The following is a 69,857-nucleotide window of genomic DNA, read 5'->3' on the forward strand; positions in this document are numbered from 1 at the left end:
CCTAACAGCCCAACCCCACCTTAGTTCAGTGTGACGGGTTTGGGAGGTGAGGATGTGACCATTCACTTCCCAGCGTCTGGCTGCCCCTGCTGCTTAGCCAAACGTCTTAGCTTACTGTCAAGGTTTTTTCCCCACTCTGAACTTTAGGGTACAGACGTGGGGGACCTGCATGGACCCTTCTAAGCTTAATTACTAGCTTAGATCTGGTAACACTGCCACCATCCAGAAGTTAGTGTCTGGATCACTTCCTGTCCCCCCAAAACATTCCCCTCCCTAGGCAGCCTTGAGAGGCTTCACCAATTCCCTGGTGAACACAGATCCAAACTCCTTGGAACTTAAAACAAGGAGAAATTAACTATCCCCACTTCTTTCCCCGCACCAATCCCTGGTGAGTCCAGACCCAATCCCCTTGGATCTTAAAATAAGGAAAAATCAATCAGGTTCTTAAAAGAAAAAACTTTTAATTAAAGAAAGAAAGATAAAAATCATCTCTGTAAAATCAGGATGGAAAATACTTTACAAGGTATTCAGATTTATATATCCCAGAGGAAACCCCTCTAGCCTTAGGTTCAAAGTTACAGCAAGCAGAGGTAAAATCCTCTCAGCAAACAAGGATCATTTACAAGTTGAGAAAACAAAAATAAGACTAACACTCCTTGCCTGGCTAATTATTTACAAGTTTGAAACATGAGAGACTGATTCAGAAAGATTTGGAGAGCCTGGCTGGACGTCTGGTCCCTCTTAGTTCCAAGAGCGAACAACCCCCAAAACAAAGAGCACAAACAAAGACTTCCCTCCAGCAAGATCTGAAAGCATCTTGTCCCCCTATTAGTCCTCTGGTCAGGTGTCAGCCAGCTTTATGGAGCTTCTTAACCCTTTACAGGTAAAAGAGACATTAACCCTTAACTATCTGTTTATGACATCTCCGAACAAGGGCTCAGACTTTACTAGGGAGATAAGGCCCTGACACAGGCAGACTGGGATTCTGGTTTTGTTTTATACCCCTGTCACTGGCTAAGTGATAAAAATACACCTAAGTTCTTAAAGTCTAGGCCTGTATAGGCAGCCTGAATATCTCTATTCTAACAGCCATCGGTCCCTGTGGAAAAATGATCTATTCAAGGTTGTCCCTAGACATTTTGGTGCCCTACACAGCACCCCGTCCCCCAGCCCGAGCTGGCAGAGCGGAGCAGGCTGGGGCCAGGTCACTCCACTTCCTGTCACTGGGTGTCACAGCTGCTTCATGGGAAACATGCTCTGTGCCTTACCCAGATTGGTGGGAAACACACACTGTGTATTACCGTGACTGGTCCGTGGGTGTCACTGCTCGTAGAAGGCAGACACACGCTGTGCATTACGCCACCTGACCAGTGGGTGTCACTGCTGTATCAAGGGAAACATTTTCTGTGCATTACTCTGACTGCCCACTGGGTGTCACTGCTGCGCTAAGGGAGACATAAAAACGGTCAGATTAGTTCAGACGCAAAGTCCATCTAGCCCAGTATCCTCCTGTCTTCTGACAGTGGCCAGTGCCAGGTGCCCCAGAGGGAATGAACAGAGCAGGGACTCATCAAGTGATCCATCCCCTGCCGCCCATTCCCATCTTCTGGCAAACAGAGGCTACAGGCACCATCCCTGCTCACCCAAATAGCCCTTGATGGATCTATCCACCATAAACTTATCTAGTTCTTTTTTGAACCCTGTTATAGTCTTGGCCTTCAATCATGCTCTTGCAAGGAGTTCCACAGGTTAACTATGCAACTGCCCTAAGTTTACACCCCCTCCCCTGGCCAGGTTGTATATGGAAAAGAGGATGAGGATGAGGAGAGCCATGATGTATCTGTCACTGGCTGGTGACTCACTTTCCTCTAGGCAGCAGTGCTGCAGGCTCCTTTGGTCTGTACCCATGCAACTGTGTCTGGGTAAGGGGGAGTAGAGGCTCATGCTTCCCAGCCCCACGCCCCACCCCCAGCAGCTGGGGAATCCAGGCCAAATTTAACCCTGCTAGCTGGGCCGGGATTTGCCTGGGCTGGGGGAGGAATTGGGAGGGAGACAGATGCACCTGCTGTGAGGGAAGATCCTCCCATTCCCTGCCAACCCCCTTCACTCCTTGCAGCATAGCACCCCCTAGCATTTCTTTCTCTGTCATGGGAGCTGTCTGCTGCCTGCTTCTCCCTTAGCATCATCTCTCTGCACCCTGGGGCACTGGCATTGCCCATCCTGTGCAAACAGGCAGGCCCCAGTGTGCCCCATGGCACTGCCCTGCAATTGTGGGGGCAGCTGTTGGATGGAGCCATATCGAAATATGGGGGTGGGCAAGGCTGGGGACCAGGACTCCTGGGTTCTCCCCTCAAATGTGGGAGGGGAGTAGTAGGTTAGGGGGTAGAGTGGGGGAGGGGCAGGGCTAGGATCCAGGGCTACTGCTTTTTCTGGTTTTCTCCACCTCCTGCAGCTGCCTTGGTCCTTTCAGTGCGTTTCTTGTTCGAAATTCATTTGCTGACTTGTGTAACTCACCCCAGAGGTGGCTGCATCTCAGTGTTGGGTGAGGCACCCTTGGCTGCATCACCTCCTAACCGCGTCTCTCTCTCCCTTCGGGTGACCCTGCAGCACTCGGCAAATATCCACAAGCTCATGGGGCACTTTGAGCACTGGGCAGGCAGGGGCCAGGTGCCCAGCCCTCCCTTCAGAGAATGGGACCGAGCACTCCCTACTTTTTACAGGGATTAAAAAGGGGCAAAGGAAGGCAAATCAGAGGAGGGGGTGGCCAGAGTCTGAGCAGGGGGTGGAAATTGACTGGTCGGGGGTTAAGCAGCTGGAGGCAGAATTAGGAGAGGGACTGAAGGGCAAAGTCGGGGAGGGGAGAAGGAGCTGGAGTTAAGCCCAGAGGGAGGCGCTGCCAGAGGGTTAAACCCCGGCACAGGCAGGGACAGAGGGGTAACAGTTATCCCGGTGGGCTGAGACTCCAGTGTTTGCAAACATGGGTGGGGGGAACAGAGGGCTTTTTTATTTCCCCTCTCACAGGCAGCACCTCTCAGCATGGGCTTCCCAGGGCTGGGCTCTTAAAGGCACAGGCATCCCACTGCCTAGACACTGCAGCTCCTCTCTGATGTAACCTACTGAGGTGCTGCAGTAGGAGACTCAATTCAGTGAAACTGGTCATTCCCTATATGCCCCCCATCCAGGGGGCTGTGCAGCCCCTTCCCCGAATTTCCCCAACACCCCCTCCCTCAGTGGTCAGGTAGTTACATGCAGCGCTGCCAATGTTGTCATTAGTTGCAAATTTGAATGGAAATGGAAACGTTAACACACACTTTAAAAGCAGATACAACGTATGAAAACTACTTGTACCTGAGAAAGTAAAATAGGTTTGGAAAGTCTGGACAAAGCCGGGTTTCCTCACACAGCTGTTGTGTTTGCTGACAATGTCGGTGCATTGGCTTCAGCAGTGTTGGCCAACCTTAGGATTTCAAATGATGATTTGTAAGCGAGGTGTGAATGAGCTCTCCCCTGGCAGCTACTGATGACTAGGGTTGGGAGGAGGCTTTGGAACCAGACTGTATTTACATGAACTCACCTACTCTGCCGAGGTATCCAGCGGACAGAGCTGGGCTGCCTCTGCTCTAGGTGCCCGGAGGAGGGAAAGTGTGCGGGGCTCCAGCCTGGGACTCTTCCTCCCTCCTGCCAAGCCCTGACTATTAATCCCAGTCCTGGCACTCCTTTCTTCAAGCGCCATGTGGACCAGAGGAAAAGTGTGGTAGGAAGCACAAGGGCCAAGCTTGTGAACATCAGGTGCAGCAGCAAGAATCCCAACTATCAGGGTAGCAAGTTCTAGAGCCCTAACCCATTGTGGCTATCCCAGCCAAAGACCTGGCTCTAGGAAGTGTGAGTCACCCAGCAGGAGGGGAAAGATTCACACTTACCCAGCTGGAGACAGGGAAGTTGAAGTTGAGCTCTGGGGCTTTACCACAAGCATGGGTGGCAAGTTTGTAGAAATTTTGGTGGTGCCCAGAACCCACCCCCCAACTCCATCCCCACCTGCCTAAGGCTCTGGGAGGAGGTTTGAGGGGGAGGTCTGGGGTGTAGATCCTGGTCTGGGGATTGGGGTGCAGGAGGGATGCAGGGTGGAGGTGCACCGTCTGGGAGGAAGTGCAGGGGTGAGGGCTGTGGGGTTGAAGATGGGGGGTTCATGATGTAGGGGGGCTCATGACTGGGAAAGAAGGATAAGGGATTTTAGGGCTGGGGGCGTTGGAGAGGCTCAGGACAGACTGTCTTTCCATTAGTGGAGAGCAGGTACTAGGACCCTGGGCCAGCAGTTCTGCCCAGAATCCCTCTACTCCAGCAGCAGGAGCAGGCAGGGGACAGGCGCATGCTGCTTTTTGTCAGGCACGGACACAGCTCAGCAGGAGGGGACATACAGGGGGAGGGGTGGCAGGCAGGGACCAGGGCCCAGAGAAGAGACCCAGCTCCAACTATTGCTGGAGCAGAGCCCCCAGCCCTGAACACTCCTGGAGCCTGAGCACCGCAAAAGTATATAACCTGCTGCGTATGACCACAAGCCGACACAAGGTCCCACTGAGATTTGAACTCAGATTACAGGATTCAGAGTCCTGAGTGCTGCCCATTACACCATGGGACCAGCTTGTGCTGCCTTCTCTGCACATTGGTGAACCTCATGGGGCTGGCTTGTGTAAGGGGGCTCTTGGCCCTATACTAAAACTTAGTGTGAGTGGGCGGGTGGGGGCGGGGTTGGTTGGCTAGTTCCCAGCACCAATAGAAGGGGGAAGGATCAATGGGAAATCAGGACCCTGAGACTGACAGTCCCCAGGGACAATGGGGAGAGGCCAAAGCTCCAAGTTAGCTGCACTGACAGGCCAGGCAGTGTAATGAGGGAGTCACCAGGCCAGGGGGTCCCATCCTCCATGTGAGCTGGAACTGCCTGGGTGAGAGTGGGGCAGAGCTAAGGAGAGAGCAGGAGCCCGAGAAGAGCGGGGAGCAGAGCTGTGCAGGTGTAGTGCCAGAAACTGCTACATGTAGGAATTTGCAACCTGTAGCAGTCACTGATACCTGAAGTTGTTCTTATTTGCTGACTTATCCTAACTGGCTAAAACTTGACAGTGGTTTCTCTAGCAAAGGCCAGTCCCTGGCCCCTTGGTCCAGACATCTTCCTTCATATCAGGCTAGGGTGACCAGATGTCAAAGATGAAATATCAGGACATGGGGGGCGGAGCAAAAAAAAAAACCAGTGGGCCGCCCCGCCGCCAAGCGGCAGTGGCACAGCCCCATCTCCAACCAACTCTCGGCTCCAACCTCCGCTACACCCCCAGCTCCCCCATCCCCTCGCTCCTGGGCCCAGCCTGGTCTCCGAGCTCTGCAGCCGAGCCATGATCCGGGCCCTTCCTGCAGCTCCCGGGCAAGGGGTGAAACAGGCAGCTCCCGGCAGGAGCGTGTCCACCCCATGTATGTCTCTGCCCCCAACCCACCTGGGCCCTGCCTGCTCCATGCTGCCCCCAGCCCCATTGCGCTGCCCCACAGGCTGCAGGGCTGAAGCAGCTTCCGCACTGCGCTCCCGGCCATGGGCATGGCCTGTGTGCAAACCTGGGAGGAAGGAAGAATGCTGTGTGCTTGGGGAAGAGGCAGAGCCAGGGCAAGGATTTGGGGAGGGATCCAATGGGGCAGTGAGGGGGTGGGGCTGGGGGCAGGGCCAGGGCCAGGATTTGGGGATGGATCCAATGGGGGAATGAGGGGGCGGAGTTGGGGGGGGGGGCAAGTATCCCTCCAGACTATGCCTGTGTGTCAGAGCACAGGACAAAGTTATTTGTTTGTCCAGGGTCCCGACCAAACATCGGTCGGGACGCGGGACAAACAAGCAAATATCAGGACAGTCCCGATAAAATCAGGACGTCTGGTCACCCTACATCAGGCTTCAAGTTGAGAATCATTTCCCATTCCCGCTCTGCAGGAGGGGAGACTTTTAAACGCGCTCTCTGTGTGACTGCACATGGCTAAGCAAAGAGAACAAACCCCAATCCCCCCCGTGCTTTGGGAGCCAGGTTTGCGATGGGAATTTTGTGGTTCAGATGACTTCACACCTGGGCATTGTGATTCTTTACCAGTTTCTCTGGCATTGGGGCATTTTTGTGCTCACAGCTGTGATGGCCGAGTGGTTAAGATGTGGGAGTTGAAATCCAATAGGGTTTCCCTGCGCAGGTTTGAATCCTGCTCCCAGTGAGGCCTGTGTTTTAGCCAGTCTCTAACCCCGGCAACACCTCTGTACAACCCCCTGGGACACTCTCAATTCTCTCCCCACCCCAAGTAAATCCTGTTCTGCTCCTTTCATAGAGATCCCTGGGGCACCACCTCACACTGTGACCCTGAGGGGTCAGGCAAACTCTCAGCACCTGAAGCCTCTGCCACTCACCTGGTGCCCCATAGATCAGCCATAGCCCTGGTTCTGCTCCTCTCTACAGAGTGCGAAAGGAGCCAAGTCAGCGACTCCATGGGAGCTATGGGGCTGCAGAACCAACAGAGAAAAAATAGGTGCTCAGCGCCCATTGACAGCCAGCTCCTCCTCCACACTACAGGCCTTGCTGACAAGCTCCTCCTCTTCCCTTTCAGTGCCTCTCACTTGCCAGTGATCAGCTGTTCAGTGGGGTGCAGGAGGCACTGGGTGGGGAGGGGAAGGATCAGGGACGGGAAGAGCTGGGGGTGGGAGAGGAATGGGTCAGCAAGGTGCAGGAACGGAAGAGATGGGACGGGATGGGGTGGGGACTTGGGGGAAGGGGTGGAGTGGGGGCAGGGCCTGAGGAGGAAAGGGGGGGATTTGTCCCAGACCCCTCTAGGGCCGGCCCTGAAGGGAAGCACTGACTATTACAGTGGTAATAAAACTGACCAGCATTGCGGGGGAGGCTGAGGGAGAGCCGCACTCATCAGGTCTCTTCTCTCCCCCACGGTGAGCCAGACACTGCTCTCTCCTGGCTCTCACTCTAGCAGATGGACGCCAAGGAACCATATCCCCACAGGAAGTTCATTGAGTGTCCCTGTGGTGCTGGGGGGGCTGGCGCTTCTGCTGGCTCTGGGGCTGGCAGGGGGGTTGATGTCTGCACACTCGCAGCTGCCAGGCCAGAGGGGGCACTTGGGACCTTACCAGACTGGCTCAGTGAAGACGGGGGGTTGACAGAGCAATACAGATGCTCTCCAGAGCACGGAGCCGCATCCGCCCATGCAGCCAGGCAATGAGCATTTCCCACACCCTGGAGCCGAGGGGGAGGCAGCAGCTGCTGTTCCAGCTCCTGAGGGACAGGCCCTGTCAGCCAACAGACACTTCTTACTCACCACAGCTAAAGGTGCCGGGTTCCTCCGGTGGGGGTGTGGAGCAGCCGTTTGTTTTCCTGTCCTTTTTGTGTGCAACTGCTGACAAAAACATCGCAGACAGAGAAGCAACAGGCCAAAATGTTTTCATGTAGGTGCCAAAGTAGCTCAGTTGGGAGAGTGTTAAACCAAAGCTCTAAAGGTCCCTGGTTCAATTCCAGGCTTTGGCAAGCCTCGTCATCCCTCTTTGTGCAGGGGTGGCTTGTTTTCTGGGAGCACAGCAGTGCCTGGACCCAAGATGAGTTCCTGAGCTTGAGGCTCTGCAGTAGGAAAGCATAAAACAAGCTTCTGCCCCTAGTTGGCCCACCTAACCTTTCATAATGAGAGCTGTCTTTCCCAACATGGTAGGAAGAAAGTGCGGCAGGGTAGCCCTCAGGAATGGTGCCAGAGGGCTGCTGGGCAGTGACAGGCAGGGATTGGGGATGGAAGCTCCTCTGTGCAGCTGAGCAATGGCAGTACCAGGGAAGGGGCATCTGTTAAACTGACCCAGCACACCTCTCCTCCTCTGGGCACCTAGAGCAGAAGCAGCTGGTGCTGATGGCTCCAAGGGGAGGCTTAAAAGCCACAGAGCAACTGAGGTCAGGGCTAGAGGAGGGCAGGACCATGCCTTTGTGTGGCCTTCAGACAGGCACAAAAACACCCAGCCAGGCTGCTCCCTGCCATGCCAAACACCCACTGAAGGTCACCAGCATGCGGGGCAGCTGCTGATGCTCTGTGGATAACATCATAAATTGGTAGGAAAGCAGGGCCAGCCCCCATGGTGAGGCCTCTGACTGGTCCCACTCAAGGTGCTCACTTTTGCAGTGGGGCAGGAGATTTTACCCCAAGAGGCTTTTCCCAAGCTGGCGAGAAGCAGAGAAACACCCAGGCTCCGAAGACGCTATATAGCAAGTACCCTCAAGCACAGGGTCAGGTGCACACGCCAGCCCGGGCAGTCACCCACTTTCTTTGACAAGTCAGGAAGGGCAAAGGCTAGACTGGATGCACTTGGGGCTCATGCCCCAGCCTTTGTGACACCCAACCCCCAGCTCCTTCCCGGGGCTCTAGCTGAAGCCAGAGTATTGGCCTGAGCAGCCAAGAAGAGATTCCAGGCCTGAAGGGAACAGGACTTTCAGCACAATGGTAAAACTGCAGAAACACAACCACCAAGGGACGCCAACCCTCAACCTTTTGATTCACACTCAGATACCTTATCCATTAGGCCACATGAGGGTCCCCTGGGACTTTTTTTGCCTCTCTTTTGCCTACCTGCTCGCTCTTGTGGTGAATGGTGAAGATGGTTTCAACAAGCCCAGGCAGCTCAGTTGGTAAAGAATCAGGCTCTTAATCTGAAGGTTCAAGCCCCTCTCTGGGTGCTCAGCTTTTAAGTGGCCTTGTGTGCCAGGAGCCAAATGATTCCTGGTGCTGTCCACCAGCCACATGCAGATTCCCAGAATCCATGGCCATTTCCTGTAAAGGTTCCTTTCCTCAGGAATCAGGAGAGAGGCCACATCCACAGGAGCAGGCCTAGAACAAGCAGTCTCTGGCTGGCAGGAAGTGCTGTGGGGCCAGGTGCTGAGAAAGCTCAGAGGGAGACCAGCAGAGATGAAGGGAAGAGAGACAAAGAAACAATGAGTACAGAGGGCAAGTGTATAGGGGGTTCAGGTCCGGCTATTGTGGGGAACTTCCCTGGTTTATACATGACCCTGGTGCAATTGGCCAAAGAAAGGATCTGAATCCCCACCCCCTTACCCAGAGGCCTGTCTAACCCCAAGGACGCTCTTTCTACTCTCATGTGTGGCAGAGTCCTCGTAACCCCAACAAGGCTGGGCCCAGGAATCCTGCTGAGAAACCAATACTAGTCTGGCTGGGGAATTTGGTTTGAATGTATTATTACTATTCTCTTCTGATTTCTGAATCAGTTCAGCTCAGTCTTTGTCCTCCAGGTGTGTTTCCAGCTGTTGAGTTATGGGGGAGAGAGGCCAAATCATGGTGTCTCTACCCTTCTTTCATATTTTCTTCCAGCTTGTTAGGAAGCTCCTTTGCTAGGATGTGAATCAAGCAGTGTCCATCCTCACAAGGCAGACTTGTACAAACCATATGATCATTATATGAGAGTGGTGAATATGGGGCTTCCAGGGTGCTGCTTTGAGCACAGCGTGCCACACCTGGGCTTCCATTGCAATGGAGATGTACCCTTAGAGTCCATCTCTCCTGGGATAAAGATGGCAGCAGGGCTGGCCTGGCTCATCTGACTTGGGCTCATGGACGTAAAGCTGAGGGGCTAAAAACTGTGGTGCAGATATTTGTGTTCACACTGAAGCCTGGGTTCAAAAACCCTCACCCCTCGTGGGGCCTCAGAGGTTGGGCTCAAGTCCATATGTCTGCACTGTAATTTTATAGAGGTTTGGAGGGAGTTTAGCAAGTGGAAATAGTAAAACTGCATTGAGGGGAGTGGACCACTGACCTATCAGCTCTTAACACCCAAACTTTTAGTAACTCTATTATCAGTGCCTGTGCGTGTAATTTAAACTATAGGTCCATCTAGTTCTGAATCTTGTCTTCTATCAGTAGCCAATGCCAGGTGCCCCAAAAGCCACTCCCCAAGGCACCACTGGGAGTTGAATCCAGGATCTCCTGTTTACAAAACAGGTACTTTAACCACCTAAGCCATGGTACCTGCTGTTACTTAAAACACCGTGTCTGCCCACACCTGACTGTCTGCCAATCCCCAATGGGCCCTGACAAATGTTGCTCGTGTTTGGCTTCTGTAAAGCAGAAGAGCAGGTGAAGTTTTGCTCCCAAGGTGTGTGTGTGATTCTTTGGCCAGGTCTACACTACAAAATTAGGTTGGTGTAATTACGTTACTTAGGCTGGCAATGCAGTATATCAACCTAATGCCAGGGCAGATAGCAGCTCAGCTGTCAGAACTTTCTGGAACTATGAAAGGGGAGGGGCCCAGCCTCTGTAGCAGGAATGCAGGGCAGGTGAGTTCACAGTGGGCATTATGGGATACTGGTGGAGGCCAGTTATGGTGATATAATGAACAGCAGCATTTACACTGACAATTTGTCACTTTAAGTTTGCTGCACAAAGCTCTAGGCCTCTCGTCGAGGTGGTTGTATTTTGTCACCAAAACAGGGCAGTTTTGTTGCCAGACATGGCAGTGCATGGTGTGCACCAGCCAAAAGCTGCGGACCAAGGGAGCGTTGTGTGTTTTTCACACACCTGAGCAATATAATGATGCTGAAATAACTTTGTAGTGCAGACCTGGCCAAAGAATCACACACACACACACAGAGCTTGCAAGGAAAAGCTCACCTGCTCCTCTGCTTTGCAGAATCCAAACACAAGCAAAGCTTGTCAGGCCCCAATGAGGATGGCAGGGAGTCAGGTGTGGGCAGACAGTGTGTTTAAGGCACAGGTGGGCACCATGGCTTAGCTGGTTAAAGCCCCTGTCTTGTAAGCAGGAGATCTTGGGTTCAGCTCCCAGTGGTGCCTTGTTGATTAACTCTTGAGGCACCTGGTATTGGCTACTGCCAATGGACAAAACACAGAGCTAGCTGGGCCTTTGGTCCAGCCCAGTATGGCAGTTTAAATTATACTCACAGGCACTGATAACAGAATTACTGAAAGTTTGGGAGTTAAGAACTGATAGGTCAGTGTTCCAGCCTCTTGCAGATGACCCTTCTCCCTCTGGGACAGGGGCAGGTCTGGGCTCTCACACCAATTGCTCATTGTGGCTGTCAGAATCTGTGAGCAGTTCATTTAGTTTGCACCAAGGGTTGAGCCCTGCTTCATGCACCGTGTGTGAGAATGAAAATCCTAAAGCACCCTTTGAAATAACGAATGCAGCAGGACGTGTTATTGTCCCTGCCCCAAAGCAGACAGACCAATGGAGAAATGCCACTGAGTCCAGCGTATTACTCCACTGCCATTTTACCTTTTTTGCTTGCTAAACTCCCTCCAAACCTTGAGGGCTCCCAGAGCCCGATATTGAGCTTGAGCTGAGATGTCTACAGTGCAAATTTACCACCCCACGGCCAAAACCCTCAGGAGCCTGAGCTGGCACAGGACAGCCTTGGGTGTTTCATTGCAGTGTGGACATAGCCGAGCATTATGTCTACACTGCCATTAACACATCCAAGTCACTATTCTCAAACCCTGAGTCAGTTGATTCAGGCTTGTGGGGCTTGTTCTGCAGGGTTATAAAATTACAGTGTAGACACTTGAGCTTCAGCCCAGCCTCTGAGACCCCACAAGGAGTGAGGGTTTCCAAGCCTGGGCTCCAGTCTGATCCCCCGGAGCCCAAATCAGATCATCCAGGTAAGCGGGATTTTATCACAGTATAGATGCCCTCTTAGGATATGTCTACATTGCAATGTAAGCCTAGGGTTAGCAAAAGTCATGTCAGCAGCCCCAGCACATAAACATATACCACGAGGAAAAGACCCACCCCCAAATAAGCTGGGCAGTGTCCTTATCCCTACGGTTTGTAGGTCCAGCAACCAAAAGTCCTTAAATATGAGCCCCCCTGTTACTCCACTCACAGCTGTTGTCCTTAGTCAGTGCAAGCCCAGAGGTGCCTCTGCAGAGTTCACCTGCCATCCTGAGTGGAAAAGAGGGAAAATACGAAGGCACTGTACATCACTGTCTTGTCTAGGAACTCACTCATCCCTCCACTGCCACCCTGTCCTAAAGTTGATTTAACACCTAAATTTTAGTATTGGGACCCCAGCCCACTTGGTCCTGGAACCCTTGTCCCCTGCCTACCAAGTGCTATTGAATTGAGGGTGAGTCCCTCAATCGGGGTCTGCCAAGCACAGCTGTGCTGCCCTTGATTCACACAACAAGGATAACAACTCTTTCTTTCTCCTGTCCCAATAACAAGGAGACTGGGAATCCAACACGAGCCAAAAGTGATCATTTTGGCAAGTAATGCAATATATTTCCAACGCACTGTAAAATCCACATGCAGACTCATACATGAAACCTTGCAAGAAAATCTTCCTGAGGGAGTCTGAAGCACCTGCTGCTGGAGGGAAGGAGGGAGCCGTGGTTTGGGATTGAGGGGCACTGGAAATAGGATTGAGGAGCAGTGTAAAAAGGAGGGGGCTGTGGTTTAGGATAGAGGAGAAGGGTGAAGAGGAGTAGGCTCTGGTTGGGAGTGAGGAGCAGTGTGCATAGGAGGGGCAGTGGATTGGGACTGAAGGTCACAGGGAGTAGAGGGGACATGGGTCACTGGGAGTAGAGGGGACATGGGTTTAGGCTGAAGAGCATCATCATTTGGGGATCCAGCAGGATAGAGGAAGGTCGCAGGTGATTCTAATTCCTTAGAGATATTCTGTTTTGTTTTCTGTGTGTGCGTGTGCATGCAGGGGAGGAACATGCTGTGTGCCCAGAGGCCTTTATTCCTCCAGGCTGCAAGGACAGTGAGGATGTCAGGATGTTGCCCCTTCAAACCCACACACACAGAGGCCCTTCTTAGGAAAGGCACAGTCTTGAAGAGAAAAAGTAACACCAAAGAGGACATCAGAAGAACAATGTTTAAAGATATAGTGAATAGTTTATTACCTGACCAGGAACTTGAACCCTGGACCATCAGATTAAAAGTCTGACACTCTACCAGCTGAGTTAGCCAGGCTCACAATTAAAAAAGTACAAGGTATGCAGAGGAGAAACTGGTCAAGAAAAAGGGAAATGGATACAATATGGGAAACCTGCTGCTCTGTCTCTCTTCCCAGTCCTGGCCTGGCCTGGTATTAGTGCAGGTTAAAAAGACAGGAAAATATTGGCATCTACCAGCCTTTCATAGCTGTACAAGACTCAGGCACAGTACAGAGGTGCCCATCTGCAAGTGCCGAATGGTTGGATTGGCTAATGCAGCTTGTAGACGTGCAGGGCACACTGGGATATACAGCCAAGTATCCATCACATCATTATTTCAGAGGGATAATGATGGGAAGGTTCACAATTGACTCAGTAGTTGCATACAAAGGTGCACATTTGGCGGTTACATTGGGAAATTCTGGCTCCTTCTCAGGCTCAGGTTGGCCACCCCGGTCTAGATGTAGAAGTTACAACATTGAAACTTGAAAGAGGGACCAATTTCCCCATCATTTCCCACCTTTACATCCAAACACGATGACTTTCTGAATGAGCCCTCCTCGCTCAGCCAGAAGATATTGGGGTGGGTGTAGGAGTCACTGAGTAAAATTCTCTGGACTCTGTTCTGAATCAGGTCAGAGCAGAGGTACCTAGTGATCTAGTCTGGCTGTAAAATCTATATATCAACCCCATATATGGTGTGAAATTAATCCTCAGGAATGGCTGTTCCCCACCCAGACCCAGCAAAGGGCTTTCCAAGGAAGGGGGCTTTTGAGGAAGGAAAGAAGAAAGATATCCTTCTCTCCCTGCAGGAACTGGGCTCTTCACTTTGGACAGAAAGGAGGGGAAGGAAATGGCCACATGATGGCAGCAGAACTAAAGAAATGAAACACAACAGGCTTCTGTGCACATTGATTCTGCACAGTGAACGAACCTGACTCCTGTATCATGAAAAGCCAAAAAGCCATTTCTTTGTACGACATGGAGAAAAGAGTTCCAATCATTCCTGCCCATTTACTTTTGAATTATTTTACATTATAAAGAAAATTGTAACAAAATTAGTCTGAACTTGAGCTGCCTGTTATTAAAAGCCTGTTCCCCAATTCAGTTCCAACTGCCCTGCAAGAAACACTCCCAGGTCCCTGCTCACTCCAGGAAGAGGAAAAAGAGAACCCCCCACTGGACACTGTCCTTGGCTCCAGGCTGCTGTCCCAGGGTGTGGGTGGGGACTGATTGTTTGCTGCTGAGGAGGGAGCCAGTAGAGGCCTCTGGTGCTCTGCTCCTAGCATCTGCCCAGCCCAGGCTATCCTCTGCCCCAGCTGCTGCTCCCAGCCTGCTCTAGAGTCAAACAAGCAGGGCTCCCAGGGGAAAAGAGGCTGGGACAGGGCAGCAGCCTGGGTTGGGCTGGGAAGATGATAGGAGTTCTCGTTCCCTGAGAACTGGCCCGGCTCCCTCTCAATAGCAAACAAACCAATTCCACATCCCCTCCCCAGAAAAATCAGCCTGAAGCCAAGGGCAGCAGGGGACGATTGCCTTTAGTTCCCACCAAGGCAGGAGAGAACCCAGGGCCTTTCTAGCAGAGCTTATGGAACTGAGGTGGGGAAACCAGCCTTTAATAACAGGCAGCTCAAGTTGAAACTAAGTGTTTTTAATGATTTCTACAACAGTAAATAACCCTTCAATTGTAGTGTCATCATCCATAAAATTGCTTCAGCCTTACAGGTTCTCAAGTACAAAACTAAACATCTCTTCAAATCCAAGGAAGTGGAGATCAGTCAATCTTCAGAGTCATCCCACATAAAAGAATCATGTTGTGGTACATACTGGCCCCATCATGTGGCCATCGCCTTTCCCTCTTCTCTGTTAAAAGTTTCTGTATTTTGCACAGAAACTTTCTTCCCTCAGGAGAGATCTGGGAACCAGGGCTGCCAGCCAGACAAACACCTTTAAGAGGAAGCGTAATCTATCAAAAAATGATCTCCCTCCTTCAGTTCAGTGACACCCTGAAATGTTACTTATCAGGCCAGAGCCGGAGGATTGAAAGCAGCTACATCAAGCCTCTGTGTAGCTAGCAGGAATGAACACAAACACTCCCTTGTATCTGAAGAGATGTTTAGTTTTACCCTTGGTAAACTACAAGGCTAAAGGGAAAGATGATGGTGGTGTCAGATATAAAGAGTGAAACATAAAACAATCATCATAGTTATGCCCATAGCAACTGTAAATATTACTAAATTCTTCTTATTATCATCAGTGTATTATTTTCTCTGTCATCTAGACATTGACTAGACCTTGACCAAGAAATTTGGATCTTGACAAAATAATCAACTAACTCTCGTTAAGGTAATGGACTTGACACCCACTCGGGTGTCTCCACACAGGTTCAAGTACTAACAACAGTGGCACCTCACAGCCATAGCTTTTAATCAGGGCAATACATTGATACAAATTCCTGTTAAATCATTTCTCAGACAGAGTCCATCGCCCACATTCCTTAAGGCACTGGGCCACCATGTGGACGTTTCATTTCCCTCCTCAATTTCACACAGAGGCACAATTTCCTTTGCACAGATCCAATAACAGTAAAACCTCCCTGTGTCTCTGGTCTGAGCCAGGGCATTCGATTGCAGTGAACCCTTCTCTCCTGCAATGGCAATGGTCAGACAGAGGGGACATGGTCACCTGCATCCCTGCCAGGGAGATATTGGCTCAGCTCTTTCTTTCTGCTGCTGTTGTTAGTCCATGAAACATCAGGGATGGAATGCAAGGCTGAGCTCACACACCAATCCCCTGAAACATTTCAGTGCCCCAGAGAAATCCTGCCCCCGGCTATTGGAATGATATGGTGGAGATTCGAATTGGAAAGGGACTGTCTGAATTGTCAGTGTGGGAAATGAACAACAATCTATAGCAATGTCGTTAGCCACAAACACACTAATCATGTTCCAGCTGGAAGGAAAATGGGCAGGAACTCTTGCTGTTCACCATGGACACACTTACACTAATGCACAGCCGTGAGTGTGCTGGGGAAGCTGGTCTGAGCCATTTGAAGTGACAATTCTGTGAGAACAGAATTATCATATAGGGCAGCAGCTGTTCGTCAAGTAGTTGTGGCCGAGTGGTTAAGGCGATGGACTAGAAATCAATTGGGGTCTCCACACGCAGGTTTGAATCCTGCCAACTACGGAAGCATTAGTGTGTAGTCATTCCTGCTGTCTTAGTGCCTGACCATCCATGGAGCCAGATCTGGTCTCCCTTTGAGGCTGGCTGTGCTTAAAATACTGCTGTAGCATTGTGGAGTAGACAGCTGCTACAGTGAGGGGAGGGGTTTTCCATCCCTGTAATAGCTGCATTGGCAAAACAATCTTTCCTTTCATTTAGCACTATCTAACCATGGCTTACGTCAGCTTAATTATACTGGTTCTGGGGGGTTTCACACCCTGAAAGACGTACTTGTTACAGGGTTTGTCCCATCACCCTCCCATTCCCTGGTCCTTCTCACGTGACCAGAGAGCAGCAATGCATGAAGCTCAAAGGTGCAAACAATTCAATGTTTATTGGGGTAAACTTCCAGCAAGCAATGATTCCAGTTTCCTTCCTCAGTATCCCCCTTCCCAGCTCTGACACCACAGAGGCTTGCCTGTGTCTCTGTTCCCCTTCCCTGTTCCTATTCCTCTCCCTTAGCAAAACATAATTCCAATTCCCATTCGCATTCCCCCCCTTACTTCCTGATTGACCGCAGACTATATAGTAAAACTTGAGTTCTGCTTAGCTCTATCTTAACCAATCATTTTACTGACCAATCCTAACATATTGTAACATGATTATCTAACCAATTATACCCCACCACCTTAATTGGTTTACGCAAAACAAATTAATTATACAGCAGACAGAAACGGTTACAGAACCAGACAGAGATTATACAGACAAGCAATAGGAAAGTGGGGACAACAGTGACAGAACAACAAAAAAATGAGGATTTCACACCCCAGCTGTTGGTAAGTGAGTTGTTCCCAGACAGGATGCTATCATAGTAGAGGTTGTGGGTGCTGGTTGCTTAACTGTCTGGCGCACAGGGCAGGATTTTGAGGTTCATCATTACTCTCTCAGAATGCCAGCACCCATCTTTTGTTCACTTAAAAAGGGAACAGGGAGATTCCAACACTGCAGAACTCATGGAGCTCCAGGAAACATGTAACTTTAGGTCCGGGTGAGTGAATCTAAAAATCAGCTGTGCTGTAGAAGGTCTCTAGGAGTTGAAAAAGATGTGCCATCGTGACCTCCCTAAAGAGTTCATCAACTATTAATGAAAACTAGGGTTGATAAGTCACCTTCTTTGTAGTATCAGGATGGTGGACTGGTCTAAAGTGCTAGCTATAAGTTTCTTTTTTTCCAATCCATTGGGTGTTCTGGTCTCTGCATGGAGACGTGATTTCAAATCCCACTCCTGACATGACCATTTAATTCTATCTGCAGAAAATGGCCTCACTTCAATCTCCTTTGCAACAATAGAACACCATTTGCTTAGCTTTTCTCTTCCAGTAGTTGTGAGAGAAGTTCCAAACCAGGGGGAAACAGGGCCTGTTCTCTCGACCCATCAGTTTTTGTCTTCCTTCATTCCAAGCCATTTCTTCAGATACATCCATATTTCCCACACTTTTATGAAACTTTAGAGTCATCATTTAATTGCCACACAACTGTACTTCTGAAGTGAAGTGAAACACAACATTTTTTGGATATTCTTGCAGAAGAGTTTTGTTTTCTGACCTGGAATTGAACAGGGGCTACCCGAGGGGGACAATGCTACTCCCTTTTCTTGACTCATCCAAAAAACATAAGTTTGTGGTGCCCTTTGTTTCCTTGTTCTTCAAACACCTGTCGGGGTGGCCTAGGGAGACTTGGTCCTGACTCTCAGGGTCCCTCCCTGCCCTACCTTTCTATGTGATTCTGTTGTGTGGGTTTGCGCTGTGTCGTCGTTCCACGCTGAGCTGTTTTGCACAGTGAACCTTTGCACTCTGATGCATTTTTTCGTGTTGTATGGTTTTTGCACTGGCTTGTGTTGCACTGGTTTGAGCTGAGCTCTTTTGCAGTGTGTCATTTTGCCCCATGGGGCATTCATTTACATGGTGCTGAATTGTCAGGCTTTGCACTCCTACGTGTTGTCACTTTGTGCTGCGGAATGTCAGTTCACGCTGAATTGTTAGATGTTAGATTGGGGTGTTTCCACTTTTGTTGTTGTTTGTATTGTATTGCGATGGCATCGAATTATAGAGCTGTACGGTTGCAAGGGCCATGGAGAGGTCATGAAATCCAGCCGTCTCTGCTGAAGCAGAGCCAAGCAGAGACGATGCATTGGGGGCATGTGGGACCAAGTGCCCAGAGCAGCCGGCCCAGGCAGGGAGCAGAAGGAGGGAAGCAGAGCCAGAGCAGGTTGTCTATGGGACCAAGTATATGCAGAGTATCCTTAACAGAGGTTTGTTCAACCTGTTCTTAAAAGCCTCCTAGGACAGAGACTCCACAGACACCCTTGGGAGCCTATTCCAGAGCTTAACTACCCTCAGAGTTAGAAAGCTGTTCCCAATATCTAACGTGAATCTCCCTGGCTGCAGATTAAGTCCATTACTTCTTGTCCTACCATCAGTGGACATGGAGACCAAATGATAATTGTCCTATTTATAAAGACCAAACTTTTCCTTCTGCAATCATCCGTTAACTGGTTATTATCCCCTCTTCTTGCCTGGGGTACAACGGAAGAGGAGAAAATACTCTCTTAACATAGGATGCAAATGTCAGTTTGTTCTCTCTTCATGTTTTAGTGAAGCTCAGAGAGAAGAAGAAACATGACCTGCCAAAGAGCACAGAGAGTTTGTTTCCTTTTGATCTGTGACTATTAGCAGAAGAGTGACACCTAAGGGCTGGTGCTATCACCCACCATGGGGCTTGAATTTATGATGGTGGGATTAAGAGCATCACGCTCTACCAACAGAGCTAGCTAGATTTAAAGTCAGTCAACTGCCCAGTCGCCGTGTAGAAGGTGCCCTATAAGAACATAAGAACGGCCATACCGGGTCAGACCAAAGGTCCATCTAGCCCAGTATCTGTTTACCAACAGTGGTCAATACCGGGTGCCCCAGAGGGAGTGAAGCTAATAGGCAGTGATCAAGTGATCTCTCTCCTGCCATGCATCTCCATCCTCAGATGAACAGAGCTAGGGACACCATTTTTTACCCTTCCTGGCTAATAGCCATTTATGGACCTAGCTACCATGAATTTATCCAGTTCCCTTTTAAACATTGTTATAGTCCCAGCCTTCACAACCTCCTCAGGTAAGGAGTTCCACAAGTTGACTGTGCACTGTGTGAAAAAGAACTTCTTTTTATTTGTTTTAAACCTGCTACCTATTAATTTCATTTGGTGGCCCCTAGGTCTTATATTATGGGATCAAGTAAATAACTTTTCCTTATTCACTTTCTCCACACCACTCATGATTTTATATACCTCTATCATATCCCCTCTTAGTCTTCTCTTTTTCCAAGCTGAAAATTTCTAGTCTCTTTAATCTCTCCTCATATGGGACCCATTCCAAACCCGTAATCATTTTAGTTGCCCTTCTCTGAACCTTTTCTAGTGCCAGTATATCTTTTTTGAAAAGAGGAGACCACATCTGTACACAGTATTCAAGATGTGGGTGTACCATGGATTTATATAAAGGCAGTAAGATATTCTCTATCTTATTCTCCTTTTTTTAATGATTCCTAACATCCTGTTTGCTCTTTTGACTGCTGCTGCACTCTGCATGGTAGTCTTCAGAGAACTATCCATGATGACTCCAAGATCTCTTTCCTGATTATTTATAGCTAAATTAGCCTCCATCATATTGTATGTATAGTTGAGGGTATTTTTTCCAGTGTGCATTACTTGACATTTATCCACATTAAATTTCATTTGCCATTTTGTTGCCCAATCACAGTTTTGTGATACGTCTCTGAAGTTCTTCACTGTCTGCTTTGGTCTTAACTATCTTGAGCAGTTTAGTATCATCTGCAAACTTTGCCACCTCCGTTTACCTCTTTCTCCAGATCATTTATGAATAAATTGAATAAGAGTGCTCCTAGAACTGACCATTGGGGAACACCACTAGTTACCCCTCTCCATTCTGAACACACCGATGGGCGAACCTGGAGAGAGAGGTGGCAGCCCTTCGATAGGTCAGCTGGTAGAGCAAATGACTAGAGCCGGCACTCAGAAAGTCATCCTGACATCGCCCTTCTGACTCCCGCTTGAAGGAGAGCTTATTTTTCTTCCCCTTGCTGACAAAGAGCAAGAGAAGAAAGAAAGGTCAGGTGCTTCCAATACTGGGCTCTGGGCCCCCTCAAAGCTGCAAGGGAGTTTAGCAAGCAAAAAAGGTAAAACCGCAATGAAGTATTACCCTGGACTCAATGGCATTTCTCCATTGGTCTGTCTGCTTTGGGGCAGGGACAATAACACGTCCTGCTACATTCGTTATTTCAAAGGGTGGTTTAGGATTTTCATTCTCATACACTGTGCACAAAGCAGGACTTAACACTCAGTGTAACCTAAATGAGCAGCCCACAGATTCTGGCAGCCACAAAGAGCATTTGGTGTGAGAGCCCAGACCTGCCCCTGCCCCTGCCCCTGCCCCTGCCCCAGGGGGTCATGCACAACCTACCAGCTGCTAACTCCTAAACTTTCAGTAACTCTATTATCAGTGCCTGGAGTGTAATTTAAACCATAAGAAAAACCACACTGGGCTAGACCAAAGGACCATCTAGCTCTGAATCTTCTCTTCTGACAGGAGCCAAGAGCAGTTGCCCCAAAAGCCACTCAACAAGGCACCACTGAGAGTTATTATCCCTGCCCCAAAAGCAGAAAGACCAATGGAGAACTGACATGACTCCAGGGTAATACTTCCCTGCGGTTTTACCATTTCCACTTGCTAAACTCCCTCCCAACCTTCTGGGCTCCTAGAGCAGGGTACTGAGCCTGAGCTGTGACACGTACACTGCAACTTTACAGCCCAAACCACATTACCCTGATAACTCCAACACAGGCCTGCCCTGGATGTTTCATTGAACTGGAGACGTACCCTAACATTATGTCTACACTGCCGTTAACACACCCAGAGCAGCTGTCTCAAAGCCCGGGTCAGCTGACTCAGGCTTATGCGGCTGGGACTGCAAGACTATAAAATGACAGTGCAGACATATGGACTTCAGTCCAACCTCTGAGACCCCACGAGGGGCGATGGTTTCTGAACCCAGGCTTCAGTGTGAACACAAATATCTGCACCACAGTTTTTAGCCTCTCAGCCTTAGCATAATGAGCCCAAGTCAGATGACCCAGGCCAGTCATCCTGCCATCTTTATCCCGGGAGAGATAGACTCTAAGGGCACGTTCCCATTGCAATGTAAGCCCAGGGGTGGCAAGCTGTGCTCAAAGCAGCACCCAGCACTCTCATATAGTGATGATATGTTTTGAACAAAGTCTGCTTGGTGAGGGATCATTTCAAAAATCTTGAACTGTTCATCTGTTGAACATTAATGTCTTCTTGCATTCTATGTGTTCACATTGGTTTGGGAAGTTATGAAGTTTGCTCTGTGTGCATTACAGAAATATGTTATGAGGTTGGGAAATGCCCCCCACCAGCCTTTCAGGTGCAAAAATGGAGGAGCCAGACTCCCTGCTGGCCCATTGAAGGTATCCACACTCCCAAGGACTATTCCAGGAACCATGTACAATGCAGACTTCTCTGAGATAGCACAGAGACAATGGACAGTGCTTGACTCATGTCGTAGCAAAGGTACTTTCTAGCAAGTTGGAAGAAACTATGAAAGGGAAGTAGAGATATTATGAATTGGCCTCTCTCCCCCACAACTCAACAGCTGGAAAAACATCTGGAGGACAAAGACTGAAATGAGATAAATCAGAAGAGAATAACAATAATACATTCAAATCAAGTCCTCAAACAGATTAGTATTGGTTTTTCAGCAGAAAATTTTCAGTTTGGGGAATTTTCATGACAGGTGTCCATGAAAGGAGAGAGAGAGAGTTTGAGTGAAAGTTGGCCAACACAGAGAGAGAAACATAGGAGGACGAAAGAAATTCACAACAGGGAGTCACTCTCATGGATCCAACTTTCTGCTAGGGAGCACACACCACTCCTGGCCAGAGAGATGATCAGCTCTCGCAAATGGCAACATCATCTCCCCTGAAGCCACAGCTAGTCCGGAAACCCACACCCAGGTAACGGGAAGTCCCTGCCTGGAGCCAGTACGGCTGTGACCAGAACCCTTCCCAAACCAGATACACATCTCACCGACAGGGAGGGTTACTCTTGTCCCAGTTGGGGAGCTCTTGCCTGGCATCAACAGGATTCACGCTGTCACTGCTCTTGATCACTTTCCATCTCACCTCAGGGCTGGACTCCGTCCCCATGACTTCTTTTCCCTTGGTATGAAACACAACACAAGAGGAAAAGAAAAAGAAATGGTGGTGAGGTTCCTCTTCTCGCTACTCCCGCACCCCAGGGCTTCGGCTTCAACCCTCCTCCCATTCTGCCATCACAGCTACAATTAGAAATCTGAGCCCAGGGCTCACACCTGCTTGTCTCCCCAATCCTAGGCCCTGTCCAGCATGTCTCCCTCCACAGAAGTTACCTGGTCTCATCTTAGACTCCATCTTCATATTGCTCTTCTCCTTCCCAGAGCTCCTGCTCTGCTCCTCAGACCTGTCTGTCCTCAGCTCTGCAGGCAGAGGGGAAGGGGCATGATGGGAACACACACGCCCCATTCCAGACACCACACAGCATCCACAGGGCTACCAAAACACCTCATCTTTGGCCAAAACCACACCTCACCCCGAGGGAGCAAAAAGCCTTTGTGAGCACAGCACACACAAGACAGGAAAAGATTAACACCCACACCCTGCCCAGCCAAAGTGGGAGCTTCCTGGCCACAGGTCCATGGGGCTCATGGATGGAGAAGTTTGCCGGGCTGTGGGGGTCCCTGAAGAACTAGCTCAGCATGTGAATGACTGGGATGTATGAGGAGGCCTGACTGTGGGTTGGGGTGTCCAGGAGGACCTGAGGGAAGGGAATAGGGGGATTAGGGATAGAGGAGGGTGGGGTTACCAAGGTGCATTGTGGGAATGTGGGATTTAGAGAGCCCAGAGTGGATGGGTGTCGGCGGGTTGGACAACCCCACAGTGGTTGAAAAGGGGAACCTGGCAGGTTTGGGTGTAGCAGAGATTGAAGATGAGGAACCTCACACCCTGGGGATGGACTGGGGGAGTGGGAGGATGGGAAAGTTGGGCCCAGCAATGAGAAATGGGTTGGAAGCAATTAGGGGTGGGGCACTGAGGATGGGGATGGGGGGGGAGGCAGAGGAAGCGGGTGTGGGGTGCTGAGGACGGGAAGGAAGGTGTTGCGGGTGGGGCGAGAGGAGGAGGTTGGTGTCGGGGTGCTGAGGATGGGGGGAGGAGGAGGTCGGGGCGGAGGGAAAGGCCAGGCAGAGTGTACACGATGGGGGAGGGGATGCTGGGGGCTGAGGGATCCCCACAGATGGGGGTGGGGCTGGCGAGAGGGTCACAACAGATGAGGGGACACTGGAGGGCATTGGGGGGGCTTGAAGGGGCTGCTGGGGCCCTACAGAAGGAGAGGAGGGGGCAGTGCTGGCAGGAGAGTCACAACAGACGGGGGGGACACCGGGGGCCAGGTTGGGGGAGGTTGAAGGCCCCGCGGCCCCAGGCTGCCGCTTGTGGGGCTGCTTCCAGACAGCTCAGCCCCTCCCCCCACCCCCGCTGCTGCCCAGGCCCAGCGGGGGGGGGGGTGAAGCCCTTTCACTCGCGCTGCCTCTGCCCTGTGCCCCCCCCGCCAGCCCTGCCCCGCAGAGAGCCCCGCCCCCCCGTGCAGTGTATTAACCTGCTCCGCGTGGAACGTGCTGCCGCTTCGCCCCTTTCACCCCCGCACAAAGCAGCTGATCGGGGCGGGGGCGGGAGCGCGGGGGGCGGGGGCCGAGGACCGGGGGGGCAGGTCAGTGCCGGGTCTGTCTCTGCCCGGTGACTTGGTACATTTGTCTGCACCGCGGGGATGTTCCCAGCGCCCCTTGTTCGCTGGGGCTGTAACCCCCCGTCTGGGTGTGAGCTGGTTTCTGGGGGTGTCCGATGAGCCTTGGAACCGGCTCCTTGTCACTCCCCGAACTCCCGCTGTGCCCGGCCACCCAGCCCCGTCCTCCTCCCTCGGGTGAGCCCGGCTTTAACCCCCCTGCAGTGCCAGTGTCACCCGCAGACAAACCAGCCACTGAACCGAATTAATCCTCCTCATTCCCCCTCCGCCCTCCCCCCAAAGCCCTGCCCCTGCCCCCCTCCTCCTGGGGTCCTGCCCCCACACTGCCCCTGCCCCCTCCTCCTGGGGTCCTGCCCCTACACTGCCCCTGCCCCCCTCCTCCTGGGGTCCTGCCCCCACACTGCCCCTGCCCCCTCCTCCTGGGGTCCTGCCCCCACACTGCCCCTACCCCCTCCCCCTGGGGTCCTGCCCACACTGCCCCTCCCCCCTCCCCCTGGGGTCCTGCCCCCACACTGCCCCTGCCCCCCTCCTCCTGGGGTCCTGCTCCCACACTGCCCTTACCCCCGAGGTCCTGGCCTCACATCACCTGTTCCCCCTAATTCCTGCCCCATTCCCCAAAGCCCTGCCCCTGCCCCCTCCTCCTGGGGTCCTGTCCCCACACTGCCCCTACCCCCGAGGTCCTGGCCTCACATCATCTGTTCCCCCTAATTCCTGCCCCATTCCCCAAAGCCCTGCCCCTGCCCCCTCCTCCTGGGGTCCTGCCCCCACACTGCCGCTACCCCCGAGGTCCTGGCCTCACATCACCTGTTCCCCCTAATCCCTGCCCCACTCCCCAAAGCCCTGCCTCTGCCCCTTCCTCCAAGGCACCACCTTCACATTGCCCCTTTTCCCCAATACCCCACCCTAACTCTGCCCCTTCCCCCAAATCCACACTCCTGCACTGCCCCTCCCCAATACACCCCTCCCCTGCACCCTTTCCCAAGGACCCACCCCCGCCCTCACATTGCCCCTTCTCCAGAGTTCCTGCCCTTGAGCTTCCCTTTCCCCCCGAGAGCCTGACCCTGCACCGCCCCTTCCCCCTTAGACCCTGCCCCTACACCACCCATTCACCCGGGACCCTGTGCTCGCATTGCCCTGAAACCCTGCCCCTGTGCTGCCTGTTCCCTCTAATCTCTGCTCCCGCATCGTCCCTTCCCCCGAGGCCCTGCCCCTTCCCCTAACCCCCATCTCTGCATCATCCCTTCCCCCGAGGCCCTGCCCCTTCCCCTAACCCCCATCTCTGCATCGTCCCTTCCCCCGAGGCCCTGCCCCTTCCCCTAATCCCCATCTCTGCATCGCCCCTTCCCCCGATGCCCTGCCCCTTCCCCTAACCCCCGTCTCCGCATCGTCCCTTCCCCCGAGGCCCTGCCCCTTCTCCTAACCCCCGTCTCTGCATAGTCCCTTCCCCCGAGGTCCTGCCCCTTCCCCTAACCCCCATCTCCGCATCGTCCCTTCCCCCGAGGCCCTGCCCCTTCCCCTAACCCCCATCTCTGCATCGTCCCTTCCCCCGAGGCCCTGCCCCTTCCCCTAACCCCCATCTCTGCATCGTCCCTTCCTCCGAGGCCCCGCCCCTTCCCCTAACCCCCATCTCTGCATCGTCCCTTCCCCCGAGGCCCTGCCCCTTCCCCTAACCCCCGTCTCTGCATCGCCCCTTCCCCCGAGGCCCTGCCCCTTCCCCTAACCCCCGTCTCTGCATCGTCCCTTCCCCCAGGGCCCTGCCCCTTCCCCTAACCCCCATGTCTGCATCGCCCCTTCCCCCGAGGCCCTGCCCCTTCCCCTAACCCCCATCTCTGCATCGTCCCTTCCCCCGAGGCCCTGCCCCTTCCCCTAACCCCCGTCTCTGCATCGCCCCTTCCCCCGAGGCCCTGCCCCTTCCCCTAACCCCCATGTCTGCATCGCCCCTTCCCCCGAGGCCCTGCCCCTTCCCCTAACCCCCATGTCTGCATCGCCCCTTCCCCCGAGGCCCTGCCCCTTCCCCTAACCCCCATCTCTGCATCGTCCCTTCCCCTGAGGCCCTGCCCCTTCCCCTAACCCCCATCTCTGCATTGTCCCTTCCCCCGAGGCCCTGCCCCTTCCCCTAACCCCCATCTCTGCATCGTCCCTTCCCCCGAGGCCCTGCCCTTCCCCCATCCCTACCCCCAGTCCCCGCCCCTTTCCCTGAGACCTCACCCCTGCATAACCCTTCCCCCCGAGACCCCGCCCCTGCACTGCCCCTTCCCCCAGTCCCAGCCCCCGCCTGGCCCCTTCCCTCAAGTCCCTGCCCCTTCACCACCCATTCCCCTGAATCGCCATCCCTACATCACCCCTTTGCCCGAAACCCCGCACACACCCTTCCCCTTTGCCCCGAGACCCTGCCCTCCCACTGCCTCCTCCCTGAAGTGCCCAATGCCACACTGCCCATTCTCCCGATTCCCTGCCCCCGCACTGCCCCTTCCCCCGAGACCCTGCCCCTGCACCACCCATTCACCTGAGACCCCGCCCTCACATTCCCCCGAGACCCACCCCCCCGCACCGCCCCTTCACCTGAGATCCCGCCCTCACATTGCCCCAAGACCCCGCCCTCCCACTGCTCCTTCCACTGGGACCCCACCCCTGCACTGCCCCTTCCCCCAGTCCCAGCCCCCGCATGGCCCCTTCCCTCTAGTCCCTGCCCCTTCACCACCCTTTCCCCTGAATTGCCATACCTACATCACCCCTTTGCCCAAGACCCCGCCCACACCTTTCCCCTTTGCCCCAAGACCCTGCCCTCACATGGCCTCTTTCCCGAAGTCCCCAATGCCACACTGCCCATTCTCCCGATTCCCTGCCCCCGCACCGGCCCTTCCCCCCAAGACCCCGCCCCTGCACCACCCATTCACCTGAGACCCCACCCTCCCACTGCTCCTTTTCCTGGGACCCCGCCCCTGCACCATCCATTCACCTGAGACCCCACCCTCACATTCCCCCGAGACCCCCCCGAACCACCCATTCACCTGAGACCCCGCTCTCACATTGCCCCGAGACCCCGCCCTCCCACTGCTCCTTCTACTGGGACCCCGCCCCTGCACCATTCATTCACCTGAGACCCTGCTTTCACATTGCCCCAAGACCCCGCCCCTGCACCATCCATTCACCTGAGACCCTGCCCTTACATTCCCCCGAGACCGTGCCCCTGCACCACCCATTCACCTGAGACCCTGCCCTCACATTCCCCCGAGACCCTGCCCCTGTACCACCCATTCACCTGAGACCCCACCCTCACATTGATCTGAGACCCCGCCCTCCCAGTGCTCCTTCTCCTGAGACCCTGCCCCTGCACTTCCCCTTCCCCTGAGGCGCCCCCTTGCACTGCCCCTTGCCCCGAGGCCCCACCCCTGCACCATCCAGTGACCCAGGAGCAGGCTAGACCTGGGAGTGGGGAGGCAGAAACATGCTTTGCTCTGCCACAGACTTCCTGGGTGTCCTTGGGCACATCACTCAGCCTCTCTGGGCCTCAGTTCTCCCATCTGGGAAATGGGGCTGGTGGCACTTCCTACCCTTGCACGAGCCTGGGAGGAGAATTACCCTGCGAATTAGGAAGATGCTCGGATCCTGGAGTAATGGGGGAGGGGCTCAGGGGGAGCATACCTCCTGACCCTGGCTGGGCGCCCCCGGTCTCTCGTAGCAGGGGGCTGTGCAGGAGGGTCTCCTTGCAACTATGAGTGGGTGTCTGGTAGGTGCTGTCACCTCTGCCAGAGACCCCCTAGAATCTCACTAGCTTCCTCTGCATGTGGGGAGCGGCTCCTACTTTCTGACTTGGGGGGAGATTCTGTGATGTCAAAGCCTGTGGGGTAGGGGTTCAAATCACGAGTCTGGAGTGGCAGGGCAACCCCCTCCCCCAGTCTGATTCCACTAGGGGGCTGGGCTGGGACTTCTAGGGAGAGAGACTCAGGAAAAAACAGCTGCCACTATGGAACCTAGGAGTCCTGGCTCCCAGTCCCCCTGCTCTCACCTCTAGACCCACCTCTGCTCCCAGAGCCAGGGATAGAGCCCAACCCCCACCTGCTCTGACCATTAGACCCCACTCCCATTTTAGGCTCACTGCCTCTTCTATCCACCCAGCCCACCTGTCCATCCCTTTGCTGCAGGTTTCTGAGGTGTCACCCCTGATCTGCACTCCCTGAGTGCAACCCAAGGCCTTTCCTCCCCCCAAACACATTTCCTCTCCCCCCTTGTGCTGGATCATCTGCTTGCCCCCCTGCCTCTTGCGGTGCGCTGTGCAGCATGGCTGGGGATTGTGCAATGGTCCAGCACCAGGCAAGGCAGAACATAAACCACAGACCCTGCCCTGCTCTGCCCTGCCCCACCCCACCGGATCTGCCTTCCAGGTGCATCAGAGCCCAGCGCCCTGCACCTGTGCCCTCCTGCCCCACAAGGGATGAGCTGCATCCCCACCGTGCTCTGCAGAGAGGAGAAGGGTCAAGCCAACCAGCCCATTTAGGATGGGGGAATCAACACCCTTTTTTCTGCACAGCCACTGACCATTAGCAGGATTCCTCCTTCTCCTCCCTCCTGTGCCTCAGTGTGACTAAATCTCTGCACCTAGACAGCCGGTCCATCCGCTGCACCTCAATCCCCCATGCCTGAGCCTCCCTGCCAAAGTCCTGCACCTGGTTCCATAGAATTAAGTCTCACATCTTGCTGGGAACTTGACTTCTTGTGCCCAGAGAGTCTCGGCCCCCGTCAGTAGATGACCTGAGTCTGAGAAACACAGTGCCCGTCTTCTCTAAAGAAGTACTTGGAGCAGTTTTTCTTGTGTGACCCTGTGTCCTAATGGCTAAGGCATCTGAGTTTGGATCAGGTGATTGAGAGTTTGAGTCCCTTCATGGTTGTGTTCGTGCAGTTTTACCATTGTGCTGAAAGTCCTGCTCCCTTCAGGGCTGGAACCTCTTCTTGGCCACTCAGGCCAATGCTCTGGCTTCAGCTAGAGCCCCAAGAAGGAGTTGGGGGATGAGCGTCACAAAGGCTGAGGCATAAGCTCCGGGTGCTTCCAGTCTAGGCTTTGCCATTCCTGACTTGCCAAAGAAACTGGGCAGCTGCCTGGGCTGGCGTGTGGAGCAGTTTCTCTCTTCCAGATGTTCACCTGGCCCTGTACTTGAGGGGGTTTGCTAAATAGCACCTTGGGATCCTGGGTGTTTCTCTGCTTCTCGCCAGCTGGGGAAAAGCCTCTTGGGATAAAATCTCCTGCCCCACTGCAAAAGTGAGCACCTTGAGTGGGAACGGTAAGAGGCCCCACCAGGGGGGCTGGCCCTGCTTTCCTACCTTCTTCTGATGTTGGCCACAGAGCATCATCAGCCGCCCCGCATGCTGGTCTGTGGGTGGCCTTCAGTGGGTGTTTGGCATGGCAGGGAGCAGGCAGGCCGGGAGGTCTTTGTCGCTGTCTGCTGGACACACATAGGCATGGTCCTCCCCTCTCCTGAACAGCCAGAGTTAGTCTGTGCTTGAAAGCAGGGACACAGGAGACTCAAGACAAGAGGATGAGAAAGACTGAGAAAGGACCTATGAAGACAGTACACACTACAGGGACACTGCCTGGTGAACGGATGTGGAGGCACCAAATTGCCCCATTTCTCCTGGTGCCCTACGCAGCTCCGTATTGCTCCAGTAGCCAGCCTGATCCCCCGGCTGGCTGAGCCGACCAGGAAAGCTGTCCCTGCTCTGCCTCTTCCCTAAAGCCCCCACCCCTGCTCTGCCCCCATGCCGCCTCTTCCCACCCCTCCTCCACTCCATTCCCCCCGCCCCCACCTCTTCCCCTGAGTTACATCTCAGTGGACTGCAGGAGGGATCAGGTGCACCCTGCACTCACCGGGCAGTGGGAAGTGGAACAACCTGGCCCCAGCCTGCTCTGCTCCACCAGCTCCCAGCTGCGGCGCTGGTGAGTGCTGGGGGGTGTTTCCCCCCACTGCCCAAGTTCCAAGGCTGGGAGCAGAGTGCAGCAGGCTGGGGCCGGATCACTCCACTTCCCGCCACCTGGTGAGTGTGGGGTCGGGCCTGCCCTGCAATTACCGGGCGGCGGGAAGTGGAGTGATCTGGCCCCAGCCTGCTCCACTCTGCCACCTCGGGCTGGGGGATGGGGGTGCTGTGTAGGGCACCAAAATGTCTAGGGACAAGCCTGAATAGATCATTTTTCCACAGGGACCGATGGCTGTAGAATAGAGCTATTCACGCTGCCTGTACAGGCCTAGACATTAAGAACTTAGGTGTATTTTTATCATGTAGCTAGTGACAGGGGTATAAAACAAAGAACCAAAATCCCAGTCTGCCTGTGTCTTCTCTCCCTAGGAGAGTCTGAGCCCTTGTTCGTAGGCTAAGGCCTTTGGCTAAGCAGCAAGGACAGCCATACGCTGGGAAGCCAATGGTCACATGCTCACCTCCCAAACCCGTCACACTGAACTAAGGTGGGGTTGGGCTGTTAGGAAGACGATCCTGTCCTGATAGCGCCCATCACCACCAGATAAAGAAACAGATCTTAAGGAGCAAAGAATCCTGTGGCACCTTATAGACTAACATATGTACTGGAGTATGAGCTTTGGTGGGTGAATACTCACTTCGTCGGATGCACGATCTTAAGGGAGCATCTGGTCTGGCAAGAAATCCCTTCTCATTGGTTGCAGTTGTGAAAACATCATTTCTGTAGGGTTTATCTTTATGGCCCCCATTTCTCTATTGTCAGTTTTTCTGGTTCTCTAATTGTTTCTGTCTGCTGCAGAATTAATTTTGCTGGGTGTAAGTTAATTAGGGGAGTGGGATGTAATTGGTTAGAGAATTCTGTTACAATAGGTTAGAATTGGTTAGTTACATTTCAGTAAAATGATTGGTTAAGGTCTAGCTGAGAATATTACTGTATAAACTGAGGTCAAACAGGCAGTGGGCAGGGAAATTGGAATCATGCTTGCTAATGGGGGGATGGGAATAGGGAACAGGGAACAGGGACACAGGCAAGGCTCTGCAGTGTCGGAGCTGGGAAGGGGGACGTGAGGTAAACACTCTGCAGTGTAAGAGCTCATAGACTTTAAGGTCAGAAGGGACCATTATGATCATCTAGTCCGACCTCCTGCACAACGCAGGACACAGACTCTCACCCACCCACTCCTGTAACAAACCCCTGACCTATGTCTGAGCTATTGAAGTCCTCAACTCGTTGTTTAAAGACTTCAAGGTGCAGAGAATCCTCCAGCAAGTGACCCGTGCCCTACGCTGCAGAGAAAGGTGAAACCCCCCCAGGGTCTCTGCCAATCTGCCCTGGAGGAAAATTCCTTCCTGACCCCAAATATGGTGATCAGCTAAATCCTGAGCATGTGGGCAAGACTCACCAGCCAGACACCCAGGAAAGAATTGTCCATAGGGATGTGGAGTAAACGCTCTGTGATGTCAGAGCTGGGAAGGGAACACCTGGGAACAGACTCTATTGGTGTATAGAGATAAGCCTGACTGGTGTGAAGGGCTTTGGAATCTGCTTGCCTGGAAACTCACCCCAGTAAACATCCCTTTGTCTGCGCTTCGGACTTCTGGTCTTTTGCTGCTTGCTGTCTGTGTGACAAGAGCCAGGGAAGTGGGCAGGGGAAGGGAAAGCCCTCTAACAATGGCTCCTTGCTCCTCTCCCTCCAGGTTCAGGGGTCAAGGATGGGCAGGACTCCAGGCTCTGCTTGAGGGATCCTGGCAGAGGGGCTGGTGGGGGAGAAAGGATTGTAGATTCTGACCTGCACTCTGGAGAGGAGGTAATTAGTAAAGGGCACATTTTTGATTCCTACCCTGCTTCAATGTCCCCAGGGCTGGAATTCTACATTCCACAGGGCCAAATGAGGGGGGTGAAGCCATTTGGCTACTCAAAACCAGTGCTTTAGGTGAGGTTTGAACTCACAACCTCAGCATAGCTCCTGTCAGCATTGCCCTAGAAGTACTGTGCGCTAACCAACTGCGCCACTGGAGCACCTGTTAACTGTTAGCCTTTCACTCCCCTAGGTTGATAAAGGCAAGGAGTGACCCCAAAATATTCTCAGTGGGGTTAGGAGCTGGTATCAACAAGTGTTGTACTCGGTGGGGTGGATTCTTCTTATGGCTTCCAGGCACCATTTGACCCTTTTGTTCTTCCCTGTGTAATAACAGAGCTGACTGAGACTCACTGTACAGTCTTACTGCAGACCAACAGATCTGAAATCACTGATCACCAGGTCTAAGCATTAGTCCTGCTTTGGGACAGTGTCTCTCATGCAAGAAACTGCCCAGTCTGCGCTAGCAGTGAGGCTCCCTCACTAACAGCTGAAATCAGGGAGAGCTGTGTGAAGTGCAGGGCCCCAGGAGTGTCTGAACAGGGGCGAACAACACCCCAGGACTTTTAAAAATGGGAGGTCTCTGCCTTGCCACTTTGTAATGACCGTGAGGGTGAGTGAGGGTGGGGAGGGGGCCGAGAGCAGTGAGCGGGAGGAGGGGTCTTGGGGGAAGAGGCAGCGTAGGAGTGGAGGTGAGCTGGGGCAGGGGGCTGGGGGTGCAGGGAGAGGGCTGCCCGCAGCAAGTAACGGGGGTGGGGGCATGCAGGGGAACCGCTCCCTGTCCCAGCTCACCTGTGGTCCGTCTTCTCCCCTGAGCACGCTGCCCCCGCTCTAATTCTCCTCCCCTCCCAGGCTTGCCGCACTAAACAGCTGATTAGCACCACAAGTCTGGGAGGCAGGAGAAGTGGAGCGGTGCCAGCGTGCTCAGGGGAGAAGGCAGAGCGGAGGTGAACTGGGGTGCGGAGCTGCTGCAGGGGGGGCTGCCTGGCTCTTTGCCATGGCCCCCACCCCTGCTCCACCCCAGCCCTGCCCCCCCGCCCCTGCACTCACTGCATGGTCCACTCCTCTGGCTCCCAGCCACGCTGCTGGCGAGTGCTGTAGGGTGGTTCCCCCCTCCCCCCAAACTTGGGAGCCAGGGGAGCAGAGCAGGCTGAGGCCCCAGGCCTGCATGGGGGGAAGCAGAGGGGGGCTGGTCCCAGGCCTCTGTGGGGGACAGGGGGTTGGCTACTTCCTGCAGGAAGTGGAGTGACCCGGCCCCAGCCTGCTATTGCACAATCCCCAGCCACGCCGCACAGCATGCCCCGAGAGGGAGTGGGGGGCCAAGCAGATGATCCAGCACGAGGGGGTCATTCTCATTGGTAGCTGTCCAGTGGCAGTGAGTTCAACAGGCCTTGGCACATGCTGTGTGGGGCAGGAGGTCCTTGTATTTGGAGCAGTGGGAGTGAACTGCGTGCAGTTGTGTCTCTGAGCACAACTGTGAATGTTATGGTGTGTGTGGGGGGGGGTTATTGTGAGTGTGGCTGGGGGTGTGATTGTTTCTCTCTTTGGGGGTTGGGCTAACATGTCCCTCTGAGTGTGTTGTGTGCGAGTGTTCTTGGGATTGTGTGAGTCCCTTTGTGTGTGTGTGTCAGTCACTTGCCGCAGAATACAAAAATCCTGCAAAGCCATTTCCTACTGGTTAGCCCAGCAACACACTGATACAGTGTCACAGATGCGCACACACACAGAGCAAGGCTCAGCAGAGGGCAGCAGGGACACACACGTCTCCCCTGGGCCACCTTGGACAATTTTCCATCACTACTCAGCACAGTGCTGGTGCCCCCACACGGGGTGGGCAGTGACCGGGCAGAGGGGGCAGATGTGCTGGATCTGTAAAAGCAGCAAGGAGTCCTGTGGCACCTTAAAGACCAACAGATGTATTGGAGCATGAGCTTTCGTGCGTGAATTCCCACTTCGTTGGCTAGATTCAGAAGGAAGCACTTTGGGAAAATCAGTCAAGGCCCTTAGCAGAGCTGGGACACTGGCCCAGTGACACCTGCACCACCCTGGGAGGGCAGTGGGGTTTAGTGGTCAGAGCAGGGAGGGGCCAGACACCAGGACCCCTAGGTTCTATCCTTGGCTCTGGAAGTGGAAGGGGTCTAGAGCAGGGGGACTGGGATCCAGGACTCCTGGGTTCCATAGGGGAGACTGTTTTTCCCTGTGCTTCCCTCCCTAGAGATCCCAGCCCAGCCCCCTAATGGAGACTGAGCAGGAGTGGGGGGAGTTGTTCTCCCACTTTGGAGTTATGATTCAAACTCCTCCCCCAGGGACTGTGACATCACAGAATCTGCCCCCCCCCCAACACAAAGAAAACTAGTGGGGTTAGGAGGACTGTAGCTGCACCCACCAGACAACCCTGGTCATTGCAAGAAACCCTCAAAGCTACTTGCACCCACAAAACACCCTCTCAGGGTATACGCCCGCTGCTAGGACAGGACCTCTTGCTCCCACCCCTTTTCTTATCACCACAAGCTGCTCCCAGCCAGGCACCACACCCCATTCACACACCTTTTGTCACTACGTAGCTCAGTGGCAATCACTGCCCTGAAGTGACTCCGGTGCAGGCATTCCCCACACGAACTCCCCACACCGGATTCTGTCCACACACAGAGAATTCTCTCTGCCCGGCTCCTTCGGTTCATCTCGCTGCTCTCCCTACTGCCGCCAGACACTGCTCATCTGCATAACCCCGCCCATGGACACATGACACCTTCTGTCCTGCTGGTTTCAAGGGAGTGAGTTGCCCTTGGGGAGTGAGCAGGTCACAGCACGTCACAGCCCCAGCGCACGTCACAGCCCCAGCACACGTCATAGCACCTCACAGCCTGGGGCAGGGAGATATTGGGGGAGGAGATGGGGGTAGGGAGATACCCAGGCCCATAGACCCATAGGGGCAGGGGATATTGGGGTCAGGAGGAGAGGAGAGGGGGTTGGCAGAGACCCAGCCTGGGTTGCAGGGGAAATGCGGTGGGGTGGAGGGAGGTGGGGGACAGAAGAGACACATGTGGGTGGTGAAATGTTGGTCCAAGGAAACTGAGTCACTCCTAGGACATGCTGTGCAGGGGGGAGCACAGGGGCAGGGAGAGAGACCCAGCCCCACAGAGCCCAAGAGGGATATTGGGGGCAGGGGAGGGGATGGAGGGATGAGAGACCCAGGGCCGTACATCTCCCCTGGCTCCCAAGTTTGGGGGGAGAGGGGAACCACCCCACAGCACTCGCTGGTGGCATGGCTGGGAACCAGGGGAGTGGACCAGGCTGGGGCTGGGTCACTCCACTTACCATGCAGTGAGTGCAGGGGCAGGAGGGCGGGACTGGGGCGGAGCAGGGGCAGGGGCCATTGGGAAGAGCCAGGCAGCCCCCCCTGCAGCATCTCCCCACTCCAGCTCCCCACTGCTCTGCCTTGTCCCCTGAGTACGCCGGCACTGCTCCACTCCTCCTGCCTCCCAGGCTTGCGGTGCCAATCAGCTCCTTAGTGCGGCAAGCATAGGAGGGGAGGAGAATTAGAGCGGGGGCGGCGTGCTCAGGGGAGAAGACGGAGCAGAGGTGAGCTGGGACAGGGAGCGGTTCCTCTGCATGCCCCTGCCCCCATTACTTGCTGCAGGCAGCCCTCTCCCCACCCCACCCCCAGCTCCCTGCCCCAGCTCACCTCCACTCCACTGCCTCCTCCTAGTGTGGCTTTTGGTTCCCCGAACCACTTGGCACCCTAGGTGGCTGACTAGTTCGCCTAGTGGTTGCACCAGCTGTGGACACTGCCTATCAGCAGGATTCTTCCTCCTCCTCCTCAGTGAGATTAAATCTCCACACCTAGACAGCTGGTCCATCTGCTGCACCACAGTCCCCTATGCCTGAGCGTGCCTACCAAAGCCCTGCACCCGGCTCCAGAGAATTAAGTCTCACATCTCCCTGGGAACTCCACTTCTTGTGCTCAGAGAGTCTCGGCCCCCCTCAGTAGCTGACCTGAGAAACACAGTGTCTGCAAAAGCAGCAAAGAATCATGTGGCACCTTATAGACTAACAGACATATTGGAGCATGAGCTTCCGTGGGTGAATCCCCACTTTGTCAGATGTATCAGTGTCTGTCTTTTCCAAAGAAGTGCCTGGAGGGCTTTTTCTTGTGTGACCATATGGCCTAATGGATAAGGCATCTGACTGCAGATCAGAGGGTTGAGGGTTCGAGTCCGTTCGTGGTTGTGCTTCTCCAGTTTTACCTTGGGGCTAAAAGTCCTGCTCCCTTCAGGGCTGGAACCTCTTCTTGGCTGCTCAGGCCAGTGCTCCGGCTTCAGCTAGAGCCCCGGGAAGGAGTTGGGGGATGGGTGTCACAAAGGCTGGGGCAGAAGTCCCAGGTGCTTCTGGTCTAGCCTTTGCCCTTCCTGACTTGCCAAAGAAAATAGGTGGCAGCCCGGGCTAGTGTGTAGAGCAGTTTCCCTCTTCCAAATGTGCACCAGTCCCTGTGTTTGAGGGGGTTTGCTACATAGCACCTTGGGAGCCTGGGTGTTTCTCTGCTTCTCACCAGCTGGGAAAAAGCCTCTTGGGGAAAAATCTCCTGCCCCACTGCAAAAGTGAGCACTGTGAGTGGGACCAGTCAGAGGCCCCACCATGCGGGCTGGCCCTGCCTTCCTACCATCTTGTGATGTTGGCCACAGAGCATCAGCAGCTGCCCCGTGTGCTGGTGAGCTTCAGTGGGTGTTCGGCATGGCAGGGAGAAGGCTGGCTGGGTGTTTTTGTGCATGTTTGAAGGCCACACCTAGGCATGGTCCTGCCCTCCTCTAGCCCTGACCTCAGTTGCTCTGTGTCTTTTAAGCCTTCCCTTGGAGCTGTCAGCACCAGCTGCCTCTGCTCTAGGTGCCCAGAGGAAGAGAGGTGTGCTGGGTCACTTTTACAGATGCCCCTTCCCTGGTACTGCTATTGCTCAGCTGCATAAAATAGTTTTCATCCCCAATCCCTGCCTAGCAGCCCTCTGGCACCATTCGTGAGGGCTGCCCTGCCTCACTTTCTTCCTACCATATTGGGAAAGACAGTTCTCATTATTAAAGGTCAGGTGGGCCAACTAGGGGCAGAAGCCCATTCTATGTTTTCCTACTGCAGAGCCCAAAATCAGTAACTTATCTTGGGTACAAGCACTACTGTGCTCCCAGAAAACAAGCCATCCGTGCACAAAGGGGAATGAAAGGGCCTGCCAAAGCCTGGGATTGAAACAGGGACCTTTAGATCTTCAGTCTAACGGTCTCCCAACTGAGCTACTTTGGCACCTGCATGACAGTGTTTTGGCCTGTTGCTTCTCTGTCTGGGATGTTTTTGTCAGCAGTTGCACACAAAAAGGAGAGGAAAACAAACGGCTGCTTCATACCCCCACCGGAGGAACCCTGCACCGTTAGCTGAGGTGAGTAAGAAGTGTCTGTTGGCTGACAGGGCCTGTCCCCCAGGAGCTGGAACAGTAGCTGCTGCCTCCCCCTCAGCTCCAGGCTGTGGGAAATGCTCATTGACTGGCTGCATGGGCAGATTCTGCTCCGTGCTCTGGAGAGCCTCTGTATTGGTCTGTCAACCCTCCATCTTCACTGTGCCAGTCTGGTAAGGTCCCAAGTGCCCCCTCCAGCCTGGCAGCTGAGAGTCTGTGCAGACATCAACCCCCTGCCAGCCCCCCAAGCACCACAGGGGCACTCAATGCACTTCCTGTGGGGAAATGGCTCCTTGGTATCCAGCTGCTAGAGTGAGAGCCAGGAGAGAGCAGTGTCTGGCTCACCTTGGGGGAGAGAAGAGACCTGATGGGCGCGGATCTCCTTCAGTCTCCCCCGCAATGCTGGTCAGTTGTATTGTCACTGTCATAGTCAGCATTTTCCTTCAGGGCCGGCCCTAGAGGGGTCTGGGGTCAAGGACAAATCCCCCTTTTTGTCCCCAGGCCCCGCCCCTACTCCACCCCTTCTCCCAAGTCCCCACCGCTGTCCCATCTCTTCCCACCCTGCATTTCCTGCCCCTTTCCTCAACCACCCCCAACTCTTCCCATCCCTGCTCCTCCCCCTCCCCACCCAGTGCCTCCTGAACCCCACTGATCACTGGCAGGTGGGAGGTGCTGAAGGGGAAGAGGAGGAGCTTGTCAGCAAGGCTTGTAGTGTGGGGGAGGAGCTGGCTGCCAGTGAGTCCTGAGCACCTATTTTTTCTCTGTTGGTTCTGCAGTCCCATAGCTCCCATGGAGTCACTGACTTGGCTTCTTTCGCACTCTAGAGAGAGGAGCAGAACCAGGGCTATGGCTGATCTGTGGGGCACCAGGTGAGTGGCAGAGACTTCAGGTGCTGAGAGTTTGCCTGACACCTCAAGGACACAGTGTGAGGTGGCGCCCCAGGGATCTCTATGAGAGGAGCAGAACAGAATTTAGTTGGGGTGGGGAGAGAATTGAGAGTGTCTCAGGGGGTGGTACAGAGGTGTTGCCCAGGTGAGACACTGGCTAAAACACAGGCCTCGCTGTGAGCAGGATTCAAACCTGCACAGGAGAGCCCTATTAGACTTCAACTCCCACATCTTAACCACTTCGCCATCATAGCTATGAGTGAAAAACCGCCCCAATGCCAGAGAAACTGGTAAAGAATCACAATGACCAGGTGTGAAGTCATCTGAACTACAGAATTCCCACTGCAAACCTGGCTCCCAAAGCACAGGGGGGATTTGGGGTTTGTTCTCTTTGCTTAGCCATGTGCAGTCGCACAGAGAGCGCGTTTAAAAGTCTCCCCTCCCACAGAGCGGGAATGGGAAATGATTCTCAACTTGAAGCCTGATGTAGGGTGACCAGACGTCCCGATTTTATCGGGACTGTCCTGATATTTGCTTGTTTGTCCCGCTTCCCGACCGATGTTTGGTCGGGACCCTGGACAAACAAATAACTTTGTCCTCTTCTCCGGCACACAGGCATAGTCTGGAGGGATACCTGCCCCCCCCAACTCCACCCCCTCATTCCCCCATTGGATCCCTCTCCAAATCCCGGCCCTGGCCCTGCCTCCAGCCCCACTCCCTCACTGCCCCATTGGATTCCTCCCCAAATCCTCGCCCTGGCCCTGCCTCTTCCCCAAGCACGCGGCATTCTTCCTCCCTCCCAGGTTTGCACACGGGCCATGGCCATGGCCGGGAACACAGCACAGAAGCTGCTCCAGCCCTGCAGCCTGCGGGGCAGCGCAGTGGGGCTGGGAGCAGCGTGGAGCAGGCAGGGCCCAGGTGGGCGGGGGGCAGAGACACACGTGGGGCAGACACACTCCTGTCGGGAGTTGTCTAGTTCGTCCCTTGCCCGGGAGCTGCAGGAGGGGCCCGGATCATGGCTCGGCTGCAGAGCTCGGAGCCCAGGCTGGGCCCAGGAGTGAGGGGATGGGGGAGCTGGGGGTGTAGCGGGGGGTGGAGCCGAGAGTTGGTTGGAGATGGGGCTGTGCCACTGCCACTTGGTGGCGGGGGGGCCCTCCGGCTTATTTTTTTGCTCCGCCCCCCGCGTCCCAATATTTCATATTTGACATCTGGTCACCCTAGCCTGATATGAAGGAGGATGTCTGGACCAAGGGGCCAGGGACTGGCCTTTGCTAGAGAAACCATTGTCAAGTTTTAGCCAATTAGGACAAGTCAGCAAAAAAGAACAACCTCAGGTATCAGTAACTGCTACAGGTTGCAAATTCCTACATGCAGCAGTTTCTGGCACTAAACCTGTGCAGCTCTGCTCCCTGGCTCTTCTCAGGCTCCTGCTCTCTCCTTAGCTCTGCCCCACTCTCACCCAGGCAGTTCCAGCTCACATGGAGGATGGGACCCCCTGGCCTGGTGACTCTCTCATTACATTGCCTGGCCTGTCAGAGCGGCTAACTTAGAGCTTTGGCCTCTCCCCATTGTCCCTGGGGACTGTCAGTCTCAGGGTCCTGATTTCCCATTGATCCTTCCCCCTTTTATTGGTGCTGGGAACTAGCCAACCAACCCCCCCCCCCACACACACACACTAAGTTTTAGTAAAGGGCCAAGAGCCCCCTTACACAAGCCAGCCCCATGAGGGTCACCGATGTCCAGAGAAGGCAGCCTAAGCTGGTCCCATGGTGTAATGGGCAGCACTCAGGACTCTGAATCCTGTAATCTGAGTTCAAATCTCAGTGGGACCTTGTGTTGGCTGGTGGTCATAGGTGGCAGGTTATATACATTTGTGGTGTTCGGGCTCCAGGAATGTTCAGGGCTGGGGGCCCTGCTCCAGCAATATTTGGAGTTGGGTCACTTCCGCTGGGCCCTGGCACCCCTCGTCAGCTATCCCTGCCTCACAAAAAGCGGCATGGGCCTGTCTCCTGCCTGCTCCTGCTGCTGGAGTAGAGGGATTCTGGGCAGAACTGCTGCCCCAGAGTCCTAGTGCAGGCTGCCCTGAGCCTCTCCAACACCCCCAACCCTGAGCTCCCTCTGAACCCTGATACTCTGCCCCAGTCCTGAGCCCCCACCTGCATCATGAATCCCTCATCCTCACCCCTATGCTCCCTCCCAGAGGGTACACTCCTTCCCACCCCCAGAGCCTGCACCTCTCATCCCTTCCTACAACCCTGCTGGAGCCTGCACCCAAACTCCATCCTGAACCCTGCACCCTAATCCCCAGCCCAGGATCTGAAGCCCAGACCTCCCTCCTAAATCCCCTCCCAGAGCCTTATGCAGGTGGGGGTGGAGTTTGGGGGGCAGAGTTGGGGTGCATGTTTTAGGCACCACCAAAATTTCTACAAACTTGCCACCCATGCTTGTGGTAAAGCCCCAGAGCTCAACTTTCCTGTCTCCAGCTGTGTAAGAGTGAATCTTTCCCCTCCTGCTGGGTGACTCACACCTCCTAGAGCCAGGTCTTTGGCTGCGATGGCCACAATGGGTTAGGGCTCTAGAACTTGCTACCCTGATTGTTGGAATTCTTGCTGCTTCACCTGATGTTCACAAGCTTGGCCCTTGTGCTTCTTACCACACGTTTCCTCTGGCCCACATGGCGCTTGAAGAAAGGAGTGCCAGGGCTGGGATTAATAGTCAGGCCTCGGCAGGAGGGAGGAAGAGTCCCAGGCTGGAGCCCCACACACCTTCCTTCCTCTGGGCACCTAGAGCAGAGGCAGCGCAGCTCTGTCCGCTGGATACCTCTGCAGAGTAGGTGAGTTCATGTAAATACAGTCTGGTCCCAAAGTCTCCTCCCAACCCTGGTCATCACTAGCTGTCAGGGGAGAGCTCATTCACACCTCGCTTACAAATCATCATTTGAGATTCTAAGGTTGGCCAACACTGCCGAAGCCAATGCACCAACATTGTCAGCAAACACAACAGCTGGGTGAGGAAACTCGGTTTTGTCCAGACTTTTCAAACCTATTTTACTTTCTCAGGTACAAGTAGTTTTCATACGTTGTATCTGCTTTTAAAGTGTGTGTTAACGTTTCAATTTCCATTCAAATTTGCAACCAATGGAACCAACATTGGCAGCGCTGCATGTAACTACCTGACCACTGAGGGTGTGGGTGTTGGGGAAATTCGGGAAACGGGGTGCACAGCCCCCTGGCTGGGGGGCGTATAGGAAATGCCCAGTTTCACTGAATTGAGTCTCCTACTGCAGCACCTCAGTAGGTTACATCAGAGAGGAGCTGCAGTGTCTAGGCAGTGGGATGCCTGTGCCTTTAAGAGCCCAGCCCTGGGAATCCCATGCTCAGAGGTGCTGCCTGTGAGAGGGGAAATAAAAAAGCCCTCTGCTCCCCCCACCCATGTTTGCAAACACTGGAGTCTCAGCCCACCGGGATAACTGTTACCCCTCGGCCCCTGCCTGTGCTGGGGTTTAACCCTCTGGCAGCGCCTCCCTCCGGGCTTAACTCCGGCTCCTCCCTCCCCCCCCCCCCGACTTTGCCCTTCAGTCCCTTTCCTAACTCTACCTCCAGCTGCTTGACCCCCCGACCAGTCAATTTCCACCCCCTGCTCAGACCCTGGCCACCTCCTCCTCTGATTTGCCCTCCTTTACCCCTTTTTAATCCCTGTAAAAAGTAGGGGGTGCTGAGTCCCATTCTCTGGAGGGAGGGCTGGGGGCCTGACCCCTGCCTGCCCAGTGCTCAATGTGCCCCATGATCTTGTGGATCCTCCACTCCCCTCCCACATGTGAGGGGAGAACCCAGGAGTCCTGGTCCCCAGCCTTGCCCACCCCGGGGGGGCGGGGGCAGCGAAGCCTCGGGGCGAGGGAACCAGCCCCTCCCCCCACGCGCCGAGTCTCTGTCCCGCGCTCTCTCCGCCAATCAGGGAGCGGGGAGGGGCGCGGCGAACTGACGAGCTACGGCCCCTCCTCCAATAGAGGCCGCGCGTGAGAGGGAGAACTACGCTTCCCAGTGTGCACCGGGAGGGGGCACGTTGCCTGAGCAACCGTTCGTCACTTCCGCTCTGAGACGAGCCAGGAACTACAACTCCCAGCCTGCCCCGGGGCGCTTCCGTCCTCTCGAGCCCAGGAGAGGGCGGGTCCCTGGGTCAATCGGACCCCTCCCGCCCCGCCCCCAGAGATCCCCGGCCCCGCCCTCCCCAGGCTCCGGCTCCTGACGCGAACTCTCGTGTCCCGGGGTCTCGGCCTGGCCCCGCCCCCCGCAGCGCGGCGCCCCCCAGTGCGGTGGGGGCTGCCGGGCGCCTGCTCCTCCCCTGGGCTCGTCTGTGCCGCCCCGATGTGCCCCGCGGGGCTGCCCCGCTGGGGGGGGGGCGTTGGGTGGAGCCCTATGGAAACACGGGGGTGGGCAGGGCTGGGAGCCAGGACTCCTGGGTTCTCCCCCCAGCGCGGGGAAGGGGGGGGGGCTAGGGGTTAGAGTGGGGGAGGGGCAGGGCTGGGAGCCAGGACTCCTGGGTTCTCCCCCCAGCGCGGGGAAGGGGGGGCTAGGGGTTAGAGTGGGGGAGGGGCAGGGCTGGGAGCCAGGACTCCTGGGTTCTACCCCAGCTCGGGGAAGGGGGGGCTAGGGGTTAGAGTGGGGGAGGGGCAGGGCTGGGAGCCAGGACTCCTGGGTTCTCTCCCAGCTCGGGGAAGGGGGGGCTAGGGGTTAGAGTGGGGGAGGGGCAGGGCTGGGAGCCAGGACTCCTGGGTTCTCTGCCAGCTCGGGGAGGGGGGGCTAGGGGTTAGAGTGGGGGAGGGGCAGGGCTGGGAGCCAGGACTCCTGGGTTCTCCCCCCAGCTCGGCGAAGGGGGGGGCTAGGGGTTAGAGTGGGGGAGGGGCAGGGCTGGGAGCCAGGCCTCCTGGGTTCTCCCCCCAGCGCGGGGAAGGGGGGGCTAGGGGTTAAGAGTGAGGGAGACGCAGGGCTGGGAGCCAGGACTCCTGGGTTCTCCCCCAGGTCGAGGGCGGGGGGCTAGGGGTTAGAGTGGGGCTGGGGCAGGGGCAGGGCTGGGAGCCAGGACTCCTGGGTTCTCCCCCAGCTCAGGGAGGGGGGGCTAGGGTTAGAGTGGGGGAGGGGCAGGGCTGGGAGCCAGGACTCCTGGGTTCTCTCCCTAGCTCGGGGAGCGGGGGCTAGGGGTTAGAGTGGGGGAGGGGCAGGGCTGGGAGCCAGGACTCCTGGGTTCTCCCCCCAGCTCGGGGAAGGGGGGGGCTAGGGGTTAGAGTGGGGGAGGGGCAGGGCTGGGAGCCAGGACTCCTGGGTTCTCCCCCCAGCGCGGGGAAGGGGGGGCTAGGGGTTAAGAGTGGGGGAGACGCAGGGCTGGGAGCCAGGACTCCTGGGTTCTCCCCCAGGTCGAGGGCGGGGGGCTAGGGGTTAGAGTGAGGCTGGGGCAGGGGCAGGGCTGGGAGCCAGGACTCCTGGGTTCTCCCCCAGCTCAGGGAGGGGGGGCTAGGGTTAGAGTGGGGGAGGGGCAGGGCTGGGAGCCAAGACTCCTGGGTTCTCTCCCTAGCTCGGGGAGCGGGGGCTAGGGGTTAGAGTGGGGAAGGGGCAGGCCTGTGAGCCAAGACTCCTGGGTTCTCTGCCAGCTCGGGGAGGGGAGTGGAGGTTAGGGGGTAGAGTGGGGAAGGAACTGGGGGGTCTCCTGCCCAACAGGCAAATCCAGGAGCTGGTGTCGGGCAGCAGGTCACTTGTGGGCCCCGAGTGTCCGATCTGGAAACAGCTGCCTGTCCCCACGCCCGGGGACTGCGCGTGGCTGGCAACCGTCTCCTTGTACCTGAGAATTATCCATACACCCCAGGGTGTGAGCCCTGCGCTCCCCTGTCAGTGCCTGGGGCACAGAGCCATGTGTACGAGTCACTCTCTGTGCGGGGATGTCAGTTCATACAGCCTTTGCTGGTGCTTTTTCTGTAGCCTGTGGTAAAATGAGGCAATTAACTAGATGCGTTGATGGAAGTTCTCTGTGTACCCTCAGGGGTACCCCTGGTTGAGAACCACTGATGTAGGGGAACCCAGGCCCACCCCCCCATTCTGACTTCCAACCCTGTACCCTTGACAGCTGGTTCAGCTTTGCTTACCTTGCATCAGCCTCAGGTCAGCTTCACTGGGTCACCACTTCCACCATGGCCAGACATCAGAGAGAGGAAGTCTCCTCTCAGCTGTAAAAGCAGCAAGGGCTCCACGAGGGGTCGGTGCTGGTGGAGCAATTATTGACACTTTCTCTAGTCTCCTTTTCAGATTTTGCCCCATTTTCTCTTTAATTCTCCAATGTTAATTTAACAATCTCAGATTTGGGATATTTTCACACCCGTTTGACCTGCAGCAAATTTTCTTCCTTTCTTTGGGAAATTGTCCTGAATCATTCCCCAAAGGAGAAGGGGCTTAATGGATGCAGTTTGCAGAGCCCTGAGACACAGCTGCCTCTGGGGGGGGTGGGGTGGCCTTTCTCTGCTGGCAAGGAAGGGGACAGGATGAAAAAGTCCCCAGTGGAGACTGTCCAGCACAGGGTTATGCAGTCCTGGCTACTGCTACCCCAACTGCCAGTCACCTGCCTGCCCCTGCTTCTGCCTCCTCCCCACTGCCAGGGAGTTTTCCTGCTCCACACTCCCCTCACGTACCCTCTTAAAGCACCTCCCCAAAGGGCTCCCTGCTGCCATGTGAATGGTGTGTGTGTGTGAGGGGGGGGATTATTAGTGTCTGTTAACTGAACTTCCACTGTCCAATTACTCTCACTTAATATAAAATATCTTCTATTTGGGTGGTTTTCTCTCATTAGCAAATGTTTCTTTTTAGACTCGTTTCTTCCCCAGTTCTCAAAGATAGATATAAAATATCCTGTGTGCAGCGCTGTAGTAGGCAGGGTGGACCCAGGGTTTTGGAGGCTTCCCCTTTGGTTTGTATACAAATGTTCGGTGTTATTCTCCAGCCCATTCCTTATGAATACTAACATGATGTTAACTTTTTTGCTCGCAGCTGTGAATTGAGGGGAGCTTTTCATTGATCTGTCTACAGCAACATGCAGATCCCGTTCTTGGGTTGAGTAGCCGATAATCTGTTCTGCTGCCGTCGCTAGGTGTGATGCATGTTCAGTAGGGGTTTCTCCCCTCTTCCCTTTTTGTATTTCTTCTCCCTACTAGTTTTGGGGTGTCCTTCTTCTCAGGTTACTGTATTAATGATCTCATCTTGGGGTCATATGTGTCAATTCATTGCTACGTCTGCAGAGAACTATCCATGATGACTCCAAGATCTCTTTCCTGATTAGTTGTAGCTAAATTAACCCCCATTGTATTGTATGTATAGTTGGGGTTATGTTTTTCCAATGTGACATTTATCCACACTAAATTTCATTTGTCATTCTGTTGCCCAATCGCTTAGTTTTATGAGATCTTTTTAAAGTTCTTCGCAGTCTGCTTTGGTCTTAACTATCTTGAGCAGTTTAGTATCATCTGTGAACTTTGCCACCTCACTGTTTACCCCTTTCTCCAAATCATTTATGAATAAGTTGAATAGGATTGGTCCTAGGGCTGACCTAGGAAAATCACAGCAGCAAGATGGAGTCTGGGGTCACATGGGCAGGTCACATGTCCATGCAGGATTCCATTTGCTTGGCTAGAGATTGGAGTGGAGAGGTCACCCCAGGCTTTAGGCCTGAAGTAGGGTTACCAACTTTCCGCACAAAAGCAAACAGCCTAACCCCGCCCCTTCCCCAAGGCCCCACCTGAGGCCCTTCCCCGATTCACTACATTCCCCCTCCCTCGGTGGCTCGCTTGGCACTTGGCTGGGCAGGGGGTTGGGGTGCGGGAGGGAGTGAGGGTCCTAATGGGGGCTGAGGGCCAGAAATGAGGGGTTCAGGGTACGGGAAGGGGCTCCGGGCTGGGCAGGAATTTGGGTCGCAGGAGGGAGTGAGGGCTATAAAGGGGGGGAAGAGCAGGAATGAGGGGGTCAGGGTACAGGAAGGGGCTCCAGACGGGGCTGAGAACCCATGAGTCCTGGTCCCCAGCCTTACCCACCCCCATATTTCGATATGGCTCCATCCAACAGCTGCCCACACAATTGCAGGGCATTGCCGTGGGGCACACCAGGGCCTGCCTGTTTGCACAGGATGGGCAATGCCAGTGCTCCAGGATGGGGAGAGATGATGCTAAGGGAGAAGCAGGCAGCAGACAGCTCCCATGACAGAGAAAGAAACGCTAGGGGGTGCTGTGCTGTGCTGCAAGGAGTGAAGGGGGTTGGCAGGGAATGGGAGGATCTTCCCTCACAGCAGGTGCATCTGTCTCCTTCCCAATTCCTCCCCAGCCCTACCCCAGCCCAGGCTAATCCCGGCCCAGCTACTAGGGTTAAATTTGGCCTGGATTCCCCAGTTGCTGGGGGTGGGGTGTGGGGCTGGGAAGCATGAGCCTCTACTCCCCCTTCCCCAGACACAGTTGCATGAGCACAGACCAAGGGAGCCTGCAGTACTGCTGCCTAGAGGAAGCTGAGGCACCAGCCAGTGACAGACACATCATGGCTCTCCTCATCCTCATCCTCTTTTCCATATACAACCTGACCAGGGGAGGGGAGGTAAACTCAGGGCGGTTGCATAGTTAACCTGTGGAACTCCTTGCAAGAGCATGTTGTGAAGGCCAAGACTATAACAGGGTTCAAAAAAGAACTAGATAAGTTTATGGTGGATAGATCCATCAAGGGCTATTAGCCAGGGTGGGCAGGGATGGTGCCTGTAGCCTCTGTTTGCCAGAAGCTGGGAATGGGCGGCAGGAGATGGATCACTTGATGATTCCCTGCTCTGTTCATTCCCTCTGGGGCACCTGGCACTGGCCACTGTCAGAAGACAGGAGGATACTGGGCTAGATGGACTTTGCGTCTGAACCCTTCTGGCCGTTCTTCTGTCTCCCTTGGAGCAGCAGTGACACCCAGTGGGCAGTCAGAGTAATGCACAGAAGGTGTTTTGCTTGGTGCAGCAGTGACACCCAGTGGCCAATCAGGGTAACACACAGAGTATGTATCCCTTGGAGCAGCAGTGACACCTCGTGGTCATTCCAGGTAATGCATAGAAGGTGTTTCCCTTGATACAGCAGCGACACCCACTGGTCAGGTGGCGTAATGCACAGCGTGTGTCTGCCCTCTACGAGCAGTGACACCCATGGACCAGTCACGGTAAGGCACAGAGTGTGTTTCCCACCAATCTGGGTAAGGCACAGAGCATGTTTCCTATGGAGCAGCAGTGACACCCAGTGACCAGCAGGGGTGGCATCAGACTCTTCTCCTTTAGTGGGGAACTGAGATGGGCTAGACAAAAAAAACTGGGGGGTTGTGCCCCCCATCACCTGTCCCCACCCTTCACGGGGGCCATGCCTCTGTTCCTTCTCAGTTAAAGGTGAGGCTCATCTCCTCTCCCCCCTGGTACGGTTTACAGCAATACAAACTTTATTAAAATAAAATAGTAAACAGGATTTACTTTAAATATTCTAAATCTGTCCAAATTTTAGTACTGAATCCAAAGTTCTCTTAAAGATCTCATCAGTAACCAAAACCTAAATGAAAAACTGAAACCAAAAACAAGGCTTAATTTAAAATCCAAACATTAAGAAAAACTTTGTTTGTAAAAAATAAAAACTAACAAATCCTGTAAATTAATAATTTCAACATTTTATCAAAAAAGTGTGTTACAGCAGAATGATAAAATAACATCAAATAAATAAGCATGACCACTAAAACCTCCTTTAAAGGAATTGAATCCTTGAATACTGGCCAAATCTGTATAAAATATGCAGAACTATGTCAAAACTGGTGTTGCAGGTCAGCCATTCAAATCCAGCAAATGTCAATTAAAAGTTCCATTCCAACTAAAAACACCAAAACAACCCAATAAACCAAAATGGTCACAGCCTGAAACAAACCTACACAGAAGCAAAATTAAACCTGTACCAACATTGGAACAAAGGATGTAAATTTCTAATTCTAACTTCTTGTTTCTCCCAGGAGGAAAGTGTTTTCCACCCCAGTAACCAGGCTGTCACTGCAGCTTTCCTTTCACTAAATAAGATTTTTACGAAATATAAATTGCCCTCCAATTTCTCTAAGAGAAATTGAAATTGTATCTTTGCACTAATATCCCAAATGTGCAAGTCCATTCCCTCAGAGCAGCCCCACACCCTGAGGCCAGGGGAGAATCCCAACTGGTTTGTGCATTTGTAACCCTGGGGCCTGAAGCTGATGAGAGAAAGGGAAGTGAGCCATCCTGGAGCTTTCCGATACCACCTGCGAGGAGCACAGGGATTTGACTGAGTGACATCCTGGCTAATTTTCACCTTGTTCTCCACCAGCAGGCTCCGCTGGAGAGCTCGAGAGTGACTTGACCATGGCAGCACCCTATTTACCTATTAAAAGCTGGCATTTTGGGGCCAATGGGGTGAAATGTGAGTACTTTTGGAGTTGGGACCCACATGAGAAGGGATGTGGACAAATTAGAGAGAGTCCAGAAGAGGGCAATAAAAATGATTAGGGGACTGAGACACATGACTTACGAGAACCTACAGGCCATATCCTGTATGTTAAGCTAAGGCAAAGTTAGCATACCTATATTGTGACCTTTTACTCAGAGAGGACAATCGACCTTTATCATGTTACTTAAATAGATAAGTACCCACGCCTGTCTAAGACCTTTACCAAGACCAATCGACAATGGAGAATGGCATAAGGGTTTTTTCAGTGTTGTACCCACAGATTTAACAGGTACGCTACAAGGTAACTTATGTGCATATGTACATGTCGTCAGCAAGCACAAACATACTAGCCTATGAAGTAAACGTACCCTAATGTTTTGTGGGTGAGGAATGAAATTTGGGCATAGGAGGAAGGATTTCCGGCCTTTGTGCCCTATAAAAGAGGTAATCCACCTCGCTAGAGCACTTTGCTCTATCATTCTGACTTACTTCCTCCACTCTCTCTCTATGTACTATCAGCAGGCTGTACTTGTTCTTAAACTTTAAGTTTCAAGGGAACTAGGCTAAGTTCGGTTTCCCTAAGTTTTTATTCTTTGTTTATTAGGTTTTGATTTTAAGTTTAACATATTCAAGTAAACCCTAAGTAACACCAGCTTTTTCTAAGCACTGCATCTTTCACTTAAGAAGTGAGAAACCTGAACTGCAAGGCTGGTCCTGTGTCTCTTACCACCAGGTTATCAAGGAAGGCTGTGAATATATTAACCAAAACTTTGTTGCATATAATGCCATAGGTACCTTTTGAATAGCAGTAATGCAAATGTAACTTTGTAAGTCAATTAAATTAAATAACATGTAAGCTAATCAATTAAATTTTCATCAAATTATCCAAATTAATATTATTAGTACACCCTACATCAGGCTACGTGGGACAGAGAGTTGGAGTGCAGAGGGATGAAGGCAGTGGCTCTGGGGGTGCAGACTCTGAGGTGGGGTTAGAATGAGGCATTCAGGATGCAGTAGAGGACTCAGGGTTAGGATAGAGAATTGGGCTGTGAATGCTCTGGAATGAGGCCAAGAAAGAGAAAACTGAGATGCAAGAGAGAAATCAAGCTAGAGCAAAAACCAGAGAAGAAATGTGCGATTTGAGCTGCAGAGAGAAAAAAAAACCTCTGCCTGTCCCCTCTCACCAAAGCATCTAAGAACCAGATGAGAGACATCTCTCCCCCACTGTAACAACAATTCCAGTTGACCTGAATTGAGAAAAGAAATCTTCTCCTTTGTAGCACTAGCAGACCTGGACTGAATCATAAACACCTCATCCCCTCCCTCCCTCCCGCCCGCCCACCTCCAATCTAGTGTTCCTGGCGTGAGGCACGGGAGGGGCTCCTCTCTTCTCCATTTGGGACATGGTCGGATGAAAGAAGTGACAGGGCTTTATGGGAAATAATTATTTGCCTGATTCATGTGCAAGTCCTAGTCTCTGCTGACCCAAACAAACAGTTTATCCTGCATGCTGATGCCAGTTTGGAGGGTCTGGGAGCAGTCCTGTACCAGGAAGTGGAAGGAAATGTAAATCTGTAGGCTTTGCCAGCTGAGGACAGTCTGATAGCGAAACTCGCTATCCCATCCACCAGCTGCAGTTCTTGGCCTTGATATGGGCCATCACTGAGAAATTTCGAGACTACTTGTGTGGTGCTCAGTTTCAGGTGTGGACAGAGAACAATCCACTGACTTAAGTGTTAACAAGGGCTAAGCTGGATGCTACAAGGCAGAGATGGGTGGCTACTTTTGCTAGCCATAACTTCGCATTCAATACCAATGAGTTGGTATAATAGGGAATGTGATTTATCAGGACCATCAATTCTTGGCTGGGGGGAGGATGTAAGCAGGGTCACTATGAACTCTACCCTGCCATCTTTTGGTGATCTGTTGTAAAGGCCTTTTGAGGCTGATGTCATTTGCATGGTTCCACCCACCCCGGATTGTATGATGGGGGTGCTTGTCCAAAGGGTCTATCGCACACCTCCCACCCCGCTCCCCAAAGATCCCCGACCCCACCTTCCCCAAGCTCTGGCTCCAGCGCGAACTCTCGTGTCCCGGAGTCTTGGCCTGGCCCCGCTCCCCCCGCTGCGCGGAGCCCCCCAGTGTGGTGGGGGCTGCCAGGTGCCTGCTTCTCCCCTGGCCTCGTCTCTGCCCACGCCGATGTGCCCCACTGTGAGCCCCACTCGGGGGGTGGGAGTGCGTTGGGTGGAGCCCTATGGAAATACAGGGATGGGCAGGGCTGGGAGCCAGGACTCGTCGGTTCTCCCCCCAGCTCGGGGAAGGGGGGGCTAGGGTTTAGAGTGGGGGAGGGGCAGGGCTGGGAGCCAGGACTCCTGGGTTCTCCCGCCAGCTCGGCGAGGGGCAGGGCTGGGAGCCAGGACTCCTGGGTTCTCCCCCAGCTCGGGGAGGGGAGTGGAGATTAGGGGGTAGAGTGGGGGAGGGGCTGGGAGGTCTCCTGCCCAAGAGGTAAGTCCAGGAGCTGGTGTCGGGCAGTAGGTCACTTGTGGGCCCCGAGTGTCCGATCTGGAAACAGCTGCCTGTCCCCACGCTCGGGGATTGCGCGTGGCTGGCAACCGTCTCCTTGTACCTGAGAATTTTCCATACACCCCAGGGGTGTGAGCCCTGCGCTCCCCTGTCAGTGCCAGGGGCACAGAGCCATGTGTACGAGTCACTCTCTGTGCGGGGATGTCAGTTCGTACAGACTTTGCTGGTGCTTTTTCTGTAGCCTGTGGCAAAATAAGGTAATTAACTAGATGGGTTGATGGAAGTTCTCTGCGTACCCTCGGGGTACACGTATCCCTGGTTGAGAACCACTGATGTAGGGGAACCCAGGCCCACTCCCCTATTCTGACTTCCAAACCCGTACCCTGGGCAGCTGGTTCAGCTTTGCTTATCTTGCATCAGCCTCAAGTCAGCTTCACTGGGTCACCACATTCCAGCATGGCCAGACATCAGAGAGAGGAAGTCTCCTCTCAGCTGTAAAAGCAGCAAGGGCTCCATGAGGGGTCGGTGCTGGTGGAGCAATTATTGACACTTTCTCTAGTCTCCTTTTCAGATTTTGCCCCATTTTCTCTTTAATTCTCCAATGTTAATTTAACAATCTCAGATTTGGGATATTTTCACACCCGTTTGACCTGCAGCAAATTTTCTTCCTTTCTTTGGGAAATTGTTTTGTATCATTCCCCAAATGAGAAGGGACTTAATGGATGCAGTTTGCAGAGCCCTGAGACACAGCTGCCTCTGGGGTGGGCTGGGGTGGCCATTCTCTGCTGGCGAGGAAGGAGACAGGATGAAAAAGTCCCCAGTGGAGACTGTCCAGCACAAGGTTACGCAGTCCTGGCTGCTGCTACCCCCAAGTGCCAGTCACCTGCCTGCCCCTGCTTCTGCCTCCTCCCCACTGCCAGGAAGTTTTCCTGCTCCACACTCCCCTCACATACCCTCTTAAAGCACCTCCTCAAAGGTCTCCCTGCTGCCATGTGAATGGTGTGTGTGTGTGGGGGGGAATTATTGCTGTCTGTTAATTGAACTTCCACTGTCCAATTACTCTCACTTAATATAAAATATCTTCATATTCGGGTGGTTTTCTCTCATTAGCAAATGTTTCTTTTTAGACCCATTTCTTCCCCAGTTCTCAAAGATAGATATAAAATATCCTGTGTGCAGCGCTCTAGTAGGCAGGGTGGTCCCAGAGTATTGGAGGCTTCCCCCTTGGTTTGTATACAAATGTTCGGTGTTATTCTCCAGCCCATTCCTTATGAATACTAACTTAATGTTAACTTTTTTGCTGTCAGCTGTGAACTGAGTGGAGCTTTTCATTGATCTGTCTACAGCAACATGCAGATCCCGTTCTTGGGTTGAGTAGCCGATAATCTGTTCTGCCGCCGTCGCTAGGTGTAATGCATGTTCAGTAGGGGTTTCTCCCCTCTTCCCTTTTTGTATTTCCTCTCCCTACTAGTGTTGGGGTGTCCTTCTCCTCAGGTTAGTGTATTAATGATCTCATCTTGGGGTCATGTGTGTCAATTCGTTGCTACATCTTCAGAGAACTATCCATGATGACTCCAAGATCTCTTTCCTGATTAGTTGTAGCTAAATTAGCCCCCATCATATTGTATGTATAGTTGGGGTTATGTTTTTCCAACGTGACATTTATCCACATTAAATTTCATTTGCCATTTTGTTGCCCAGTCACTTAGTTTTGTGAGATCTTTTTGAAGTTCTTCGCAGTCTGCTTTGGTCTTAACTATCTTGAGCAGTTTAGTATCGTCTGTGAACTTTGCCACCTCACTCTTTACCCCTTTCTCCAAATCATTTATGAATAAGTTGAATAGGATTGGTCCTAGGGCTGACCTAGGAAAATGACAGCAGCAAGATGGAGTCTGGAGTCACATGGGCAGGTCACATGTCCATGCATGATTCAATTTGCAGGCCTACGCCATTGTTTACATGTTAGTTTGAATGTCCCCAGGAAAGCTCAGATGTTGATTGGCATTTTCCAAAGTGCATTGTCAGTGAAGTGTTTCTTGATTCGGCACTTACTGAGAATAGTCCTTTTTCAAGAAGCTGACCAAATACATCACTGAGGGTACTTGAAATCAAATACATTTGAGATACAAGTACATAGCCCATATTCATAACTTCAGATACAAAAATGGTACACACATACAGCTAGTATAATTATAACCAGCAAATCATAACCTTTTCACGGACACCTCACAGGACAACTTTTGCACAATATTTGCTGCAAACATATAACAGTGGTGGCAGCAATGATCTATATGGTCCCAGTTGATATTAATAATGTCACAGCCTACAGAGAAGTGAGAGGGAGGCATCTTCTAGCCGGTGTTTCTCCTACATTTCTCCACTGCCGCTTGGGCAGAGGCGGGAATGGAGCAAAACGCACCTGGCTGAAGGTTTTGTGTTCGGCCTTGAGGATTAAGCCTGAGCCTCCGGCATGGGTGTTGGGAGATGGATTTCTGAGTCGCATCCAGCACAGTCTTCGGGCCTGAGCTGAAACCACTGAGGCCAAGAGAGATGGGGTTGAGGTGGCCTTTGAGGGAGCCCAGCAGGTCTTGAGGAGCAAGGGGTTATCACCATCCCTGGGTGGGCTCAAACCACCATCCTTTCGATTAACAGCAAAACACACTGACCCATTGCAGCACAGAGACATGTCTGCTGTTACCAAGGCTGCTGCCTAGCAGCCTGTGCATCTGCCTGCCAGCGCTAGAGCTCGCAAGGCAAGTGTGGGTGCTGGAGGCTGTAGGTAAAGAGCCAGCAGAGTGACACAGCAGAAGTGTGCTGGGTCCATAACCCAAAGGTCAATGAATCAAAACCGTCTTCTGCTAGGCATGTGCTTGTTTCTTTTTGCTGGGGGCCTTCAAGGGAGGAGGCAACCAGCAGAGCATTGAGAGCCTAGGCCATGAGGCAAGAGGTGGCTGAGGTCTCGGCCTGCCAGGGAGCCTGGCACCTCGGGCTGCCTGGGCTGAAGGATTTTTTTAATTTCTCAAGAAACCTTTGTGGTTTTCAATGGAAATCTAAACCCAAAGCTAAAACATTGAGGATTTTTTTTCATTTCATTTCACTGTCCATCCCTTTTCTTTTCCTCAACTCGGGTCTACAGAGTGTCAGTCCTACTGAGCCTCAGGCCATGGTCTCCAAGGTTTTGGAAATGTACCGACCTGTCCTGGACATGGTCCCTGCCAGCTCATGTGACGCTGGCTTTGCTGAGCCTGCTGCTGGGGAAGAGGAAAACTTTGTCTCTCAGCTGGATGTTCCCTTCAGGTGCCCAGTCTTTAGTGTGGCTCGAATGTCCATGGATCAGGGTTCACTGACCCAAGAGATGGCTTTAAAAAATATGAACATTTTCACAAACACACTGACTTTCTCAATTTTCTATTTCTTGGTAACATTTCATGGATCTTTTGGAGTTGAATCGGTAAAAAAATACAGGAAATCAGGGTGTTACCAAAAGGATATAATATAAAGTTTGCAGTTAAAGGTATAGAAAGGAGCTGAAAAGGCAGCTGCAGACTTTAAGACTGTTTCTTTAAGCAAGAGGGGGCAATCAATGTGACCCCAAAAACCTTGGGACTCATAATCTGATAGGGCAGAGAGGAACTTTGTCTTTTTGCGGCGTCTTTAAGCCTATGTTTGGGACTGTGATAAATCTGCTAAGAATGGGACTACAATCCCCACCATTTCCTTCCCCGCTGCACTTCTCTTTCCTCTGGCCAGGTCACGGGAACGGTCCTGAAGCAGGAAAGGGCCGGGCTGTTGTGGGAAGTGGTGGCCACATGGCAGGAGAGGAGCTACAGAGAGCTGGATGCAGAGAGAAATCCCCAGGAACGGATGCAGAGCCACATGTGGAACAGGCTGTGACTCCCAGAGCTTACAGCTGGCTGCAGGTCTGGGTGGGGTTCTGGGGGAGCAGCAGTGGCTGGGTAGGGAGCCAGTACAGAGCAGCTCCAATGAGAGACACGAAGTGATCCTGGCCTGGAAACCTGCAGGCTCCAATTTGCTTGGCTAGAGATTGGAGTGGAGAAGTCACCCCAGGCTTTAGGCCTGAAGTAGGGTTACCAACTTTCCGCACAAAACCAAACAGCCTAACCCCGCCCCTTCCCCAAGGCCCCACCTCTGCCCGAGGCCCCGCCCCTGATTCACTACATTCCCCCTCCCTCGGTGGCTCGCTCTTCCCCACCCTCACTCACTGTCACTGGGCTGGGCAGGGGGTTGGGGTGCGGGAGGGGGTGAGGGTCCTAATGGGGGGTGTGGGCCAGAAATGAGGGGTTCAGGGTACAGGAAGGGGCTCTGGGCTGGGCAGGGGTTTGGGGTGTAGGAGGGGGGTGAGGGCTGTAACGGGGAGTGAAGGCCAGGAGTGAGGGGTTCAGTGTACTGGAAGGGGCTCCGGGCTGGGCAGGAAGTTGGGATGCAGGAGGGGGTGAGGGCTGTAAAGGGGGGTGAAGGGCAGGAATGAGGGGTTCAGGGTATGGGAAGGGGCTCTGGGCTGCAACGGGGGGTGGGGGGTGGGACTGGGTGAGGGCTGTAAAGGGGCGTGAAGGGCAGGAATGGGGGGGTCAGGGTACAAGAAGGGGCTCCAGGCTGAGTAGGGGGTTGGGGTGCAGGAAGGGGTGAGGGCTGCGGCTGAGGGTGTGTGTAACCTTCCCCTTTCCATAGCCATGTGTCTGAGCCACCAGAGCCAGCAAGTACAAGGCCTCGCTGCTGAAGCACTGACAGTGTCGAGTGACACTACACCTGGCCCTCCACTGACAGCTCAGGGGTTTGGCGTCCTCTGGCACTGAGATGCCACAATAATTACAGGGTTATTTCTAATGGGTTAAAGCAGAACTTGTGCTGAGATTAACACATCCCTTGTGGGTCTGGGGGTTTTACAGCACGAACTGGCTCTGCGTGTGGGCAAAGTGCATGTGTTTGAGTGATACCAACACGGCTGAAACACACAACTCCCCATCCTGGGGGTTTCCATCCCGCCTGATTCCTTCCATGGGGGGCACTGGCCTGACTCCCCTATGGCCAGATCTCCTGATGGGCAGCAGTCGGGATGTTGGGAGAGGTTCTGTTTTCTGTGACTAGTGACAGCCTCAAAGTGACTCCCACCAGCCCCCATTGCCTTGCCCTGCAGCTGCCAGTCTCTGAATCCTGGCCTGGAATTCGATTGGAACGAGGCCCCTGGGAGCTGGAGAGACCACGGGTCAGACACTGCAACATTGTAGCCAGAACATCCATGTCTAGATTTTAAGGCCAATCAAGACAACTAAATAATCCTGTCTAACCCCCATACACGTGACAGGCAACAAAGTCAACCCTGCACTGAGCCCAACAACCAGGATTAAACAAAATATTCCAGCCCTTAGGAGAATATCCCTTTGTGTGCCACAGGCACAGCATAGGAGAGGCAGAGGGGAACCAATACGGGAGGCCCCTGCACTGGAATTGATTTGGTGAGATGTACCCAGCTGATCCAGGCAAGTGACTTGTGCCCCATGCCGCAGAGGATGACAAAAACTCCAACATCCCTGCCAGTGTGAGCTGGGGGAAATTCCTTCCTGACCCCAGCAGTGGAGATCAGGGAGACCCTGAGCATGAGAGCAAGGCCACCAGCCAAGCACCGGAGAGAAATGGTTTTCTATCTCACCCGAGAGCACTTTCTTCAGCCCCTCCCCCGTCCCCTCTTGCCACCCTCATGTGGGGTGGAGAATCTATCATTGCCCTGGGTACTTTGTTCCAGTGTTTAATCACCTGATTGCAAATGTGTCCCTTATTTCTCATTTTAGTTTCTCTGCCATTAACTTCCAGCCACTGGTTCTTGTTCTGCCTTTTGCTGCTGGGTTAAAGAGCCCTTCAGTACCCAGGATTTTCTCTTTGGGAGGGGATTTACGCATTGTCATCAAGTGACCTCTTGGTCTTCTCTGTGATAGACTGAGCAGACTGAGCTCTTGTCTCGCAATGGAAGGCAACTTTTCAACGCTTTTTTTCCCTCTTCTCTGCCCCCCCGTCCAGTTTTTCATTCTTAATCTTAAAATGTGGCAGGGACGACTGTGTGTAAGAGTCCAGTGTTGATCTGACCAATGTTGTACACAGAGATAACACTAGTGCCCTATATCTAGTCACTGTTCTCCTGTCTGTATATCCAAGGACGACCACAGCATCACACGGGGATTTCATGCTGAGTTGTTTGTCCATTATGACACCTGAACTGTTCTCCGAGTCACAGCAGTCTGGCATTGCTCATTAGTAAAACTCAGTGTGTTTGAACGGCCACAGCTTCCCAAGTGCTCTGTAACATGCACAAGGGATTCCCCTCCTCAGTCACCTTCACCTGCTGCTGGTCTCTTGTCTCTTTCTTCTTCTCCAGGATCTGCATGTGTCATTGTGGGGGGAGTTCTCCTCCTCTCTTTGCCTGGGAGCGATGTGACCCCCCGGATGGACTGACCAAACCCAGGATTCCTTCAGCCTGAAAGCAGAGGGGAGCCTTCACCCGCTCCCTCTTTAAGGCTCCAGTCCCAGGTCCTAAATTTCCTGCCAAAGCACAAAAATCCACACTGAGCCCAACTCCTCTCTCGGTGGTGATTTCCTTTCTCCCACAAATCTGTCTTGAGGACACAGCCCTGGGAACAGGTGAACGCAACCCCTGAGATTTCCCTTCACAGCCTGCAAGGGGCAGTTTGCCCTATTAAACAGCTCGGGAATGTCATCTTTTTCTTTTCTCCTTTCAAAAGTAACTTCTTGTATTTCTAGTCTCTTTATAGGACCCCTCTATTTGCCGCTTCCAATTCTCTGCTGTACACGCCAGCACTGGAGCGGGTGAGGTGCCTGGACCCATCCTGTACTAGGTACATGGGGAACTTGCAGGATCAGACCCTAAAATCGCTTTGGAGGGAAATTCTAACCCCACTCAACCCCGACCTGTTCCTGGGAGGTGTCGGTATTGACCCAGGCCGCCGAGCACCATGGAGTGAAGAGACCAATTTTATCAGTAAGTCAGACCCCCCGGCTGCCCACTGCCTGGATCACCTCCCCCCAGGTGATGCGAGTCGCCCTCCAGAGCCATTGCTGGGCCCCGGGGGGCAGCCACACAAGCCATGGGGATGGGCAGCTCCCAGGAATCTCAGCAACGAATCTCCAGGCCGGAGGGTTTCCCCTAGTGCCAGATCCACCCTCAGGGTCCAGCCAGCCAGCAGCCTCCACCCAAGGCTAGTGCGCTAGTAGCAGCAGCATGGCTGGGGGGCTCGGCCGGTAACTGGGGCCAGTCGCCTGAGCATAAACCCAACCGACCCCAGGAGATGGACCCGGGTCACCAGCCCAACCCACCACGCAGCTGCTGCCGCTACCCCATTAGTGCGTGAGCTCCCATGGACCACGCTGGGGAAATCCCCCAGCTGCAGGGTAGATGCCCCTGAGCGCCTGGCAGGGCACAGCTCCTGGCTGCCCTGCCCTGCTGAGTTCTCTACTAGGCTGGGTGGATGTGGGGCCAAGGGTGCTGGGTGACAGAGGGGCGTTGGCTCTGGGCTGGGACTGTCACTTCCCCCCCTCCCTATCCAACAGGATCACAGCAAACGAAACCAGCTCAGCCTGCAGGGGAAGAGTTCAGTCCAGGGCCTGGTGCATTCTGGGAGCAGGGACGGTGCAGAGAAAGGGCAGATACAGGGCACCTCTGAACACTCTGCGCAGAACTGCTTGTCCTGACCCACAGCCCCTGTTATCCCAGCCCTGGGCTCCCCTCTCACTGCTCTGCCAGTGCCCCTCACTCCCGATCCACAGACCTCCCCCGCTGTATCTGTGACTTCTGCTACCGAACCACCAATGCGCTGACTCCTCTTGTGAGACATTTCTCTGCACAATACTGCTGCTATTCCAGTTACTGACTCCAGGAAACATTTTCCTTAGCCTGGTTCTGTGCGTCACTGGTTTCTATAGCAAAGGTCAGTCCCTGGCTCTGTGGCCCAGACATCCTCATTCACATCAAGCTTCAAGTTGAGAATCATTTCCCATTCCCGCTCTGTGGGAGGGGAGACTTTTAAACGCGCTCTCTGTGCGACTGCACATGGCTAAGCAAAGAGAACAAACCCCAAATCCCCCCTGTGCTTTGGGAGCCAGGTTTCCTGTGGGAATTCTGTAGTTCAGATGACTTCATGCCTGGGCATTGTGATTCTTTACCAGTTTCTCTGGCAGTGGGGTAGCTTTGTGCTCACAGCTGTGATGGCCGAGTGGTTAAGATGTTGGAGTCGAAATCCAATAGGGTTCCCCTGCGCAGGTTCAAATCCTGCTCACAGTGAGGCCTGTGTTTTAACCAGTCTCTAACTCGGGCAATACCTTTCCACAACCCCTGAGACACTCTCAATTCTCTCCCCACCCCAAGTAAATCCTGTTCTGCTCCTTTCATAGAGATGCCTGGGACCACTTCTCAGCACCTGACGCCTCTGGCACTCACCCTGTGCCCCATAGATCAGCCATAGCCCTGGTTCTGCTCCTCTCTCTAGCGTGCAAAAGGAGCCAAGTCAGCGATTCCATGGGTGCTACAGGGCTGCAGAAAAAAAAAAAGGTGCCCAGTAGCCACCTCTGCCCCTGCACCTCCCACCTAGCAGGCCTGGCTGACAAGCTTCTCCTTCTGCTGGCCATTGATGGGGTGTGCTGAAGGAGTGAGGAGAGAAAGAAGTGGGGCAGGGTCGAATAGGAAGAGATTTGATGGTTTAGGGGCAGGGCCTGAGGTGGAGCAGGCATTGAGCTCCGCCCGGGAACTCTCAAAGTCAGCGGCTCTGAGTGCAGAAGCCTTCCCTGAGTCTGAGCTGCCAGGATCCCTGCTGCAGAGCAGGTGCCACAAGTCTCAGCCTCTGTCCCACACATGGCTCTGGGCACCACCAGGAATCAATTGACTGCTGGCACACAAGGCAACTTTAAAGCTGAGTCCCTGGACAGCAGCTCAAACCCTGGCTCCTCCCATTAAGAGCCTGATGCTCTACTGACTGAGCTAGCCAGGCTTGCTAAGAACCTCCACCCCTCCTCTTCTTCTCCACGGCCACTGCCAATTCTTCCTCCCTCCTGCACCTGAGGATCACTACATCTCCTCACCTAGACAGCCAGCCCGTCCACTGCACCCCAATCCCCCATGCCTGAGCCTGCCTGCCAAAGTCCTGCACCTGGCTCCATAGAATTAATTCTCACGTGTTGCTGGGAACTCTACTTCTTGTGCCCAGAGAGTCTCAGCCCCCCTCAGTAGAAGACCCGAGAAACACAGTGTCTGCCTTTTCTAAAGAAGTGTTTGGAGGGGCTTTTCTCATGTGGCCTAATGGATAAGGCATCTGACTTCAGAGCAGGAGTTGAGAGTTCAAGTTATTTCATGGTTGTGTTGCTGCAGTTTTACCTTCGTGCTGAAATTCCTGCTCCCTTCAGGGCTGGAACCTCTTCTTGGCCGCTCAGGCCAGTGCTCTGGCTTCAGCTAGAGTCCTGGGAAGGAATTCAGGGGTGAGTGTCACAAAGACTGGGGCATGAGCCCCAGGTGCTTCCACTCTAGCCTCTGCCCTTCCTGACTTGCGAAAGAAAATGGGCAGCTGCCCGGGCTGGCGTGTAGAGCAGTTTCCCTCTTCCAAGAGTGCGCCTGTCCCTGTGTTGAGGGGGTTGCTACATAGCGCCTTGGGAACCTGCATGTTTCTCTGCTTCTCGCTAGCTGGGGAAAAGCCTCTTGGGGTAAAGTCTCCTGCCCCACGGCAAAAGTGAGCACTGTGAGTGGGAACAGACAGGGGCCACACCAGGGGGCTGGCCCTGCTTTCCTAGCTTCTTCTGATGTTGGCGACAGAGCATCAGCAGCTGCCCTGCATGCTGGTCTGTGGGTCGCTTTCAGTGGGTGTTTGGCATGGCAGGAAGCAGCCTGGCTGGGGGTCTTTGTGGCTGTCTGCTGGCCATGCATAAGCATGGTCCTCCTCTCCTCTTGCCCTGCCTTCAGTTGCTCTGTGGCTTATAAACCTTCCCTTGAAGCTGTCAGCACCAGCAGCCTCTGCTCTAGGTGTCCGGAGGAGGGAAGGTGTGAGGGGCTCCAGGCTGGGCTCCACCTCCCTCCTGCCAAGCCCTGACTATTAATCCCAGCCCTGGCATTCCTTTCTTCAAGCGCCGTGTGGGCCAAAGGAAAAGTGTGGCAGCAAGCACAAGGGCCAGACTTGTGGGAATCAGGTGAAGCAGCAAGAATCCCAACCACCAGGTCAAACCACAGGACTACAGGCAGCCACAGCCACTTCTACACCCCAATCCATTGCAGCCATCTCAACCAACGACCTGGCTCCAGTGGGTGTGAGTCACCCAGCAGGAGGGGAAAGACTCACTCTTAAACAACTGGAAACAGGGAAATTGAGCACTTTGAGCTCCAGGGCTTTACCACAAACCAGCACAAGGTCCCACTGACATTTGAACTCAGACTCTAGGATTCAGAGTCCTGAGTGCTGCCTATTACACCATGGGACCAGCTTGTGCTGCCTTCTCTGGCCATCGGTGACCCTCATGGGGCTGGCTTGTGTAAAGGACTGTTGGCCCTTTACTAAAACTTAGTGGGGTTTTTGGTTGGCTAGTTCCCAGTCCCAATAGAAGGGAGAAGGGTCAATGGGAAATCAGAACCTTGAGACTGACATGCCCCTGGGGCAATGGTCACAAACTGGTAGGGAACACGTGAGAATTTGTTAATGGAGAAAAATTCCTGGTGAAAATTGGCAAAGCTGTGGAGATTCTGAAAAGTTCCTGTGAATATACACATGAAGATACAAACAGAGAGACAAACACACACAGAGAGAAAGAGAAAATCACACACTGCACAGGCCCACACAGACATAAACAAAAACCAAACCCACACAGCACACAGAGCCATATACACATAAGGGAAAGCCACACAAAATATAGAAAGAACAAATCCACACCAAAAAATACAGCAAAAGCCCACAACAAGAAAGCACAAAACCCACATACCAAAAGAATACTAAGCAAAAAAAACAATCTGTATGCAAAAATCATACACACACACACCCAAAACTATGCCAGGCATCCACCAAAATCACACAGGACCCACATGCAGATCAACACGACAGATGAAAAACACATCAAAATATAGAAGGCCAGGCAGGGTTGGAGTCTCACAGCGAAGAGAGTGAGCACACAGGTGGTTTGGGGATCAAAGACTGAGGGGGAGTCAGGGGCAGTGCTCTGTCTGACCCCTCCTGACACAGGTGGCTGGTAGAGAGCAGAGCCTGGTAGATCTGTGGAATCTGCCCTGCTCTCTGTAAAGCAAGGGGACCTCGGTGTCTTCTGAGCTGGAATTGTATTTTCTGCAGGACAAAATGATTTGCAGAAGCCATTTGCTTAAAGAAAACTAGTGCTTTAGGTGAGGTTTAAACTCACAGCTTCAGCATCATTCCCCTCAGCACTGCTACTATAAGTCCTGTACACTAACCCATTGCACCTCTGCTGCCCAACTGAGGGTCTTGTCTCCTTGATTCGTGGATGGATTAGGGGTTGAGGGGGTTGCATTAGGAATGGTCAGAGGCCCCACCTGCTTTCCAACCACCTTGTGATGCCGGCCGCAGAACGAGTGCTGGTCTGTGGGTGGCCTTCAGTGGGGGTTTGGCATGGCATGGAGCAGGCTGGCCGGGTGCCTTTGTGGCTGTCTGCTGGCCACACACAGGCATGGTTATCTCCTCCTCTTGCCCTGCCCTCGGTTGCTCTGTGGCTTATAAACCTTCCCTTGGAGCTGTCAGCACCAGCCGCCTCTGCTCTAGGTGCCCAGAGCAGGAAAGATGTGTTGGGCTCCAGCCTGGGACTCTTCCTCCTTCCTGCCTAGCCCTGACTATGAAGCCTGGCCCTGGCACTCCTTCCTTTGAATGTCATGTGGGCAAGAGGAAGAGTGTGGCAGCTGCAGGGACCAAAGTTGTGGACATCAGGTGAAGCAGTGAGAAACAACCATATGGTCAACCCACAGGGCTCTCCAGCCAGAGTGTTAAGTTCAAGGACCCCAACCTATAGCAGCCAGCTCATTGAACTGGCTGGACCAAAGACCTATCTCCAGTGGGCATCAATCACCCAGCAGGAGGGAAAAAACTCACTCTATTTCACCCTGAGGGAGGGGAGCCAACACATTGAGCTCCATGGCTTTGCAGGAAACCAGCATTGCTCCAGGAGGTCCCACTGAGATTTAAACCCAGGATCCAAAGTCCTGAGTGCTGCCCATTACACCATGGGATCTGCTGCCATTTCATTTTCTAGACCCCAGTGACTCTCAGCCGGCTGGTTTGTACTCTGCACTTATTGCTTCCCACTAGCAGCTTCCTCTTGCGGGACTCTCTCTCCTCCTCCATCGACTGTGGTCCTGCACTATCAGATCCGCAGATCCTGCCCTGAGTCCCCGCATCCCCCTGCTTTGTCTCCATTCCCTGCAGGCTGCAAAAATGTTAGGGGAGCTGCCCCTCCCTTCACTCAGTGCTCCCGCTCTTATCGGCCAGCTGCAGCCTCATCTCCTGGAACTCGGCCAGCTGTCGTTTGATCCGGTCATACAGTCACATGCTGACTGGCTCCTCAGCATGGATGCTCTTGTGGAAACCCCACAGGTGACGCTGCAGGACTTGGTACCGTTGGTTTCTTTAATGTTGTGGTGTTTCCCCAGCCACTGGAACAAAGCCGCCAACAAAGCAAGGGGGGCAGTGGCGGGCTCCGGGATGGAGTTTGGGTGTGGATGGGGTGCGGAATCTGGGCTGGGGCAGGGGGTTGGGGTGCAAGGGGGCAGTGGCAGGCTCTGGGAGGGATTTTGGGTGCATGAGGTTCAGGTTCTGGGCTGGAGCAGGGAGTTGGGATGTGGCACATATCTCAGGCAGCTCCTGAAAGTGACCCACACCCCCATCTGGCACAAATCCTACATGGAGGAGGCTGGAGGAGTCCCCTGGCACCACTGCCCACAGGCACCACCCCTGCAGCTCCCATTGCCGCAGTTCCAACGGCAGAGTTGGCCCTTGGGGCGGGGGCAGCATGCAAGAGACACACCCCACAGGGGCCGCAGGGACGTGCCAGATGCTTCTGGGAGTGGTGCGCCGTGTGAAGCAAGGGTGGGCAGGAATCTGCATTAGCCCCACTGTGCTGCCGGTAGTGGTGGCAGGAACCCCCGGGCCCTTTCAAATCACCCGGGGCCAGCTGCTCAGGCTTTCTGATGGGGAAGCAAAGGGAAGCCACAAGAGTGGTCATGCACCCCTCGTGAGCAGTTCTGGGGAGTCTTTTGGGAGCTCCTGGAGAAAGCAGCAGAGAGGTGCAGCCTCACCACAGAGTCTGTTTCCCTGGAAGGGAGAGGGGGCTGCAGGGTGATATCCCACCTCTGAGCATCCAAGAGCCTCTGCTCCCCTCCACATTTATTTATTAGCAAATAAAATTTGCAGAATTTTAAACTATTGTGCACAGAATTTTTATTGTGCAGAATCTCCTGAGGAGTAAAACCAACTCAGGGAACCTCCCTGAATTGTTACTGCTTGGTTAACCACTCAGCCACCACACCAATGCACAGAAAGAGTGCCAAGCCCTACTGCTATGTGGGGGTGGGGGCTGGGGTCAGGTCATACACATTCAGACTGTACACTCCCCTAGCTACAAACCGCTGCTGATTTCCCATTTAGGACATTAGCCCTTACTGACAAGGTTTGTCTGTGTTCTTTTTTTATCTCATGCTGCTAGTTAGAAGGATATTATTTTTTATTTTTTTTCAAAAATACACAACTCCCTAAATCTGCTTTTAGCAATCAGAAGAATTTAGTGTCACCTTATTTTTGCCTGCCCCAGTACAAAAGAAGAGGCATTTGTGGGTTTCCTGACTCAGAGGATGAAAACAAACGTGTCGGTCCCAGGGGTGGCTCTAGGCACCAGCAAAGCAAGCAGGTACTTGGGGCAGCCCGTTTGCAGGGGCAGCAGCTAAGAGAGATCCAGCCTGGGAGCGGTGACCTAGAATCCTACTTTTGTCATCTCCGACTCAAAGAATACTTCCAACACACCTCTGGACAACATCCTAACCCACAGAATCCTTCCTACCAACGTTATAATAAAAAGGATTCTGCATGGACTCCTCCTGAGGGTCGAAACAACAGACTGGACTTCTACATAGATTGCGTCCATCAATGTGCACAGGCTGAAATTGTGGGAAAACAGCATCACTTGCCCCATAACCTAAGCCGTACTGAACACAATGCCATCGACAGCCTCAAGAACAACTCCGACATCATAATCAAAAAGGCTGACAAAGGAGGTGCTGTCGTCACCATGAATAGGTTGGAATATGAACAAGAGGCTGCTAGGCAGCTCTCTAACTCCACATTCTACAGGCCATTACCCTCTGATCCCACTGATGATTACCAAAAGAAACTACACCATCTGCTCAAAAAACTCCCTGAAAAAGCACAGGAACAGATCTGTACAGACACATGGCTAGAACCCTGACCAGGTGTATTCTATTTGCTACCCAAGATCCATAAACCTGGAAATCCTGGATGCCCCATCATCTCAAGCATTGGCACCTTAACAGCAGGATTGTCTGGCTATGTGGACTCTCTCCTCAGGCCCTATGCTACCAGCACTCCTAGCTATCTTCAAGACACCACTGACTTCCTGAGGAAACTACAATCCATCGGTGATTTTCCAGAAAACACCATCCTGGCCACTATGGAGGTAGAAGCCCTCTACACCAACATTCCACACAAAGACAAGCTGTCAGGAACAGTATCCCCGATAATAACATGGCTAACCTGGTGGCTGAACTTTGTGACTTTGTCCTCATCCACAACTATTTCACATTTGGGGACAATATATACCTTCAAGTCAGCAGCACTGTTATGGGTACCCGCATGGCCCCACAGTATGCCAACACCTTTATGACTGACTTAGAACAATGCCTCCTTAGCTCTCGTTCCCTAACGCCCCTACTCCACTTGTGCTACATTGATGACATCTTCATCATCTGGACTCATGGAAAAGAACCCCTCGAGGAATTCCACCGTGATTTTAACAATTTCCATCCCATCATCAACCTCAGCCTAGACCAATCCACACAAGCGGTCCATTTCCCTAGACACTATTGTGCCAATAAGTGATGGTCACATAAACACCACCCTATACTGGAAACTCACTGACCTCTATACTTACCTACATGCCTCCAGCTTCCATCCAGGACACACCACATGATCCATTGACTACAGCCAAGCTCTAAGATACAACCGTATTTGCTCCAATCCCTCAGACTGAGAGAAACACCTACAAGATCTCTATCAAGCATTCTTACCACTACAATACCCACCTGCTGAAGTGAAAAAACAGATTGAAAGAGCCAGAAGAGTACCCAGATGCCACCTACTACAGGACAGGCCCAACAAAGAAAATAACAGAACGCCACTAGCCATCACCTACAGCCCCCAACTAAAACCTCTCCAGCACATCAACAAAGATCTACAACCTATCCTGAAAGATGATCCCTCACTCTCACAGATCTTGGGAGACAGGCCAGTCCTCGCTTATAGACAGCCTCCCAACCCGAAGCAAATACTCACCAGCAACTGCACACCATACAACATAAACACTAACCCAGGAACCTAACCTTGCAACAAAGCCCAATGCCAGCTCTGTTCACATATCTATTCAAGTGACACCATCATAGGATCTAATCACATCAGCCACGTAATCAGGGGCTCGTTCACCTGCACATCTACCAACGTGATATATGCCATCATGTGCCAGCAATGCCCCTTTGTCATGTACATTGGCCAAACTGGACAGTCTCTACACAAAAGAATAAATGGACACAAATCTGACATCAGGAATCATAACATTCAAAAACCAGTGGGACAACACTTCAACCTCTCTAACCACTCACTGACAGACATGAAGGTGGCAATTTTGCAACAAAAAAACTTCAAAAACAGACTCCAAAGAGAAACTGCTGAACTTGAATTAATATGCAAATTAGATACAATTAACTCAGGCTTAAAGAGAGACTGGGAACGGCTGGGTCATTACACTAATTGAATCTATTTCCCTATGTTAAGTTCTCCTCACACCTTCTATGGGTCATCTTAATTATCACTTCAAAAGGTTTTTTTTTCTCCTGCTGATGATAGCTCATCTCAATTGATTAGACTCTTCCTGTTGGTATGCATCCTTCCATCTTTTCATGTTCTCTGTATGTATAAATATCTCCTGTCTGTGTGTTCCATTCTATGCATCCGAAGAAGTGAGCTGTAGCTCAGGAAAGCTCATGCTGAAATAAATTTCTTAGTCTCTAAGGTGCCACAAGTACTCCTGTTCTTTGCGGATACAGACTAACACGGCTGCTACTCTGAAGCCTGGGAGCTGAGACCCAACAGGGGGCCCTGGGAGCTGTAGTTCCTTGGTTAGCTCCCTGCCTATAGAGTCAGCCCTGGAGCAGGGAAAGAACTACATTTCCCAGTATTCCCTTGGGTGCTATCAACAGGGAAGGGAGGAGGAGGGAGTATGGTAGCTGAAAGCTCATGCTGCAGCTTGCTGTGAATGGAGAGCTCACTGCTAGAGCGGGGTGGCACTGTGAATGGGGAACAAATGTGCCCAAGGAGTAGAAGGCTTTGGCCCATATACCCACTTCAGAAGACATCCCCAGACTGGCTTAGGGACACTGGTGTGACCTCACCTTGCAGCCCCCAAAGAAGGAATTGGGGGGACTAAATGGACAGTGCCCCTCTCTATCTGAAGCCTAGCAAGGGAGGTATGTGGGTCCCACTAGAATTTAAAATGAAAAGTAAGAGAGGGGAAGCTCTACTGGACCTGGGCAGCTTTAGATATAGTACCAGGCACGCAGGAGGATTTCCACTTCTGAGCCATGGAAGCAGAAATTGACTTTTCCTTTCCAGATTGAGCTAATATTCAGAAAGGGAATCCAGCACCTGCCTTCCAGATCTGAACACCTCAAAATTCAGGAGTGCTCAAGCTCAGTTTGGGCAGCTGGTACTTTATTTCTCCCAAAACAAATGTACTGATCCACTGTAATTTCCTGTAGAAAAAGTAGGATAAAATTGAGCAAGAAATGCTTCCCAGAGGCTTTTAGGACTGGAATTGCTATTTTCAACAGCCATTGCCTTTTTGTTTGTTTAAACGAAAGACAGTGATATTGCATTGGCAAATTCCCCATAGAAACAAAGAGTGGAAGAAAGAATAATAAAGGCACCTCAACTTTTCTTCATTTATGGAGGACAGTCTTACAATATGCATCCAGATATCTTCCAATCACACAAGCTGAAAATTGTTTCACTTTACTGTAGCTCTGTAACCATGTGGGAACCAATCCTGTGTTCTGTGCACATCCAAAATTCCTGCTGAATGACCCACCCTGGGAGCAAGTTACCAGTGACCCTGGGCTGGGGCAGAAGGAGGGTGCAGGTGGGGGAGGAGCCCAGGGCTGGGGCAGCAGGGGGTCCAGGTGAAGGGGGCAGAGCCCAGGACTGGGGCAGCAGGGGGGGTGTGGGTGGGGGAGCACTGGTGAGGGGAGATCCCAGAGCTGGGGCAGCATGGGGTGTATGTGTGCAAGAGCCCAGGGCTGGCTTGGCAGGGAGTGCGGGTGTGGGGAGGAGAGCCCAGGGCTGGGGCAGCAGGGGGGTGAGGGTCAGGAGGTAGAGCCCAGGGGTGGGGCAGCAGGGGGGTGGGGGTGGGAGGAGGCCCAGAGCTGTGGAGGCAGCGGGTGTGGGGAGAGCCCAGGGCTCGGGCACCAGGGGGATGGGGGGACAGACACATTTTTTTTTGCTTGGGGCAGCAAAAAACCTAGAGCCAGTCCTCCCTCCACATACCGTAAGGTAGGTAGGAGCGGATCATTATTATCCCTACTTGAAAGAGGGAGAAGCTGAGGCTGAGAAAGGAGAATTGACTTGTCTTAGGTCACACAGCCAGCCAGTGGCAGAGTTGGGAGTAGGACCCAAGAGCCCTGATGTTCAAACTAACCATCGGATCTTGAATTTCAGACATTGAATGACCGAATAAAGTGCTCTCAGATGAGCTCCAGATCAACAACAGTGCACAGTAATTATTCAGCAAGTATTTGAGGAGAACTGCAATGTTAGAGAGAATCGTGAACTGCTCAGGGACCATTAATGCAGAGAAGCAGCAATATTCATCAAACATATAAGTGGTTATGACTTATTTACTTGGTCTTCAAAGAGAACAACAAGGACCTGAGTCTCCTCCCTGTCAATAACCCTCAGCTCAGCCAATCAGGGTAGAGACTGAGGATGAGAGCCTGAGATTTCTCACTAAAGAGCCCAAAGGATGGCCAGGTCACTGGTGGGGATCACTGCCCAAGCACTATTTCAGCCCCACATTTTTGGGTGGACCTCCCATAGTGGGAGCTGCCGAGCACTCCCCCGCCACCCACCCACACACACACCGACACCCACACCCACACACACACCTGAGGGGACACTAGAAGCAAGAGAAGAAGAGAAAGGAGGGAGGGAGGGATGGAGGAAAAGGTGAAACAAAACGGACAAACCCTAATGTTCCCAGTGATTCTAAGGGATAAAATCCCAGGTGCAGAATAAAATTCTGCCGCCTTAAGCTCATGTTTTCCATGCCTAGAATTCATCTGTCACCAGATGGATCA

General features: G+C 53.2%; 1 long non-coding RNA gene and 9 other non-coding genes across 10 annotated transcripts; 5 read left to right on the forward strand and 5 right to left on the reverse strand.

Annotated features, from left to right (window-relative positions):
- Positions 1 to 4,564: 4,564 nt before the first annotated feature.
- Positions 4,565 to 4,636, reverse strand: TRNAQ-CUG (transfer RNA glutamine (anticodon CUG)). The gene has a single exon. It is a non-coding gene; the product is annotated as a tRNA-Gln (tRNA).
- Positions 4,637 to 7,465: 2,829 nt separating this feature from the next.
- On the forward strand, positions 7,466 to 7,538 carry TRNAF-AAA (transfer RNA phenylalanine (anticodon AAA)). The gene has a single exon. It is a non-coding gene; the product is annotated as a tRNA-Phe (tRNA).
- Positions 7,539 to 9,953: 2,415 nt separating this feature from the next.
- TRNAT-UGU (transfer RNA threonine (anticodon UGU)) lies at positions 9,954 to 10,027 on the reverse strand. The gene has a single exon. It is a non-coding gene; the product is annotated as a tRNA-Thr (tRNA).
- A 2,891-nt stretch (positions 10,028 to 12,918) lies between these two features.
- TRNAK-UUU (transfer RNA lysine (anticodon UUU)) lies at positions 12,919 to 12,991 on the reverse strand. The gene has a single exon. It is a non-coding gene; the product is annotated as a tRNA-Lys (tRNA).
- Positions 12,992 to 16,058: 3,067 nt separating this feature from the next.
- TRNAS-AGA (transfer RNA serine (anticodon AGA)) lies at positions 16,059 to 16,140 on the forward strand. Its single transcript has one exon. It is a non-coding gene; the product is annotated as a tRNA-Ser (tRNA).
- A 15,790-nt stretch (positions 16,141 to 31,930) lies between these two features.
- Positions 31,931 to 32,024, reverse strand: TRNAR-UCU (transfer RNA arginine (anticodon UCU)). Its single transcript has 2 exons — positions 31,987 to 32,024; positions 31,931 to 31,966 (listed from the first exon to the last, which is right to left on the reverse strand). It is a non-coding gene; the product is annotated as a tRNA-Arg (tRNA).
- Positions 32,025 to 37,076: 5,052 nt separating this feature from the next.
- TRNAF-GAA (transfer RNA phenylalanine (anticodon GAA)) lies at positions 37,077 to 37,149 on the reverse strand. The gene has a single exon. It is a non-coding gene; the product is annotated as a tRNA-Phe (tRNA).
- A 2,795-nt stretch (positions 37,150 to 39,944) lies between these two features.
- Positions 39,945 to 40,016, forward strand: TRNAQ-CUG (transfer RNA glutamine (anticodon CUG)). Its single transcript has one exon. It is a non-coding gene; the product is annotated as a tRNA-Gln (tRNA).
- Positions 40,017 to 45,215: 5,199 nt separating this feature from the next.
- On the forward strand, positions 45,216 to 54,826 carry LOC127041795 (uncharacterized). The gene is made up of 3 exons (XR_007771716.1): positions 45,216 to 45,312; positions 52,616 to 52,702; positions 54,345 to 54,826. It is a non-coding gene; the product is annotated as an uncharacterized LOC127041795 (long non-coding RNA).
- Positions 54,827 to 59,434: 4,608 nt separating this feature from the next.
- TRNAS-CGA (transfer RNA serine (anticodon CGA)) lies at positions 59,435 to 59,516 on the forward strand. Its single transcript has one exon. It is a non-coding gene; the product is annotated as a tRNA-Ser (tRNA).
- The last annotated feature ends 10,341 nt before the right edge of the window (positions 59,517 to 69,857 follow it).

This window comes from Gopherus flavomarginatus (assembly GCF_025201925.1).
Source record: "Gopherus flavomarginatus isolate rGopFla2 chromosome 13 unlocalized genomic scaffold, rGopFla2.mat.asm SUPER_13_unloc_4, whole genome shotgun sequence".
Classification (NCBI taxonomy): domain Eukaryota; kingdom Metazoa; phylum Chordata; order Testudines; family Testudinidae; genus Gopherus; species Gopherus flavomarginatus.